The sequence below is a fragment of the Phaseolus vulgaris genome, chromosome 3 (genome assembly GCF_000499845.2).
Source record: "Phaseolus vulgaris cultivar G19833 chromosome 3, P. vulgaris v2.0, whole genome shotgun sequence".
NCBI classification, from domain to species: Eukaryota; Viridiplantae; Streptophyta; class Magnoliopsida; order Fabales; family Fabaceae; genus Phaseolus; species Phaseolus vulgaris.
In genome coordinates this window covers 46,613,489-46,685,577 of record NC_023757.2, presented here as the reverse complement: position 1 = coordinate 46,685,577, position 72,089 = coordinate 46,613,489, and the positions used below count along the sequence as shown (strand labels likewise).

General features: G+C 30.0%; 5 protein-coding genes and 1 pseudogene across 7 annotated transcripts; 5 read left to right on the top strand and 1 right to left on the bottom strand.

Annotated features, from left to right (window-relative positions):
- The first annotated feature begins 14,762 nt into the window (after window positions 1-14,762).
- On the top strand, window positions 14,763-15,858 carry LOC137808204 (basic leucine zipper 4-like). The gene has a single exon (XM_068609191.1). It carries the CDS (start codon window positions 15,109-15,111, stop codon window positions 15,622-15,624), a length of 516 nt encoding a protein of 171 aa, XP_068465292.1. The 5' UTR covers window positions 14,763-15,108; the 3' UTR covers window positions 15,625-15,858.
- Window positions 15,859-21,835: 5,977 nt separating this feature from the next.
- Window positions 21,836-24,998, bottom strand: LOC137805957 (putative pentatricopeptide repeat-containing protein At1g68930; annotated as a pseudogene).
- Window positions 24,999-30,971: 5,973 nt separating this feature from the next.
- Window positions 30,972-33,642, top strand: LOC137808202 (thioredoxin-like protein AAED1, chloroplastic). Its single transcript, XM_068609188.1, has 7 exons — window positions 30,972-31,365; window positions 31,629-31,675; window positions 31,758-31,872; window positions 32,868-32,912; window positions 32,997-33,056; window positions 33,171-33,266; window positions 33,357-33,642. Exons 1-7 carry the CDS (start codon window positions 31,096-31,098, stop codon window positions 33,474-33,476), a joined length of 753 nt encoding a protein of 250 aa, XP_068465289.1. The 5' UTR covers window positions 30,972-31,095; the 3' UTR covers window positions 33,477-33,642.
- Window positions 33,643-35,539: 1,897 nt separating this feature from the next.
- LOC137808203 (thioredoxin-like protein AAED1, chloroplastic) lies at window positions 35,540-39,502 on the top strand. 2 transcript variants are annotated; one of them, XM_068609189.1, is made up of 7 exons: window positions 35,540-35,969; window positions 36,432-36,478; window positions 36,566-36,680; window positions 38,700-38,744; window positions 38,827-38,886; window positions 39,003-39,098; window positions 39,184-39,502. In XM_068609189.1, exons 1-7 carry the CDS (start codon window positions 35,703-35,705, stop codon window positions 39,301-39,303), a joined length of 750 nt encoding a protein of 249 aa, XP_068465290.1. In that variant the 5' UTR covers window positions 35,540-35,702; the 3' UTR covers window positions 39,304-39,502. The 2 variants fall into 2 exon arrangements, with proteins under 2 accessions (XP_068465290.1, XP_068465291.1); XM_068609190.1 differs by lacking the exon at window positions 38,827-38,886 and having other exon boundaries at window positions 35,578-35,969.
- Window positions 39,503-50,425: 10,923 nt separating this feature from the next.
- LOC137805956 (short-chain dehydrogenase virD-like) lies at window positions 50,426-51,265 on the top strand. The gene has a single exon (XM_068605833.1). It carries the CDS (start codon window positions 50,426-50,428, stop codon window positions 51,263-51,265), a length of 840 nt encoding a protein of 279 aa, XP_068461934.1.
- Window positions 51,266-59,270: 8,005 nt separating this feature from the next.
- Window positions 59,271-63,277, top strand: LOC137808201 (AP2-like ethylene-responsive transcription factor ANT). Of its 2 annotated transcripts, none has more exons than XM_068609187.1 (9): window positions 59,271-59,883; window positions 59,998-60,670; window positions 60,879-60,961; window positions 61,161-61,169; window positions 61,332-61,420; window positions 61,550-61,623; window positions 61,714-61,764; window positions 61,876-61,952; window positions 62,444-63,277. In XM_068609187.1, the coding sequence occupies exons 1-9, from the start codon at window positions 59,592-59,594 to the stop codon at window positions 63,073-63,075; spliced, it is 1,980 nt and encodes a 659-aa protein (XP_068465288.1). In that variant the 5' UTR covers window positions 59,271-59,591; the 3' UTR covers window positions 63,076-63,277. The 2 variants fall into 2 exon arrangements, with proteins under 2 accessions (XP_068465288.1, XP_068465287.1); XM_068609186.1 differs by having other exon boundaries at window positions 61,873-61,952.
- Window positions 63,278-72,089: the final 8,812 nt, after the last annotated feature.

Genomic DNA, 72,089 nt, shown 5'->3' with positions numbered 1-72,089 from the left:
TTGATGTATTTTAATTATTTAACACCTAATCAAGCATGTTAAGTTCTTTAAATAAATTTCAGTACTCAAAAAAAATAATCGTTTTTGGAAATGAGATATTTGGGATAAAAAATTACTCACATGTATTATATGAAGTCATTCAAATCAAAGTACTTTCATTTAAAAAATAATAATAATAAAATAAATATTTTTTTTTTGTCTAACCGATACTAATATTTTAAATTATTTATTAGAGAGATATCATATTCTATCCTTATAGGGTGAGATTGAGTGTTATCCTCACAGAGTCAGAGAAACAAATATTGTAATCTTACTTTCATAGTAGAGCATTTTCACCCTAATGATAAGATTAGAAATAGTGAGATGCTAGAAAGACGTTGTATTCAATCCTTGTTGGATGAGATTAAGTCTTATCTTTAGGGAGTGAGAAAAAACAAATATTGTAATCCTACTTTCATAGTGGATCCATTTTTGCTCTGTTTGTGATTATATTTTTGCTCTATTTTCTATTATTTGTTCATTACTTTCGTAAGTGTCAATTTTGTATCTATAGCAAAGAAAAGAATTAATTCTGAATTTTCTCAAAGAATTTTGTACTCTTATGTCAGGACTATCAGAACATTTCTTAAATACTTTTTTATTTATTAAAAAAAATTAATCAATTAATGAGATATAGCGATAGTATTTTATAATGTAATTTTTAAAAGAGAACATTGGAATAAAGCAATTAATTAGTATTTTTTCAATTGGATAGAAACTTTTTAATACTACTGTAAACTGAAGTCTTTATAAGGAAAATAATCATTCCAAATTAAGGAGGTAGACACGTACCAAACAAGAGAGAAATAAGACTATGAGATATGTGAGATGTCTTTCGGTTTTAGTAAAAGAGTGTTTTGACATTTCTTGAGAGATAGAGTAGATTCGTTAGATAATATATAATTTTCTTTCAAATAACCAATATATTTATTGAGATATTTTGGTAAATATAGAAAAGATTGAAGTTTTAACCTTAAATTCACGTTTCTATCTTTTTTCAATATAAATAAATCATAAAATATTTAATGTTCCGATCTTAATTCTCTTCTTAATTTTAATAAATCAAAATGTTGAATATTTTGGTATTATTTAAGTATGATGGTATTGTTAAGGTTAATTATTCATTTGAGATATTTACATTATTTTAACTCAAAGTCCTATCACGATTTTGTTCATAAAAACGTATAAATAATCTTAAGAATGTGAATATATTGTTAGAGGTGAAGTGTAACTTGAGATAGAAACATTTAACATGTTAAAATTTCTTAATGTTGAAAATTCAAATTTGAAACTTAACATAAAAATCAACTTTCTTACCACTCAAAAACATATTCTTTCAAAAAAAAAAATTATCAGCATATTCTTTCAAAAATGATGTTATTCAACGTAGTATCAATAACTAAAATTTGGCATCTCTTCAGAATTCATAATGGTGTGAGATATTAATATTCTCTTTCACCGACTCAAATAGTCACATGAATGTTCAATAAAATAGATAAATAAAAATTAAATTAAGATAAATTTCTGGGTATATTTTATTCATATGGAATCTTATAAATTTTTATTTAATAGGTTATTATGAAAAAAATATGTTATAGCAATTTTATAACGTGTTTTAATAATCTCTGGTGGCTATACAGTGCAGTCAAAAGAGAGAAAAACACATATTCCAAGTAGGACCACATGTCGAGTGCATTCACCTAAGAAACTGTAAAGATATTACGAAGAAAGAAAGAATATATGAGACGATGGTTAGTTGATTGTTCAAGTAATCCAAATGTGTTTGTGATTTGTAAGAATAAAGACCAAGAAAATTCAAAGTAGGCTTAATGGCGGACACCACTTTGGGAGGGCATCGTTAACTTCCTTCCTTCATTTGAATAAGAATATGTTTCCTTTTTTGTGTACCTGGTGCCTCGTTACTTCCTGCTAATATGAAACTAGCGGCAACAAGATGAACTTGGAATACCTGACTATAAGTGGTTGAAGAGACAATATATATCCAGGGGAGACAAACTTTCAAGCCACGAATTTAACTGAATCTTCAAACAAGCATAGATTCTTCACACAAAGTCCAATCAAGATTTTTCTTAAGAAAAAAAAAAGCAAGAAAGAGAGATAGCAGGAAAGCCAAATCACTGGCATGTGATATAAAGAGAGATCTAGAGAGATCCCAGCGAGAGATTTCCTTTCTCAATGATTGGTGCCACTGAAACTAGCTTTCAATCTCTTAAAATAATGTTTTAATTTCAAATGTTGTGAATGAAAATTGAATTAGGTTAGTAAAAGTTAATTGCGAGATTAAATTGATGAATACTCGGTACCTAAACCTGATTATAAAAAAGGATTGAAAAGAAGAAGACAGATAAGGTGGACATGTGATAAAATATAGCCAAATGTGAAAAAGGAGTTCCTGTCCCCAGCAATAGTGCATTCCATTTTATCTGTTTCACCAACGTAGACACTTCAGTACTCTCCTAACATGAAAATGCAATGCTTTTTAGCTGCGTTGTCAGTTTTTTTTTTTTCTTTTGCGTATGATATTGTGAATGTGATATCTTTGCATGGTGTGGAGAACTTGAAGATTCTAATTCCCTGGCACCCCCAATGTCTTTGGTCCAACGCATTAGGAGGGTTGTACCCACCCAAAACAATAAAGTTAACTAAAGCCACAACTTACCTATCTCATTTTTATCTTCCTTCTCTTTTTTCTTTTTTGCAGACACCACATATATCGTGTTCCTCCTTTACTTTCTTTTATTTTTTTCAACAATATTTCTTATCTGTCATAAGTGGCACACATGTCAGAACATTAAACGAGGGTTCATATTGTATAATCTTAATTAAGTGATTGAGAAACTATTGTGGATAACCAAGTGTTATATATTTTTTTTATTTTTCTTTGGTGATGTATTTATATATATATATATATAAACATAAATAATGATATATATAATAGTCTTGAGGGTTATAGATGATGACAAATTGTTAGGATTAAAGAAGAAAAATGATCCTAATTGCTTTTATATGATTGCATTTTGTGTACCAGCGAATTTTGTTGTTCTTTTTAGCTTCTTTGCTTTATATCCCTCTTCCCCTTCACGTGGTTTGCTGTTGGTCTGACTTTTTATCATAGTTTGAGGCAATCAATTATTGTACCCGGACCGCCAAAATAAAGCTACCCATATACTGTCATCCTGAGGCCAAGTCTCGTGAAACTTGGTGCTAATATACTGGTTTAATTGTCATATTTTTACTGTTCATAGATAAATCAACAATTATATATATATATATATATATATATATATATATGTTATAGGGTCATTGAAATATTGCCACATTTGAAGCTATAATTTGTAGACTCCCTCATTCAGCAAATAACTAAACATGGAGAACCCACATAGCTTTAGGCCATGGACCCATGCCCATTCTTGGACCATGTTGTTTGATAGCCATATATCTTTTATCACAATAATGTACAAACATGCTTTGCTAGAGAATATTCTTTAAATTTCTTATGAAAAGAAAATATAAAAAAATTATTAAATAAAAATTAATTTTAAAGATTAAATAATTAGTTATTAATTAAATTAAATACTATTTTAGATATTAAAAATTTATTATATTTAAATAATTTTTATTAATAAATAGTTTCTAATAAATAATCAACAAAGTTTTAACTACTAGTTTTCTATTCAAAATTTAATAGCTAATTGAATATAAATTTAAAAATTATTTATTAATAATAATATTTTAAATATTAATAATATTATAGTGTAAAAAATAATATCTCATTTAATTAATATAATAATTAATTATTTTTTATTTTTAAAATTATGTTTTATTTAATATATATTTTTAGCGAGAGAGAATAAATTTAGATAATTATTAAATTGAAACTTCCAACTCCATCAAATCAAACATTTTGCAAGAGAATAGGTTCTTTTAATTTCTTGTTGCATTTATAAAGCAGTAGTTCTATTCCATGTTTGTAATGTGAAACTTTGTCGGCAAAGTACTTGATAGCACAATTTAAATTACATAAATGTGAAGCAAAATCCATAACTTGGTTAGGGTTTTTATTCATACTGTTAGCTTGCAGTTATAGTTAATTGCTGTGAATCCCAAAGATTTAGGACGTGATAAGTAGTAATCTTCCCTGATCAAGATTCTTGTCGATGGCTGCATAATTTGATGGAATTATGTCATATGTGTAGGCCACAAAGGAATTGCTGGACTTGTCTAATTGTAAAGCTCACTTTCTTTACTTCCCTATATTTGTTGATCAGTCTAGAACAAACATACCAAATTTCTGACAAATCTTATATTATTTAAACTTTATTTCGTCTAGGTCTAGCAATTTAATGTTCTTTTTTTAATACTAAGATACTGTAATATGTGTGTAATTAGTTATTTTTGTGTTGATGTTGAATTGATTTAAATCATGTTTGCCATGTTGTTGTACTTATAATTATGTTTGGGAATATTTTTGTATATTTTTTTATGGAATATGACGTATTTAGATAAGTTAATTTTATATTTAATATTATAGTATTTATATTATATCTTTATTTTGTTATAGTTTATAAAAAGGAATGTTGTTTTCAAGGAAAACATATTTCATTAAGTGTTTTTTTTTTTTTATCAGCAAATATTTCATTAAGTGTAAGCAAAGCAATAGATCTAGCTAGATATGCATATGGATGTAGATACATACTTAAGGAGATTGTCAAGGGAGAGTAACTAAAGTTAATATCAGTGAGATAAATATGAGTCTAAAGGAAAAATATATATAATGCATTATTTAATAATTAAAATCCTATCTACTCTCGTACGTCAATATGTTAATTCATACCTTCAGTAATTGTAGTTAATCAATCATGCCATCATCTTCACCATTTATTTGTGAATTTACAAAATAGGAAAGCTTAGTTTGTGTCCCATCAATTGGTGGTTTGAATATTGAAGTTCAGAGTGTTAGAAGTTCAATATTTTATTGTTAATTGAAATTACATACCTTCATGGGGAAGTAGAGTAAAAGTGAGAGGAATGGTAGTATGGTAATACGAAAAGGAAGATGCTTGAATTCAAAAATGTTTTGTTTGTGTTGTGTGTGTGTGATAGATAGAAAGTAACCATTTGAAAGCATCAACCGTGAATAATAATGATAATAAGAGATGCTATTAACTTTTGTAATTTTGTTGTTTGGTTGGGTTTTATTATATGGAATCTTTCTTGCCCGACTCCTAGGACTATTTTAGTAACCTAGAGATTCCCTAGGTCACAACTATGGGAGGCTTTATTTTCACGATGTTTACCTGCCCAAATGCGCACCTGTGTAAATTCCATTTGAGCACCCATTTATACATCTGTCTATATATGTTTTTAAAGTTATAATTTCTAAAACAAACTTCATCTATATTTTTTAGCAAAATATTTCCATCTTCTAACTTCTCTCCCTAAATATTATATACCAAAATGTTACTCTTACACTTTTAAGTTTCTATTTCTCATTTACGGGTTATGGCCAATTCTATGCTGAACTATACGTACCATCATATACGTACCATCAGCGATTCAATTACTACTTACTATAGTCCCTCAAACAATAGGCAATATCAACAGTGAATTATCAGTTATTCATGCTAGAAAAAAAGCCTGAACCTCTTATACCCCTCGTAATTTTCCACACAAAATAACAATTTTTCCACACAATGAACATTCACATTTCATTAAAGAACCAACATCGTGAAGAACCAGTCTTGGGAGTTCTTCCCCGAAGGCCTAAAATAAAAAATTTATGCACAAAGACTACATTTGATAGAATACAATAGAAAGAAAACTTTAATTCTAATTTAATTTTATAAAATTATTTTTTAACACTTCTCTTTCAAGTCGAAATTGTCAACTAAATATTTATGAATAGTTTAAAAATATCTGATAAGTTAAACGAACTATTTTATGATAATGGTTATAATATTACCATTACGATTGTTATTGGACTGTCTTCTTGAATAGATTCTTGAATAGATAGGCTGGACTGGAGATGTTTTCCTATCTTAACTTTAACATGTGTTCCTCTTCCTAGTATCTTTTCATCCAATCTTCAATCATTTTCAATCATTTCTTCATGTACAAGTAAATTTTCATGCAACTCATCAATACTTAGGGCATTTAGCTCATTGGATTTCTCTATAGTATTAACAACCATAATTAAATTGGGTTGTTAATGATCACAGTAGCTTAATAACCAATGTACTTTCCTCTATTGTTTCACCGTCATCTTACTAACCACTATCATGGTGCGTCCAAACAAGTTGTGTACTTTTTTTCACCTTCTTTCATATTTGGAACTCCTTTGTAATGCTTGAAGTTGTGTCTTTTTACTTTCATGAATTATTAATACCTTTGTTTAATTGAATTTCATGTAGCCTTTGACGTCCCTTGTCAAGTAGGATTTCTCTAGAAACACATTGAACAAGGAGGGAGAGTAATATTTCAAAATTACAACTAAATTATTTTATTATATATGTTTAGACCTTAAGTCCATTAAGATAATATTATTATAAAGTCGTCACAATTTTGTCTTTAAAATATATTTTGGTGAGTTAAAGAAGGAAGATGTATATAAATTATCATTGATCTCGAATCATGAGCATTGTGAGATTATATTGGACGTATCGGAACAAGTTCCTAATCGAGATCTAAGGGAACGAGTTATCGATCTTCACATACGACTCCAATGCTCTAATCTCAAAGTGGATAACATTATTAAGGTCAGTCACTTTATTCGAGATATTTTCCATTTTAAAATTTGAAGCTCCAACACAATTTTATTCTTAAAATTAAAGAAAGAAATATATATATTAAGTAATATTAATATATTGTCTTAATCTTAATCTTAATCTTAATCAAAATATTAAAGAAAGCATAAATTGTCTTGATCTTAATTTCTAAATTTGAAACATACTAAACATACTGAAACAATATATTATCATATATATTAAGTAATATTAATATAACATTTATATACCCGTTCCTAGTAGAATTTATTTTTATTTACGTCTTTCTTTCATATAAAACAGAAACTCATCTTTCCTTTTTCGTTTTAGTTTTTCTCCGTAGACTGTTGTTTAACAGACTACAACAAGAAAAAAATTATTTACAAGGAAATTGTTAAAACATCAATAAAACTTCAGTTGTCTTTTCTATGGGAAGGTTCTTGAAACTATTGTATGTATATTTTTCTCTTGAAAAATATGTACGATGTGTAGAAAAATGTCATGGTTGGGTTAATCTCACTATGGGGTATGGTGCTATTGATCTATCGTATAAAAGTATTTATTGCAGCATTAAAATGATGAAAAAGTGTTCAATATAAAACAAAATTGGAAAATTTAATGAAATGCGATTAAATGGTGTATACAAATGGAATTTTATTTTTTTAGAAAAAACAAATTTAAATAGAGAAAAAAAAGTAATTAAAATTGTAAAGCTACAGTTCAGGAAGTTTATGATGATTATCTAATATTTATTAATATGACATATATATTCCATGTTGTAAAAAAGTACTTTAACATCGAAAAATATATAATCATGTTGAGGATGGCGAATATTTGTTGTCAACGCCACTTCGTTGTTTTATAAAATATTTCAGATATTGGTGTTAGCAATACTGATTTGTTTAACCTAGTGGCAGGAAGTGGATAAAGAAGAAGCATTTAAAAAGAGGGGCGAAAAAGTAATTGTGTGCGTGCGATGTTGGAAATTCTTTCAAATATCACAGTTATACTTTTTATCCCCATAGTAAATATTTACATGGATAAAATGTTTACCCATAGTAGTTCAGAAATTCTGAATGTTATGTTGTTTTTACCAGCCAGAATTGTTTTTGAAGAGCTGAATTTTTAGCTGATATCTTTTTGTTTTTATTAAAAAATAGAAGGGATTAAATTTATAAATTTTGAAAAAATAATTTGTAGAAAAAATATTTTTTAAGGAATATTTATTTTGAAAAATAATAATGTAGAAAATTAATTATTTTAAAAATAATTATATTTTTAAAAATAACAATTTAGAAAGTTGATTATTTTGAGAAATAATTATTTAGAAAAATAAATATTTAAAAAAGTGATTTAGAAAAAATAAATATTTTAAGAAATAATTTTAGAGAAATATACATTTTTTAATTTCAAAATAATTTTTTTCTAGGTGTTTTTTCAAAAGTAATTGTTTTTATCTTTTATTTCTAATTTTTTTTCCTTATTTAAAAAAAATAATTCAGAATTCGAATTTGTCAAATTTGTAAAAATGACATTAAAAAATTCTCTTTCTACACTAAATTCTGAATTGTTAAAATAAATAGTATCATTTGTATATTTTTTTTAACATAGTATGTTGAAAATAAAAATTGTGTGATGTTGTGTGACACAATTTATAAGCTATGCAATGCAGTGTAGAGTTGATGGCAGGGAGGTGTAGGGATGAACAAGCACAACCTACTTTGCTAGTCTAGCTTCGTCCAAATTGATTTAGACAATTTCAAATTTAGAAAATATAAAAAATAACTATTTTAAACAAAAAAATTTGAGATTAAAAAAATCAGATTTAAGGTTACTCATATTTTTTCATGAAAGAAATGCATGTGCTAATAAATTGATTAATTTAGGATTTATTTATAAAAAATCTTTTCATTGGTATAAAAAACTACCATCTAGTCTTAGAATTCTTTATGAATATGTATAATCTACTATGGGTTTTAGTCTAATCTCCTATATTTTTTTAATAATAATTTTTTCATACAACTGAGATGTCAAGTTGCTTAAAAAATTTTATTTAAAAAAAATCTTCACAATTGAAATTAGTGTTTATTAATTTTTTTTACTAACGTTAATACAAAAATAATCTCAATTTATGTTCACCAATAATTCTTATTTATAATAATAATAATTGAAAATTGAGATTATGTGTAACAAAAAACTTATTATTTAAGAGATTAGTTTGTGATGATAAAAGTATAAAGTACTAGGTTGCTTTTTTTATTAAATAAAATACTAAATTAAATAAATTTGTTAAAATAAAGGAGTAAATTATAATGATAGGTAGTTGTTTAATATAAGTTGAAGCTAATACTAACTTAAAGCTATATCAAAATGATTTAACACGTTTTTATATACTATTTAAGTAAAATTTGATATAACGTAATTGTGAGTACGATTTCGGTAAGAAAGACTTGTCAAGATTCAAAATAATTTTTATTTATTTAAAAAAATATCAAATCTGGAAAAAAAACCTCCTTCTATTCCCGAACCTACGAACCGAAGTGCCACCATCATAGGCTGCCATCCCCTATCATGTCTATGCAGCTTCCCCTTCATGCCGCACTTTATTCTCTGTCATCCCACCATCATGCCCATTTTCTTCATTGCTTTCTTTTATCTCTTCTTTTCTACGGGGCTTAAAAAATTAATCTTTTGCTTGTCACAATTTTCAGCTATCATTTCTAAATAATACACATTAAAACTAATTAAAAAAATACAAATATTTAAAAATTAAATTCAGTTTAAATTTGAAATACTCTCTTTTGTGAAGTATGAGTTAACATAATTAGCTAGGTTTTTTCTTATCCAAATTTAAGAGGTTTTTAATTAAACAAGATATCATATTGAAATACCATCTCACGGGAAACCTTATTAAAGTTTCTTTTGCTCTGAATTTAAATTTAATTTTTGTTCAATATCGCATTCAACAACTTGTTACTTAAGTTTAAGTTGTTTCACTGACTTTTTCTTTATCAACAATAATTAAGGATATCAAACTCAAATACCAGTAATACTAGAAAACAATGTCAAAATAAAATACAAAATGGTTATAGAATATTTTAATAACTAATGTATATAAATAGAACTTGTATCAACACGCAACACGTAAATATAAGCACAAAGGATTATTCCACATCCCTTGTTATAAACCTTCCACAACGACTACTTTCAATATAAACAATTATTAATGAACTAGTAATATTATAACATTCTTCTTAGTCAAATTTCAATAGAACTAGAAGAGATTGATATAAACTAGTTAAGTTCATTTAATAGATGATACTAGTGTAAAAAAATATTATTTTTTTTTTTATGTTTTTTAACTGTTCAATATAGATGTAGATGACGTAAATTTTCATCTGACCAAAATTTTTAACATAGAAACTTCTATTTTATGTCAGGTCAATACACTTTGATTCAAAGTTGTACTAAAAAAATAAGTTTAAAAAATCAATAAAATTATGTTCGACCATGCAATGTTGGACGCAAAATTACACTTGGTACAGTTTGATGATGAAATTTTATATCGGACAGAGGATGGTTAATGTAAATTTTGATTTTTTTTAAATAATATTAGTTTTGAAAATCTATAGAAACATGAAATATAGAAAATTCTTAATAATAATAATTAAACATTTTAACTAAAAAAATCTATACAAAATCATATTTTTCAACTTAATTAAGATTTTATCAACAATAAAATTAAACTAAAATATTTATATTAAAGAAGGAAAGTAATCTATTGTGTTATCGTCCATTGGAAAGTAGTTTTTCATATAAATATTTGAAGATTATGATATTGTGTTATCGTCCATTGGAAAGTAGCTTTTCGTATAAATATTTGAAGATTATGATGAAATCATAGTAAAAATATTTGAAGATTATAATAAAACTCGTCATATAAAAATTATTATGAAAGTTCAACATATAAATATTTAAAGAATATGATAAAAATTTGTCACAAAATATTTTAAAAAAATATTAAAATTTGTCATACACTTTAAATCCATAAATAAAGATTATGATGAAAGCTCATCATTTATTCACATATTATATAAATAGATTACGATAAAGTATGTCACATAGATGAAAATTTTGAAATTTTTGAGTAGTAATGAAGAAAAATAAATTGTCATATGTGACAATAAGAATTAAAACAACATTTTGTGAGAGTTGAAAGAAATCATAGTCTTTTTTTAGCTTCATGGCTTAAAAAACCAAAGACCATGGGGCTATATAATGTCATGGTTTATTGATATAATTAAAGTAGTAGGTTGTTAGCCAAAATATTTGAGATTGATATGAGAACAATTAAGTTAATTTAATAGGCAAATTTCGATAATGTTGTTGATTCAATGAAACCATCTTAATTAGATAAATATAAAAATCAAAATATATCAAATAGGAATGTTTGCTAATAAATTTAATGAATAGAGGTTGAAAAAAATATCATTTAAATTATTATGAAGAGAGAGAAATGGGTAAACATTAGATATAAAAAAAATTGGTAATAAACATAATAGTCTTAAAACACTTCTTGATTAGAATAGAAATATACACTTACAAGAAATCTATCTCCATTGTACAACAACATTTATCCATTGGGACACTCAAATAGACAAAAATGAGCATCTCGTCCCATTTGTTACATTGTTGGACAAGACTTGCATATCCAACAACATGCAACAATATGTTTTAAATTACTTCTCTAATTTTCTTCACTATAGTGTTGTACTATACATATGGTTGACACCATCTTGAAATTGGTGATTGAGATTTACCCAGAAGTAAGAACTGAACACATCTTGGAATTCCAACTTAAGAAATTGATTCAGGAACCAAATTAACATAATCAAGACGTACATAATGTTTAGCTAATTCAAGGACTAAATTGGTTATTCATGCTAATTTAGGTTCACCAACATGAAAGCCTGTATAACCTTACAAATACATGAATCAAGATAGACTGTACACGTTTAATAACATTTATCATTCAAATTGCTAAATATTGAATACTAACTTGTCTTTTGCATCCCTTTATATAATTCAACTGAGATCCAAAATTCAAGAACCGAAGATCCTATTGTAACCAAGAACTCGAGACATTGAAGAGTATGATCTACCTATATAATTAATAACAATTGCTTTTATATATTTTTTCCCTCCATTTTTATTACTTTCTATTGTTCCTTTCCATTATGAAACATAGACATTTCTCGTGATTCATCATGTTGTTATATCACTTAACAATCTGCATTTCTCTTTCACTATCAAAGATTTTATTTTGCACAATTTGATTCCTGTCTTTTAATAGACTCATATAATTGCAAACCATAAAATTTTCCATTCAATATATTTGAGCTTACCCAAAATAGATCTATGCTGACACAATTGTGCAATGTGTTCTTGGTTGCATGGATAATTGTGATCAAGTTGACCCATTTGTAACATAATGTCCACACAAAATAGAATTTTGTTCATAAAAACATAACATAATATGAAGATTCTCCAGCCTCTTAGCAGAAGAGATATAACAAATTAGAATGAATGAACAATCATCCCTCCGTTGGGAATTTATCCATAAGCAAGCTCCACACAAAATATTTAACTGGGAGGATAAAACACTTCAGCAATGATTTAGAGACAGGTTACGGCTGTGGCACACGAGTTTTCATTTTATAAATATGATGCTATGCTAAAATAGGAGGTATGTGCTATAAGGTTTACATTGTCATTCATAGAATAATTACTCTCAAACATTTCTCATATTTTGTAAACAAAGTTAATGAACACTTCTATTTTTTTAAGGTAATCACTACCAATAAAGTTAAAATTATTTTGAAAAAAAATCTTAAATGTTTCTGAAAAAATATTAAATTGATTTTTATTTTTTTATTACAAATAAAATTATTAAATTAGTTTAATGGTTTTATTTTAACCCATATAATTAAATATTTAAAATAAAAATTTAACTCCCATATGCAATTTCATGATTTTTTGTATATTACTATTAAGTTTTTTTAATAATTTGATAAAAAATTATATTAAATTTATCTTTTAAATACACTATTGATGGGAAATATTTATTATTAAAAAATTACTAATTATCTTTAGTTAATCTCTTCTCTTTAATTAAGTTTTTATAACGTTTATAATTTCAACCCAATATTTTATGTAAGATGTTTGAGTGTTGTTTATTTATATCCATATGTTAAACGTTAAATTAAACATAAAAACCTAATTGGAGGTATCACTCGACTCTGAAAATGGGTCGACATGATAAGAGGAGACTATACCTTTTGGTGTTTGTGATATATACATGGAAGTATAAAAATATTTGGTGTAATTTTTACTAAATGTTAATATTGTTAATAATTTTATATAAAAAATTGTTTTATTAATCTAATTGATAAATTATAATTTTATATTATTGTGATTATTATGTAAAATTTTGTTAATTGAACAATAACAATAAAGTGGTGAAATTATTTATGTTTTAGTATATTTGAAAAAATACACATTACATAAATTTTGGTTTATATAAATGTAATACTAAATAACTTCAAAGTAATAAATTGTTTTATATATATAATATGTGAATAAAAAATTTAATATAATTTTTTTGGGAAAAACTATTTAATTAGAATATATTAAATGATGTAATATTTGATAAAAATTATATTAGTATAGTTTTATTAATATTATATTTATTGATATATTGAAATGAATTTTCATTTAATATATTAAAATATATAAAAGTAGTTAAAACAAATGCATTAATGTGTAGTTTGTAATTAATTATTAAAATAATTTATTTTTCAAAAAGAATTATTGTTTGTCTTCAAGTTAAGTGGTTAGTGTATTTAAACTTACATACGCCATAGCAATATTGATATCCTTGAATAATATATTCACTTATTTTTTTATTCTCGAAAACACCTCTTTCTTACTTCATTCTTATCTCTATTTTATTTTCCTTGTTAAATTATATAATGTATTATTTTTCCTTTTTTTTATTGGTATCTTTCTTTTTTACATCTTTTTTCCCTTTACTTATGCTACGACAGTAGCAAAAGTTGGCTCATGTCAACAACCTTCCTAATCATTGGACACATATGGCCACTCATACCTAATTACACCTTCGCACGTGTCTAATGTGATTCCTACTACTACTTTATTATTAGACAGATCTTTCAATACAAACTACACTCTTCAACTGTCTTTGTTAACAACTCATACTATTTATTTCTTCTATCACATTTCATAAATAACACCTAAACTAAAAGTTACTATAAAATCTAAATGAAATTACCAAAATCATAAGCTATGGACATACGATAATTTTATCAAAAAAATAAAAAAAAAGGGATTAAGAGGATAAAAAAGAATTTAAAACACCGCAAGAGTTTAAAGTGGTATATTCATGGTATGTATCTTACAATTTAACATGTATCTTACAAATATACATGTACTTTATCCATAATACATGTGTTCTCCAAATTATTGAAAGAATTATTTTATTTGAAAGTGATGAAATACGATTTTAAAATTTGGTTGAGAGAGAGGTTCAAATTTAAATATCTAACAATGTGTTCAACAAGATTACGACCCATACAAACATATAATTCTGTTTCGCCATCTGTTCGGTAAAGAAAAGAAAATGGAGGAAGGGGGAGCGAAAGTGCGGAAAATAAAGAAATAAAAAAAAGTCTAAATTCTTTTTTTTTTTCAAAAATATTATGAGAATTATGGGATTCAGGACTTTCTTCTGTGTACTATGTGTTCAAAATTATCAATAACAATTAAAATATTTGAAATTTTCTTACACCTAATCTCACCCACTATGTTTTTCACACTTAAGTCATGTGTTCTCATTTTTTTATATACAAAATATCACTTGGAGTTTTCCAAATATATATTTCTTTCGTTGGTGCTAAGCACAGCATTAAAATTTTTACCTTCAGGACCAAGTTGAAAATCCAAAGTTTAAAGGTAAGCATGGATACCCTACCCTAACCTAAAGTGGCCCCACAGCCATAGTGGCAAATGACTCAAAAGCCATGCCATGTACAAAACACAGAGTTTCGGACCAAACATAACACCCTCGAAAATCCACCAAAATTACAGCGTTTGCCCCCATTAGGTGGTCCATAAATTACGTAGCCCTGCAACGCTTTCCCTCCCTTTCTCCCTCCTCTCCTCCTCCGCCTCTAGTTTCACAAAACCCCGTCACTCTGCCGCCGTAACCATGCTCACCACCCACCCTCCCTCTGACCCTCTTCTCGGTAACCTATTCTCCGCCTTCCCTGACGACTTCACCCCCTGGGACGACGACTCCCACCACCTCCTTTCCCCCAAACCCGTCACTTCCAGCTCCTGCTCCGACAAACCGGAGCCGGAGCCAGCTGAACCGGACCAACCCGTGGTCTCGGTGGTGGACGACCGGAAACTTCGGCGCATGATATCGAATCGCGAATCTGCCCGCAGGTCTCGCATGAGAAAACAGAGACACCTGGAGAACCTTCGGAACCAGTTGAGCAAGTGCAGGGTCGAAAACCGGGAACTGAATAACCGGTTGCAGTTCGTACTGCACCACCGTAACCGCCTCCGAACCGAAAACGAATGGCTCCGGTCCCAGCGAACCTTCCTCCTCCAAAAAGTGGCCAACTTAACCCAAACTTTGATTTTCCAACAATTCCAACAAGCCATCTCCCCTGCATGGACATGTAACACTTCGCTCATCCCAATTAATCAAGTTAATTAAATCATATATAATAAGCTCTATGTAATTATTAAAAGTTAGATCAAGATAAGAAGATGTTAAAGGGTGGGATTTTTGGGATTGGGATAACATATTTAGACTCGGTTTTTGAAAATATTTCTTTATTATTTTCAAAACCGTATGCCTTATATATATATTTATATATATTACCCATCATAATTATTATATTTGTGTAAAGTATTAGCCTTTTTTATTCTACTTCTACAATAAGTTTTATTTTGTGTGTGTGGTTTTTCGCTCCTATTATATATAATCATGATGCCCGACTTATACTGCAGAGAGTCCAAACTAAAAAGTCAAAACTAATGTCACGTATGCATATGAATCAAACTGCCAAACAATTTAATCTCGTATTTATACAACTTCGAGTTAATGAGGACTTGCCCTGGGAAGAAGGGACGAGAGAGGAATATAACATAATTCCGATGAATGCGTCTGATCATAACAACGTTAAAAGTATGCATAAATAATATAGGTACTTATGTTGTTAAAGAAAATTACACATTATTTTGTCATAATTTATAATCCTACGAGCGATCATTGTATTAGAAAGTTATATAAAAATTATTTCTTACTAATTAACTTGGTAAAAAGCTTTTACACTCAGTGCGAAACCCTGTTACACTCAAAAAGTGGTTTCGTGCTCTCCAGCTTATAATTGACTGGGCAATGAGATCCTTTTTCTTTCATTTTTGGACTAATGATATAACAATAATACATTTTTTTATACATTAAGATACAATAAAACAAAATCATTGCCCATGCGTGATTCAAATGACGAGTAACGATAGAAGCGAAAATATTTGATCAAACCGTGAATTCCAAATTATCTCTACTTGTAGGGTTTCGAAAAAGAAATTAAAAAAATGAGTTTTCATGTTATTTATTAGATAAATTTTGCAATAATTGATTAATGATTCTTTTCACTGACAAGTCTTCTTAAATTGAACTATTTTCTGGATAGTGGGTCTTTTAACACCGGAATTCAAACGAAGATCAACATTGTCTTCCAAGAAAGTATATTATGAAAATGTGTCTATAGCGACGATTACGTTACTTTCTTTAATCAAAGTACAAACTTAATCCCTCTTTTTCTTTTTAAGAGAATCAAGTTGATTGGGTTTGGATTAAGTGCAATTAAGAGGAGAACTTTAGCCTATATAGTAATATAAAGTTATTTATAACTTTGTGCACAAGATTTTGCTGAAGAGAGGGTCCACAGGTTATTACCAGTTACAAACAAAGTGCATTCGTCACTCTCAATTTGTTTATCTTTCGGTGTTCATAATTATTGACCTCCATAATTTTGTAAAAACAGACTCATCTCATCCTCAACTTTGTATTTTTTAATCCTTATGTGTATTCCAGTAACAGATATTCAGTGTTATGAATGAGTTAGTCTTTATAATACATCAACAATCCTTTATATTTTACGATAATCATGAAGGTTTCTTCGACTGATAGACCTCCCCCTCTCAATTCATATAATCATGGCGTCACCCAATAAAAAATTGCACATATACAAACTTTTACCTCCTCATATTCATTCATTTTACAATCACTGTAACTGATGTTATATATGATTCTTTATATACTGATGTTATGCACCAAATAAAAAAATATGTAGTCCAATACTTGTACCTTTCACAGTCACTGTAACTGATGTCAGGTATGAATCTTAATACTTTAATTTCTTTTGGTTTGATCCATAAGTTTATTGATTTGAATAAAAAAACTACTTTATTCATCATTACTATTTACAACATCACTATTTTAAAGAACACAGGAGTTAAATTTATAAAATTTTAGAACATTTTATTGTAATCTTTTTGTGTTATCTACTTTTTTAGTGAATTTTTGCCAAAAAAATAGAATTTCATAAACATGTTAGAGAAATATATATATATATATATATACATTTACTTTTTTAGAGATCTTTACTCTTTCATGATAAATTCTTCGTTTGAGCTATTTTTTTTATAAATTAATTGTTTATAAATAATTTTAAAAATAAAATATTTCTTGAAACAAATTTTATTCAATATTTGCAATAAAATAGTAAATAAAGTAGATAAAATATTTAAATTAATTAATAAAATAAAATAAACATAACATAACATGTATAAAGTAAATTATTCAAACAAATAAATTATATAAAAGTATAAGAAAGAAAAAAAAATATAAAAAATTTCAATGAAATGATCGAGAGTATTGTAGTGATTCATTTCTCTGTGAAAATTTTGAGTTGTCTACAAGTTCTAAATACAAAATATATGTATAATATTTATAGAGTATAAATCCTAATTATACGTGTTTTGACGATCATACTTCTAAAAATTTGATATTTAAGGGTATCGACTTTTAGGGACATCATTTCCATAATCGGAGATAATGTCAAACGTGGAATTTGATTGTAATGAACATGATTTTCATCATATTACTTTAAATAGATTTTTATTCAAAATTTGAAAAAATAAATAAAAAATAGAATGAGTGTGTAAATTAAATGATATAGAAAAGTGAAAGATAGTAAATGGTTGAAACAAATAAATTGTAAGAGAAAATAGAAGGAGATAAAATATCTAGAGAGAAAAAAACTTATAGTGACCCACTCATCTATCCATCAACATCTCTATAACTTAAAATTGTATATAAATGTTTAGATATTCTAATTACTCTTATTATAAAATATAAGTATACTATTTATAAACTACGAATTCTAATTACTCATAATTTTTTAAATTTTTTTTATTGCTAATAGTCTTGATATTTGATTCCAATGTAATTTAATCTTCATATTTTTAAAATACGAGATTTAATTTTTCAAATATGTTAAGAATTGATATAATGCCAATGACTATTTTATCTTCTAAATATATTTCTCTATTAATTTTAGAAAAATAACAAAAAAGTGTCTCAGAAATAAATTAATAAATATATTTGAAGATATTTCAATCAGTAAGTAAAGAATTAAATTTCCAATCACTTTCTTAATCCTTCTAACTTTTACTGTTGACGTATCAATATTTTGTCACGTGTCACCATTTAAATGATCGAGGGTACTGCACTATTCTTTTCTGAATTTGTCTATACTTAATAATGGTAAACCATTTTATTGAAACTTCGTAATTTATTCAAGTTTCTAGATGTTTATTCATACGACATAATTTAAAACCATATCTTTTTTTTATCAGCAATAAAAAATCAATAAATGAGAACCACTTAGGGGTGGTCCAACCCTTTTACAAACACACATACAATTTAACTCTTAACTCGACACCCAAAACCGCCGGTCAAAAGACCAACCAAACCAAACGCTAACTAGCTTTACCGAATCAACCGTATACAGGTCAAAGGATCCAGAACCCAACAGGGATAGGAAAAATAAACTTCGTGGGACTTTGCAGCAATCCAAGACCACACCTTTACTTGTGCTGAGGCAAAAACTTCTAACGCATCTGCCACTCCTCCATTAAAGACGACCGAGTTCCTATGCTTCCAAATTTCACTCACAATTCCAACCCAAATTGCCCCCCAAACATCATTAACCGAAACAGATGCCTGACTCAACCTGAATTGAATAAAATTTTGCATTGGATCCGAATGGATTACGAACGACACTCCAAGCCACTCAAAGCAAATGCACCATACCCTCCTAGCAAAGTCACAAACGGCGAACAAGTGACTCGACGACTCATCGACCTTCCCACACAAGCAACATACAGGATTTTCAACCACCATCCCGCGCCTTACGAAATTAACCCTAGTTGCAATCCTATTTTCCAAAACTTTCCAGGCCAAAAATACAACAGAAGGCAAGGCTTTACACCTCCACAACCTACAGTAGGTCGGAGAGGACTCCCCATCACTAACCCTCCTTACCTTGCTATAAGCTGAGTTAACAGTAAAACTTTGAGACCCCTCAGCCTTCCAGATCCAGCTATCTACCCCTCCCACATCCATCTTCACCCCTTGCAGCAACTGACTCAACTGCTCCTCCAACAACTTCTCTCAGTCAAAGAGGGATCTACGCCAGCACAAATGCCAAATCCAAACACCATTAAACCAGTTCCCGAACTCGGCCACCTTAGCAGCTTTAGCCGTGCTAAGCGAATATAATCTCGGAAACATTCTCTTCAGAGCACCACAATTCAACCAGCTGTCCTCCTAGAATGAAATATTTCCTCCATCACCAACTTTCCACTCAACCCCATCTTCAAAACTTCTGCCCCAGCCCACCGAGGCCCAAACCTCCTTCAAGTCTCTCCACCAAAGAGAACCCCTGTAGGGTTTACCTTCCGCTCTCAAATTCCTCCATCCACCATATTTAGAGTCAAGAATCTCTTTCCACAAACCTCCCTTGGCCGACCCCCACCTCCAAATCCACTTGCCTAGCAGGGCCAGGTTAAAAGTCTTTAAGTCAATGATTCCAAGACCCCCGTAGTCCCGAGGCTCGCAAACCTTATTCCAAGAGGCCCAAGTAATCTTCCTTCTGTCAGAACCCCACCCCCAAAGGAAATTTCTTTGGATCCGAACTAACTTGTCAGCCACCCCAGATAACAGTTTGAATAGGAACATAAAGAATAACGGAACTGAGGAGAGGACTGACTTAATCAAACAGATCCTCCCATGCACCTAACAAATGTGTATAGTTCTTATTTAATTAAAAAGATAAACCAAAAGATTTTTCCCATAAAACTCGAAGCCAAAAACATATACTGATTCATTCAATTAGAAATAAGAATTGAGTCAGAGTCACGATACGATGGCTTGGGTTAGGTGCAAGTTACACCCATATTTTAAACCATAAAATATATATAAAATTAGGGTTTGGTAATTATATTGGAATTGATAAAGGTTATTATTTTTATAAATAGTAATCACAACAAAACTCCACATCAGTTTCTTTTTTAAAGAGATCATATGAATTATGTATGTTGTTTCGAGTGAGAACGTAATAAATCATATTTGAGAAGGTAATATGAATAGTTACATTATAGCTATTGATTCTCTATGTTGTACATGCTAAACAAATTTGTCATAGAAATGAGTTTAATTAAAGATGGTGAACCAGTGTAAAATATTTGATAACATACATTTAAAATACTAAATATTAGCTTCTTTTGGTAAGAAAAAAAGGAAATAAATAATGCATAAAAATATTTGTAAATAAACAGAATGGGCCATACCTATAAGGCACTACATCACGTGTTGGAGGCTACCTTTGAAGCCCAATACTAGCCAAGTCCCTTTCTGCCAATCAAGTGGGTTTTGAATGGCTCACTATGGATTTTTTTTTAAATAATCCCAAAGTTGGTACTTCATTTTGTTATTATAGGATTACTTCAATCACAGTGTTGATTAATAAACACAAAAACATCGTTTTCTACACTGATTGAGGCATGGAGAGTGGTTTATTAGGGCATGAATTAGTTCGAATGAAATAAAATAATATCACACCAAATGAGCTTAAAGTAGCACGGTATAAACATGAAATCACGTGATTGCAACCCAAAGGGTAAGAACAGGGAGAAGTGGACAGATATTGTCGACGTATGCCCAAGGAAAATAGATTAATTCAGTAATTTATCAGAATTATTTTTCATGTAAATAAAAAATTAAAATAGTAAATTTATTTGTATGACAAAAAGTATAAAAAGTTAACATTAAATTATATGAATGAATGAAGCACGCACCCTAGTTAATTAAGAGCGTCTTAGTCATTACATCTTACCTCATAATTTTGAGCTCCTCTCCCTAATTTGACGTAGGTACTTGTTTCAGTGATTCTCAGATATTTTCGTGAAACAGAGTATATTCTACGAGAAAGACACAATCAACTACATAAAATTAATTGAATTTATCTAAAGCTCTTTCATATTTTCTTTGCATGATTGATGATTTATGTTATCACTGGAGTTTTATCATAAGAATAAATACAATTATACTAAGTACTCTCAATAAAATTTTCAATTTGCACTAATTTATTAATTTAATACTAAAATTCATAAATATTGTTAAAAACTCAAAAAGCTGCAAGTAATATAGTTTCTGGTATGTATTTACATCACTTCATGTATAGGAAGTATACAAGTGTAAGATTCCACTAATCATTGGATTCTATCATTATTAAATTTAATTACATAATATCTTACAATAACGTACAACACGTAATATAGTTTTAAGTACCCTTTCAATACCTTTCATTATACAAAACAATTTACACACCATCTAATATTAATGTAAGAATGGAATTCTATGATAAAACTCTGGCATGATTATTACTTATCTTAACAAGGTAGACCATGCTGATAATTTGATCACCTTTGATAGTATTTGTTTCTGTATGCAGGATTTGACAATTACGCAGAAGGCTATAAATTTCATTGTTACCTTACTTGCGGTTCTTCTTTTTCTAGAGTTGCTTGAAGTGCACTTATTTTCTCTCTTTATCTGAGTGGGCTTAAGGGCACCTAGTTTGATTCATTGAATCTATCACCAAAAGTCTCCACTTGAATACATTCCATCCTTAAACAAACGGAATGGGCAGTATCTGATGGAAGATGGTCAATCTCAAGTCCAAGCTCAGGCCCAACAACTAGGTTTATGGTAAAGAGGATTCAAGAAGAGTGAGACTCTGCTACTAATGGCATAGAAACTTTCCTTTATATGTTCAAAGATTCCTCAGAGGACCATAAGAGTAGAGCCCAAGCCATGGGAGCTGAGCATCAACTAATTTCAGTTTATTTGTAATTTCAATAGAGTAGGGTACATTTAGCATAATAGGGGAGGTGTGCTTATCATTGTAGCTTGAGTAGAGCTTTTTATGGTAAGAAGTTGACCTAACTTCTAGAACTTTGCTCCTAGGGTGTGACATTGACTTTAGTCAATACCCTAACCACACCTCTTTTGTGTATTCTCCATCATACCTTTGCTCCTTGCTCTGTAAGGCACCATCTCTATAAATAGGGTGTTTTGGCTCATGTTTTTTTAAGATCAATTTATATGAGTAAATGCTGTCAAAATTATGCTAGCTTCTACTTTCTTGTCTAGACTCTCTATGTTAGACATTTTGATCATTACCTTCACCTTCTTTAAGGATATGGCCCAACCAATCACCCTCCATACTTATCATGCACCTCCAAGAAATCTATAGCTCTATATGAGCCTTCCTTGTTCCATCACTTGCTGCTGCCATTTTCACCTCATTCTCCAAGAAAAACCATTGGTCATGAATAACATTCCATCAGTATCTCCTACATGAATCTCCCTCTGGCTGCTCTTAGACATATACTTAGTTGCATTGTGGCAATCTCCACAAACCCTTAAATTTTTAACTACTCGCATGGGCAAACGACGAGGAATAAATATTAACCCAAAATTAATTGCAAGCTTTTCGCCATGGTGATTAAGCATCTTTATTTTCTCTGAATCCTCAACACCATGCAAAACAGAATTCATATCAGGCACATATCTCTGTTGTGCCATTTTATAAATCAGTTTTCAAGCTCAGAATGTATCTGATCTGAAAATGGGTTTCACAGATCATCAGTAGAAAAAAAAGTGTTCTTGGTTTTTATATTTGATCCAGCTACATCCTGACTCTTTTCTCAGACCCTTGTCTCTCATCCCTTTTCTCAATATGGCAACTTCTTCCCAATTTCCTTTATAGCACCATAGATGTTCAAAAGTAAGATGTAACTAGCGGTGTTATTGGTTCTAATTGTACAAGAGAGTCACCTGCCCACTTTGCCATTTCCATGTTTCTATAGAATCTACATGTACTTGATAAGGATGTCCAACCAATGGCATCAGGTCTGAAAGGTATCATCTTTATAAAAATTCCTTTCCTCCTCTAACCTCCCAGCTCCACTGAAGTGGTCAATCATGCACGTGTAATGTTCATTGACTCAAGTATCTGATTTCCTTCCTCTACTAGTCCTGCTCTACTGCAAGCTGAAAGAATCCCAATAAAAGTAACCTTGTCGGGTTTGAAACCATGGTCAACACGCTTTCAAACAACCTTATTGTTTCATTTCATTGCTTTACCAAACTTTGCATATTCAGAAACAAGTGCAGTTCATGAGACTTCATCCACAAATATAATTTCACTAAAAAGTCTATGAGAGTGTTCAATGTTTCCACATTTACCATATGTAACCAGAGCATTGGAAACAGTAATAAAAGAAATTAAGCCAGAAATCAAAGCTCTGCATGAAACTAAGCACCCTCTTCTTGGGTAGTAAGTTTTGCACATGAGCTTATTACACCCCTGAGGATGAAATCATCTGGCTCCATCCCAAATCTTTGCATATCTCAAAATATTTTAACAAGCTTCTTCACGATAACCATTCTGACCATAGTCCGCCAACATCGCAGTCCAAGATACATCATTCTTGCAAGTCATTGTCCAAGAAACTGATTCCGCTGATTTTATATTCTTACACTTACAATACATGTAAACAAGAGCGCTCCCAACAAATATATTATTCTGATTAATCCGTCCTAATTATATAAGCATGAACTTGCTTGCCTTCTTGAAAATCCGTAACACCACCACAAGCTGTTAACACGCCTCCAAAAGTGTTCTGATTCATCTCAAAATTTTGTAATCTCATCTTTGAATAAATCAATAGCTTTTATGTCAAAGCCATTCTGAGTAAATCCCGCAATCATTGCTGTCAAGGAAATATAATCCTTTCCCCGCATTTCATAAAACAAACTGCCTCCAATCCTCAATTCTACCGCATCGCATAAGCCCTGCACTGAGTGTATTAAACAACCATATTCTTCTCGGACATTTCATCAAAACCCTGTCTTGCACAAAATATTGCCCCGTTTTGGAGTACATATGCACCAAAGAACTCCCAACAAAAACATGAGACTGAAACCACATTTCACCACATGCCCATGAATCTGCGGACCCAAAAGAACATAATCCTCATTAGATGCAAGTATAAGCATAGTGGATAATCCAACCCAACCAAATTAAATGACCCATCATTCAAAATCATATTATAAGACTTCACCGATTGAATAAGGAAACCACGACCAGCGTAGCCGGAAATAAGGCAATTCCATGAGACCCTGTCTGGGGCTGGCATTGCATCAAACACGCGTTTCATCTCAGGAAGACGACCCAGTTTTGAATACGAGGAGAGAGAAGTGTGTTCCAAGACTAGAGATTCCGTTGAGGCATTTGATCACCGCGCGCATAAATGGCGCTTCCAAGTTTTGCAGAGGCAATTACTAAGTTGTTTAGCATAAAGGTTTATGCCTTTGATTATGTTGCAACCGATCTTCTTTGTGTGGCGGCAATGTTTGAGAACCTCGCAGTATTGGTTAGACAAAGACATGGAATTGAATTGTTTTAAGATACTCAAATACATTGAGTTAGCCTTGCTTTCTCTCAGTTCCGTTCGACATTAATTATAAAAGAAAAAGTATTTTATCCTTGAGAATAACATAATTATCAAAAAGTTTCAAAAAAGAAATTACTCCATCATGTTGCTCAGAGAGATTGATCAAAACTAAGACCATGTTTTAATTCATTTAAAAATATTTTTATTTGTGAAAAGATCTTATTTTTTTTAGAAAAATGAATTATTGATTATTTTATTTATAATTATGTATAATTAAAGAATGTTACTAATTTATGAAATAATATAGACAACTATAATTATAATATTTTAAATATTTTTATAAATTTTATTATTTAAATTTAGGTTTAGGTTTAGATTTAAGATTTTCTAAAACTTTAATATTTTTATATTTTAAATTTTAAATGGGTTTAGTATAATATTTTTTATTTTTAACGTATATTTCCTGCGAGACCGTTAATTTTGAAAAATCAAGTGAAAAAAATTAAAGTTTTTATAATATATTTTTAAATTAAAATGAGATTAGAAATAAAAGATTGAAATTAATACATTTTTTTTATCTTTCAATTATTTTAAACTTTAAATTAACTTTAGATAAATAAAGCCTAGGCTATATGCAATATAATTCTTCAAAATAACCCATTGTCTAATTTGACTAAATGACCCATTGTCTAATTTGACTAAATGAAAAAAGTTAGAATCCAATTAATAAAAGGATAAAAAAAATTAATTAACAACCAATGATTTTGAAGCTACACTCTAATTATCAAAATGCCATCTTTAGTTTGTAAACACGTCACGTATAAAAAAGTAAAATATTTCTTTGAATTTAGTATTTCAGGATATATTTATGAATTTAAATTTCTTAAACACTTTTTTGGATTGAGCTTTAAGAAATCCTTTTTTCAAAGTATTATTACAAGTTTTTTTAGAAATGAGATTTTGGTTTTTCAATTCTATTTTAAAATTTTATTTTTAGAATCCGAAAAATTTATTACATATATATTTTCCAAAAGAATTTCCAATTTTGGAATAAATGACAATTATAAAATTTTAAAAATTCACTATATGCAGGTTCAAAATGATTATGATTATATGTGCATGTTCAAAATGATTATGATTATATGCATGTTCAAAATGATTATATGCAGGAAGGAATTGACAACATCTTTAGTTTGCGAACTCCAACTCACCCATAAAAAAAACGCACTAAAATAATTCATTATATCCATACTTTAACACATATTTTCCATAATCTTGAGTTTATATTTTTCAGTGTCACTTCTTTAAATATATGTCTATCTAATATTTTGGAAAATAATATACCACAACTTAACTCTTTATTATTATTATTATTATTGGTTACATTTCAGGTTAACATTATACTGTTTAAATGGTGAAAAAAATATCAACAAATTATTTGGTGCTGGTGCGAATAATATAAAATTTGATTTATCGTGTTTGAGTCACACAGATGAAAAATAAAATAATTTTTTTTCACACAGCTAAATAAATTATTATTCGTCCAGGCGCTTAACAAAAAAACTCTTCACTACCTCTAATATTCTGTGCAATGATCTTGAAGAAATAAAATAATTCATTCCTAACTTTTTTATGGTTTTTGTTTGGATTAATTTAGATTACAAACTCTTTTTTCTCCTCTTTTCAGATATGAAGCACTATTTTAAAATAAAAAAAAGAAGAAGATGAAGACACCCTTAAGATTAAAGGAGTGGAAAAATATTCTCTTCAGGGAAACATATTGTGGATCAAATCAGACATCTTTCGTACTTGGTAAAAACTGATAACTATACAATCAAGTGTGAGTTACAACTATTTGGGAAGCAGAAAAGAGAAATTTTGAGATAAGAAGAGAGTATATATTATAGCCATGTTTCATAGTTGAAGCCTCGTTTGTGTTGATCTTCTAATGTTAAGGAACGATCTCTACCAGCAGGAAGAGAAGGGAACGGAGCCAGCTTCACATAAATATCATCCTTTACATCATTGGCACCTCTACATGAGAAAATAGATTTGCTTAACCTAAAGTTAGATCCAACACCCTTTTTGTTCTTCCTTGGCACCTTGCAATTCTTCTCACTTTTGGTACACTCCTTGTACGCTACAAGAAAAGGGTCTTCCTGCCATCTAAACCCCTTCTCCTTCTCAGAAGTGCTTCTGCGAGGAGGTTGTAGTTGGCAAGGAGGAAGAGGAATCTTCTTGTCCTGAATTTCCAGCATTCTCCTTGAGTTGCTCCTCAAATGGTTAGAAGCTAATGGTGGTAAGGGGGAAGCTAGTGTTTGATTCATCCCTATATCTAGAGGGAAATCACTGTTGGGGGTCTTACAAACACCAGGTTTGTCTTCCCACGAAAAGGGTATGCTTCCATGTGAATGAGACTTCCTATGGCTCATATTACCATCACCAATATGAAAAATGGTTCAAATGATGGAGAAGGTGTTAGAGAATGGGGCTTTAAAGCTTTAACTTGTGTGGTTTCTATTCTATATAACGGTTAATGATATCTAAAGGGCAAGTAGATAGAGCGTGAAGAGAAAGCGAATTATTGCTTTTAAAATAATTAAAGGAAGCAGATCATGGAGGCCAAGAAAAAAAAATTGCGTCAAATTAATTTTGGTCTTAGGGTTTTAATTTTCCATAATGGTGACAAATCAGGAGTTAAAGAGATATGTTTATGTCAAATTTTGTTTGTTACCACTTGCAAGTTGCAACGACAATTCAATTGTTGATTTATTATGGGTAGGTGGAATGTGATGGATTCAATGACTGGTATTTGAAGTGTATGCATCTTGTTGTCCTTAGGTGTCGTTTGAAAGGTCAAAGGTATCATCCTATTCATTTTGAAGATAAAGGAAACGTTATCAATCTCTTCCTCTCTTAGATCATTTTCTTTGAATTTAGCTGTCTTCAGCAATAATATTATACATATATAATACATTGTGTTTGTGCAGCTTTTTCCTCCATTTGAAAAACGAAGTAGTACGTAATACTAACTCATGCAAGGATTAACAATAAACAATTACATGCTAGAGGTAAGTTGGATTTATGTTAGTTTCAGTTTTAGCCATGCAATTACTGATATTCAAGTTAGAAGTTCATTAACATTGCATTATGAGTACAAAAAGTACTATATTATATTAGCTATTAACAATTTATCATTAGCAGAAATTTTAAAGGGACTATTATAAAATTGGTCTCTCTCTCTCTCTCTCTCTCTCTCTCTCTCTATATATATATATATATATATATATATATATATTGTAAACTGTATTTTCTAAGCATGGTCCAAATTAAAAGTAGGAGTTAGGAATCTTTATTGGTGGGGGGATGAAAATAACCTGCTACCTAATGAAAGTGATAAATGATTGAATGACAGACAATATTTTAGAGTCAAGTGTAAGAAAGGAAGTTCATAGAAAAGATGAAAAGATGGATAAGGTGGTCAAAGAACCTGCTATACTCTTTTTATGGTATTGTTGGGAAGTTTTGCTGTTAAATTTGGAAACATTAAAAGAAAAAACTGGGTCATCTGTTTTTATTGGATGATGAAGTTGGGACACTACACTAAACGTGTGAAATATAAAAGCAAAGCTTAAAAAAAGGGGGAAATTTAACTTACTATACTAAAACCTTTAATTATGCTAGTCCTTCGGATGAAGACTAAAAACTCTACAATGAATGATTGCTTAAATGAATGCTTTAACTAAATTTTACTACACTTGCAATGCCAAATAATTTTAACTCTTTACACAAATTTTATCAAATGCTATTATTTATAATATGAGTATTTAATTTGTGGAATGAGAGTGTTTAATTTATGGAATGTTAGTGTTTAATTTCTGATCAAAAAATAATATGAGTGACTGATTTAATTTATGGAATATACCATTAAGTTATGCATTATAATGATTTAATTATTTTCTCAGTTAATATAACTTCTTCCCAACATAAATTTTTTTAGTTAACAGTTACTTTACAACATAAAGATTTTAATTTTGATTTTTGCAAACTTTTTAAGAAGTTTTAATCAATAATAAAAAGGTATTTGAAAGAATTAATATGTTGGCGACATTTTTCATTTACATTCAGCGTTAGTTTTATAATAAACTACGAAAACACACGTGCTCTCTTAATGTTGTTTGCATTCTAATATTTTATTATTTTTATGAATAATTAATTAAAAATAATATAATTTAAAATTATATATAATTTCATATAATATAAAAATTATATAGACGTTATTTTTTTAAAAATATTTAGTTATTTTAAAATATAAATATAAAAGATTTAATTTTTTATTTTATTAAGTAAATAAATAAATAATGAAAAAAATATAAATTAAAATAAATATGAATAATAAAAAAATTTAAATATTTTTTTATTAATTTTTTATATAAATAATTATTTTAATTTAAAAAAATACTATTTAAAGGATAAAACAATAAGAATTTATGTACACCAACATCATTCTCTTTTATTAATGTTATAGAGTTATAGATAACCCTTTCTAGTGCTATTATCAAAGATTGTACTCATAATATCATTGGGACAGGATATTATGAGTAAATAAAGAGGAAGAAATAAAGAAGAAAAAGATAAATAGTAGAGAAATATAATAGAATCGATATATTGCTAGAGTGAATAAAAAAGAATTTAACTTTTTCTTATCTGAATGGTAGAAAAGACAATGAAAACAATAAATAATATTATAAAAGTATTTTTATATTAATCATAAAATGGATACAAATATAATTTTGATTTTTCTCAATATAAATATATTTTTAAATCTTAAAGACATTTTCTTTTTTTTAATATTCAAATCTAAAATGTTAAACACCACTTTCCTTCCCTTTTCATGCATAGAGAGGAGAATAATTCTTTACGGGATTTGTTCAAAGTTTATCGTCATCTTTCTTAATTTTCACTCATCAAATAAAAAAAATATATAATTTTCTCTTATATTTCAATTTTTCCTAAATATACCCATTCAAAAAGTTTCTTTACAGCCTAACTGATGTGATTATGACAATACGATGCTTGCAAAAGTTTTTTTTTTTGGGGAGGATTAGACAATAAGATGTTTTGAGTGTGAAATGTTGTTGCTATGAAAATAATTTGGTATCACCATAAGCTTTCTGAATTTTTTGTGTTAGGTGATGCCCAAGCCTTTGTTCATTATTATAAGGTGTTAGAACTTACATTCTCACTTTTTTTATTTCTTTGTATAAAAATTTCAAACAAATTTTTTCAAATAATTATTTTTATGAAATAGTTATATCTAAATCCAAAGTTAATAATAATAATAATAATAATATAATTAACTTAATTATTTTATCAAAATCTCTTACATTGCTAATTATACAATTAGCTTACTGGTTTCATAATTTTATTTTCAATTAATTGAATATAATTTAATTTATTCTAAAAAATTTAATTACTAGTAAAAAAGAGTGTATACTTTAAATAAAAAATATATCAATAAGACTAATTACATAAAAAGTAATAAATAATTACACTACAATTACTTTTAGTACTTTGAATAACTTTTATTTATTCTATATTTTATAATATAATTAAGAATAAAAAATAAAAATTAATTTTATATTTCTTTATACATTCATATATTGTTATATTTTTTAATTTTGAAATATAATTGTTCATAAAACAGAAGCATAAAATATATAAAAAATCCTCTTCACATATAATGTCACTTAAAATATTGTTTACTGTGTTTTTTTTTCTGTAATGGAGCTTAAATTAACGAAATTAATTACGTTAATAAAATGAATAATATTTTATTTAAAAAATAGAAAAATCTATAATTCTTTATAATTTGATAATTTTAAATTAATATTAGTTTAGAATTATTAAACTAGTTTACATTAAATTTCAATCCTAAAACATAATTAATCTTAACAAAAATGATGTTAGGTTATAAGCCACGGAAATTTCTGTGGCTCTGGGGCGTTGACATCATCCATCTTCATCCACGGTTTGCACCACCGTGGGAATTAGAGTTCCTATTGAATTCCACAACTTGGCCAACCAAACGATGACAACTATGCAAACTCTGCCACCTGCTTTCCGTCCATCAATTCCACCCCCAAATTCTCACGCTTTTCCGGCAGCCACTCCCTTTAATAATTCTCCCAAATTCATTGGCTCAAAGGGTCTCAGAGTTACCCTCAGACACTCTATCATTTCTCCAAGGGTTTCCAATTCCCAGTATAGTCCCCAAATCGCGGAAACTCTCAGTGACGTTAGCATTTTTACAGCCTCCGGCGAGCCAGTAATGTTCAGTGATCTCTGGGACCAGAACCAGGTCAGTATACCTTCTATTTATATGTAAAAGCTTTCATCTGGTTTTGGTTGCTTTTTTATAATTTTCTTACTTTGATTTCATTAAAAAAATTATACTAATGTCAATGAGAATATTGTGAGAATTAGATATCTTTTACAATTTATCATGTCTATAATGCTTTGTTCTCCATTTTAAAATATGAATTCTCTTCTGTGATATAAACTTTTTTATGCTACTTTTAGATTGATTTGTATGTTGTATTAGATCAGCCTTAATTCTTGCAGGGAGTAGCTGTTGTGGCACTGTTGAGGCACTTTGGATGCCCATGCTGGTAATCTCACGTTTAGTCATCAATCAAGGCATGTTTAAGTGATAATTCTTCTAATTTATGCCTTGTGGAATCTTGTCATAAGCTGGGAATTGGCTTCAGCCTTGAAAGAGTCCAAAGCAAGGTTTGATTCAGCTGGTGTCAAGCTAATTGCAGTGGGTATTGGTACTCCTACTAAAGCCCGCATGCTTGCTAATAGAGTAATTTCTGTGTCCTCCTTTGTCATTTTAGTGTTTTTCCTAGCAAGGTGCATGCTTTCAGAAAGTAACATAAAAATAAGTCATTATTTTAGGGTCTTATTTGTTGGAGTTATTTTTTGACTATCATTATTGGTTATATTAGCTGTTGTAAAGAATGTCCCTTGTTATTTTAGGTGTGACATTAGATCTGGAAAGGTTTATTCTGGTAAACTTTGGAGTCAACGAATGCTAATTTTTAGTGAAGGTTTTGTTTAGGGACGACAACCCAACCTAAACCCAATTGATACTTATAAAATTTACTTCCAATGAATGAGGTTTTGTCTATCAAACGACCCTGGCTTAGGTCTAGTTAAACATTTTGAAGGTCTGGGTTTGGACATTATAGTAGGCAACCTCCCATTTTACCTACACTCTCATAAATTTATATTTGTTATATTTTATAATTAAAATTTGAAAGATCTTTCAATATTTCATAGTTGAGTTGGAAGTTGAACTTTTGAGTTAATGTTTTTTCGGTTTATTGGTTTTTCATGGTTAATTTAAACTAATATTGTTGTTTCACCATTTTGTAGAAAAGGGTACATTTAAAAGAAAGTAAAATGGAGATAATGAACTTATATGCCTGTGATTGTATTACTTATCAACTATGGACACGATAGTAGTTACCCTATCTAAAACCCCTGTATCTATAGTCGTCCTTTCACGTATATAATATCATTCTAATAAGATTTTTTTTAGTTAATAGTCTCAAAACTCAAGTATATTTTAGTTGAGTGGCCGGTGATTCAAGTCTAAATCCATTTAATTGAAGATTTAGCATTTGTGCTGCTAATGGACTCGAGTATAGCAGTGGAATGGTCATTTTTATCTTAACCAGGCATAGAGTTTCGATCTCAGTTTGAATTTTGAAGACTTCATGTAAATGAACTATTTGTATGATATTGATATGAATGACATCAGAACTGATATTTTTGTCTTGATGTTTTTATCTTCAGTTACCATTTCCAATGGATTGTCTTTATGCTGATCCTGATCGCAAGGTAATATGCTGGGATAGCTAGTTGAACATTCACCCACATAACTTATCTTTTAGTTGAATATTAACCAGTTTGACATTCTTTCAGGCATATAATGTTTTGAACCTTTACTATGGTTTTGGCCGAACTTTCTTCAATCCGGCCAGTGTAAGCTTAGCCTCTAACATCTTTGAAGTATATATTTTTTTTTGGAAGAAGCATTTGTAATTATGCATGCAGAACTGCTGATTATACTTTTTAACCATAAATTTGATATCACAGACAAAGGTGTTTTCGAGATTTGATGCTCTGCAGAAAGCTGTCAAGAACTATACAATCGAAGCCACTCCAGATGATAGAAGTGGTGTTTTGCAACAGGTTGATTCATTAATCTGATAGTAAAAAGGATGAAAGCAATATTATGCATTTTGTATCCCCTAAAATTTTGATCCTTTTTATTTTCTTCAGGGAGGGATGCTTGTGTTCAGAGGAAAGGAGCTACTGTATGCGAGGAAAGACGAAGGGACAGGTGACCATGCCCCATTAGATGATGTTTTCTATGTCTGCTGCGAAGCTCCTGTTGCCTAAAGATATAAAAGTTTGCATAGTTTAGGAAATATTTGTTTTAGTAGATGAGATTTTTCTGAATCTTATCGGTGACAACATATTGTATGTTAAGGGCATGATTAAAAACCATATACACATATTATAAAGTAAAATATATAAATATTACATAGTTCCACTGTTAACTTAATTTTAGTATCAAAACTTGATATAATTCGTGATTGTGATATATGTAGCTTCTTCATGTTTTAGCAATTATAAATGATTATAATGAATAGCAAATCGGTATATGCCTAGACATATTTCGAAAGGTATATATAACACATAATTATTTTTTCCTTACATTTAACTCCTTTTTTTTATCAGCAATAAAAAATAAATAAATGGGAACCACTTCAAGGGTGGTCTAACCCTTATACATAAAAAGCTAGCGCCTTACTAACCTCCAACCAAGGAACACCTTCCATCTTAAATAAGGAACAACCAAACCAACTCAATAAATCATTAAAAAACCAGTCTCATAGAATCCACCCCAGTTGGGTACGTAAAGGAATTACAATAGGACTTTGCAAAAATCCAAGACCAAACATTTACCTGAACCAGTGCAAATACCTCGAGTGCATCTACCATGTCCCTGTCGAAGGTCACCGAGTTCCTATGTCTCCAAATTCCACTCACAACACCAACCCAAATCGCCCCCCAAATGTCATTAACCACATCAGAAGCTGAACACAACCTAAATTGTTGGAAGTTTATCAAAGGGTCCTTGTGGATAAGAACGACACTCCAAGCCACTCAAAACAAAGACACCACACCCGCCAGGTAAACTCGCAGACGGAAGACAAATGATTTGACGACTTTTCCACCTTCCCACACAAACCACACACCAGATTCTCTACCACCACCCATCGCCTTTCCAAATTTACCCTAGTAGCAATCTTATTCTCCATCACCCTCCAAGCAGTGAACAAAGCGGAAGACATACATTTAACTCTACTTGACATTATAGACAAGAACATAATAAAAACAATTCAAAAATTAAAACTAGTCAAAATTTTGATTACGAAGTATTAATAATATTTCAAAAAAATTTAGGGGCCTAAAAATAATAAATTCAAATATTAATAAAAGGTTTACTTGCTATTTGTACCATTCTTATAGTTTGATATAAACATTTCATGACTCTTAGAATCTATTCTCATAAATATAATAAATTCATAATTAATTCTTTTGGACTGTTTTCTTTTAATAACATTTTATTAATTTTAGAATAAGTATTCTTTTCTGTCAGAAATTTATATTTATGAATCAAATCAGATATATTATATTTTCTTCACACATATTAGATTTTTCTAAATACATTAAATTTTCTTTTCCGATACAGTTCTTTCAAATATAAGTGAAATAATAAATAAATTAATAATGTTTAAATAATTGGTTTTAATTCACTTAGATTGTTAAATGATGTTAAACTACAAATACAAAACCAGCTTCCGGAAGAAAAAAAATCTATTAGATTGTGAAGACTTACTAATCTTATTTAAATAATAATAATAATAATAATAATGTTTTGTTTGGATTTAAAGATAGATTTGAGTGAGTGAATTTGAGAAGATGAGTGAAAATGAGTCAAAAGTAAGGTTATTTGAATTAAGGAAAAATAAAAAAAATAAAAATTTAAAAAAATTAATAAATAATGTGACAAGTATGATTAATAAAATATTTTTTTTAGATAAATAAAATTGTAAGATTACAAATATATCTTTATAATTAAAATTAAATTAAAATAAAATATGATTAAATTATTTTTATGTATAAACAAAATAAAATTTATATACAGACAATACATATTTTGTACAAATAAAACTCTTAAATAATATTTTATTATTCACAACTATTATTCATTAACTTTCATAAACTTTATTTTTATTTCTTATCATCTTTTTCTTAATCCAAACAATATTCCTCACAAATCTTCTCAAATCCACCTCTTCAAATTTACAAATCCAAACAAATCATAAAAAAAATTTTAAAAAAAAACTACATTGGACAAATCAAGAATTTACAGCGTCAAAAACTTATTGAAAGAAACAAAGAAAATGTCTCCCGCCACGGAAATTCTGTGGCTCTGTCCTTTAAGATTGAATCTCATTCACAGTGTACCATCTTCTTCCATACTTTCCATCATTATATCTTAGTTAGGCTTCATCTTCATTTCAAATTGAAGAAGAAGAAGAATTCAACAACGCCATGGCAACCTTTCAATTTCTTCGACCTTCTCTCCCTTCATCACTCTCACACCCAATTTTTCACACTTTCCCGTCCACCCCCTGTAACTATTTCCCCAAATTCATAGCCTCAAAGGGTATCAGTGTCACTCCCAGACATTGTACCATTTCTCCCAGGGCTTTTAATTCCCAGTATAGTCCCCAAATCGCCGACAGTCTAAATGATGTCAGCATTTTCACCGCAGCGGGCGAGCCAGTAAGGTTCAATGATCTCTGGGATCAGAACCAGGTCAGTATACCTTATAATTTTTTTCTTTTTCTAGATGTATATAAGATGTTAATCAGTATTTTGAATGTCCATTACTCATTTTTTATTCCAATTTTTGGAATTAAGAATCTATGAGATGATCCTACAAAATATCGTAATATCTTGCCCTAAATTACTTTTGAAATCAACACATAATACTGATATAGCGTCCATTGTTCAATCTTCTATTAGATTGTCGCACTAAACCGTTCCTCTACAGCAACTACGACAGGGATTGTTTTGTACCGTTATACCGGTGTTATAACCTTGGTTGTGCCTTCAAGTTTTTATAAGAATAAAGATTGAAATACCGCAATAGTTGGGTACAATTTGTAGTTATTATGTCTAAAATGATTTGTATAGAGACTTTTAAAATATGACTTTTATCGTATGCATCCCGTTTTGTATCAGTGCTTCGTGTGTGATTGGTCTTAATTCTTGTAGGGAGTAGCTGTAGTGGCACTATTGAGGCACTTTGGATGCATTTGCTGGTAAATGATCTTCAGCTTTGCTCAGCAATCAAGATTTGTTTGAGTGATAATTCTTCTAATTTATGCCTTGTCTGTTCTTGTTATAAGTTGGGAATTGGCTTTGGCCTTGAAGGAATCCAAAGCAAGATTTGATTCAGCTGGCGTGAAGCTAATTGCCGTGGGTGTTGGTACTCCCGATAAAGCCCGCGTTCTTGCTGAAAGAGTAATTTCTCTATCCACCTCTTTTCATTTCGGTGTTTTCATGTGTCTTACGGATTTAAGAACGAACGAGGGAAAAGTTTCACGTGGAACAGAAATGAAAAATTGAATCAGATATAAGAAAAAATATCCATAGGCACTAAAGTTCTAAGTTAAAAACGATGTCATACTTCCTTATGAGTTCATTTTTACTTCATTCAGGGTAAATGTAGTATAAAAATTTCAACAATATGCTCTAATAGATAATATAAAAATAAAGTCTATCTATCTCTCTGGAAATTTTTCAACATATACTCTAGAAGATAATATAAAAAATAAAATAAGAAACAGGGCATAAATAATCTGAGGTTCTTATTAGTTTAGGCGAGACATTAGATATGGAGAGATATACTCATGAAAATTACTTACAGTGAAGGGTTTACCTATGCTTGCTATAAAATTATACATCTGTTATATTTTGTACTTAGAATATACAAGATCTTTCACTATTTTGTAAACTGTAAGCATTTTAAATTAATTCCTTTTGTAGGTTATTTTTGGGGAAATTATATTCATAAATATTAAATGACGCTCCTAACTCTTTATTAAAATTTGAATCTAGGAATACCTTAAAAACATGAGAGCAATTTTCCTTTAATTAAATCATTCATTTTTTATAAAATATTCTTTAATTTTAATATTTTAATATTTTAAAACTTTAATATTTAATATTTATTTAATTTGTAGTGAGTACACACTTTTAAATAAGAGAAGTGATTGTTCCTTCATTAAAAACATAACAAATGTAAATGTCATTTTTTAAAAATACAATGAGTTAGATGTTTATTCAAAAACTAGAGAGATGGTGAAAGGGAGTGTGTGCCTCATTTTATTAAAAATATAAAGGATTTGTATATATTTTAAAATGAAAGATGTTACTGTCATTTAGCATTACCTCAAATATGTTAGTGCAATTAATTTTAATATTAAAAAATATTATTCTTTTATCACTTTGTGTAAAACAAAAAAAGTACGTTAAAAACAGAGTATGTTGCATTACAATCAAATGGAGAGAATGGGTTTAATATATGTTGTATATCTATGAAGGGAGTCTAGCAACACATTTTCAATATACTCTCTTGATTACAATTTATTAAAAACTAGAGGTTTATTAAATAAGACGAGACCCACAAAACATTGTAATTTTTAATAAATTTCTTTTAAGTGTTGAGTTCAAAGAATGTATTTCTAAAAAGAATGTATTTCTAAAATACCTATTATTAAGTAGTGTGAACACTAAAAGCGTCTTTGATAATTCAGAGACATTGTGGAAACAGGATGGTGAGAGTAGAAATAGGATGGTGAGAGAAGAAATGGATGGGAAAAAAGATAAATTGTGTTACAAGAAAAATGATGGAGGAGAAAAGTGTGAATCCCATAATTTTTTATTTCTCTATAAAATAATAAAGAAATAACTTATAAATGCAAAAGAAATAATCAATTACGAAGAAAATATAATCGATTGTCTATAATTTATTATGCAACATATATGGTACGAGAAAATCATAATCAACTGAGAGATATATGTAATCAATTAGGTACGAACACAACTGATTGTTCACAAGTATTCCTGTAATGATTTTACATTTTTCTATTTTCTTAAAATCAAGCATATATATAATCTATTCCTACTTTATTTCTCACATTTATTTTCTTGCATGAATTTGATTACTGGTTATGTTTTTAAATGCAAATATGCACACCCCACTTTACTAATCTACCTAAAATCTATCCTTTGGGTATATTTTGGCTGAGTGGTTTGTCATTCAGGTTTAAATCCATTTCATGAAGGTTCATCATTTGTGTCCTAAATTAACGCGAGGATAGCAGTATAATGGTCATTTTTATCTTGATAAGCATACTGTATATATGAAATTCGAAGACTTTTAATGTAAAAATTACCTGTTTGTATTAATAGTGGTATGAATATGTTCTTCATATCAGAACTGATATTTTCTCTCTATCTTGATATTTGCACTGACAGTTACCATTTCCAATGGATTGCCTTTATGCAGATCCTGACCGCAAGGTAAGATGTGGTTAGCTACTTCAACATGCACCTACTTGACTTATCTTTTAGTTCAATATTGTCCATTTTCACCTTCTTTCAGGCATATAATGTTTTGAAACTATACTATGGTTTGGGCCGAACTTTCTTCAACCCTGCCAGTGTAAGCTTAGGCCTCTAACTTCTCTATAACTAAAAAACACACACACTATATATGTGTGTGACATTAGCAATTATGCATCCTGATTTACTTTTTTAACCTAAAAATTGATTCCTCAGGCAAAGGTGTTTTCAAGATATGATTCTCTGCAGAAAGCTGCCGAGAACTATACAATTGGAGCCACTCCAAATGATATAAGTGGTGTATTGCAGCAGGTTGATACATTAATCTGGTAGAAAAAGTGATAAAAACAGTTCTACCAGCATTCCCTTTAGTATTGATCCATTTTATTTTTGTCAGGGAGGAATGTTTGTGTTCAGAGGAAAGGAGCTATTATATGCAAGGAAAGACGAAGGGACAGGTGATCATGCCCCGTTAGATGATGTTTTAGAGGTCTGCTGCAAAGCTCCTATTGCCTAATGCTGTATTTTATAAAATTCTAAATTCTCATAACACTAAGAATGTTCAATTTAAGAATATTTGTGTTAGTATATTAGATTTCCTTAAATCATATCGGCAACAACATATTGGAAGATGTGGATTTGATTAAAATATCATATACAAATTGTAAAGTCTAATTTAAGTTTAATTGAAATTTTCTTCTTATTATCTATGCAAATCTTTGTAGCTTCTATTTGTGTCAAATCAAGTTCTTTCAATAATCTCCTTAGTGCATGACAAGTGTATGGAGTTGTTGCAAGGTATACTTACTTACATGTTGAAAGTGTGACAATGGGTTGTTTCTTTGAATTCCATGAAAAAACACATACCTCCAAGATGAAGTTTGAAATCATTAGAAAAATAATAAAATAACCCATAATTAAGAGTACGTTTTAGATAATGAAGTATCCTCTTACCAACTTTCATATGAGTAGAAGTGAGAGTCTCCATGAATCGACTCACTACTCTAACTATATATAAAAACATTGGACCTTGTAGGTGTTAAGTATCAAACTCCCATGATGCTTTTGAATAAAGTAGGATTCTCCTTTTCACCCTCTTCAAACTTTGATAAATGTATCCCATTATCTATAGGTGTGTTCATTGGATTACAATCAAACATTTTAAATTTCTTTGAAACCTCTTTTGCATAGCTTCCTTTAGAAATGAAGATACCTTCATCCAATTGCTTAACCTTTAACCCCAAATAATATGACACGAGTCTTGTGTTTGTCATATGACATTGTCTTCTTGAATTCTTCAAACAAGCTTGGATTACTACTAGTGAATATAAGATCATTCATGTTGAGACAAACAATCAAAATATCTCCATTATCATGAGTTTTGGCATAAATAACATATTCATTAAGACCTCAAAACCATTATCTTGGAGGTACTTGTCAATGTAGTTGTTTCATACTCTTGGTGCTTGCTTTAATCCATATAAAACTCTCTTCAATTTTAGAACCTTATCTTCATGTCCTTCAATTGCAAAGCCCAAAGGTGGCTTAATATAGACTTCTTCTTTTAGATAGTCATTTAAGAATGCAAACTTCACATCAAGTTGATAAATCTTCCACTTCATTTGAGCTGCCAAAGAAATTAACAAATATGGATTGTATCCATGCGGGCGACAGTTGCATAAACTTCATCACAATCTACTCCACGCTTTTGCTTGTAGCCTTTTATACAACAAGTTCTGTTTTGTACTTTCCACCTTTCACTAGCATTTTTCTTAGCCCTGTACACAATTTTACTGCAATTGCTTCATGAATTTTGCGAAGATTTGTTAGTTCCCTAATATATTATTCTTGATTGACTTGATCTCCTCTTTGCCACATTCTTTTCCAATTAGAGCCTTGAAATTCTTGAAAGTAACAAAAACTTCTGATTTTTGTTTGAAAAAGTATACCCATGTTTTTATATTAAAATCATCAATGAAGAGTAAGAAATATTATTCTTGCTGAATGAAGGAGGATTGATTTGATCACACATCCATATGTATGAGTTGAAGTGACTTGGTTGCTCTTAATGCTAGTTTCACAAAACTTCTTCTCACAAGACATAGTTCACACAATTGATTAGGATTGTCAATTAATTGTAGGCATCCCTTTCACCATCCTTTCACCATATCTTTTTCTCCTAAACTTTTAAGGGCTCCAAAGTTTAAGAGTCCAAAATTCATGTGCCAACACTATGCTTTATCTTGCATACTCACTTTCAAACACTTTGCTTCAATAGTTTTTAGATTCAAGATAAACATTCTATTTCTTGACATAAGCACCTTAGAAATCAAATTTTCATTTTGATCTTTAAGCCACAAATATTTGTCTTTCATGAGAATATCATATCCTTTTTCAAGAAGTTGGCCTACACTCAAAATATTTCTTTTTAATTTAGACACATAATAAACATCCTTGATCAACTTATGATTTCCATCTTTGGAAGATATTAGAATTGTACCTTTTTCTTCAATTAAAACTTTCAACGAGTCTTCAAATAACACATTTCCATTCATATTCTCATTAAGCTCCACAAATTTCTCCTTGTATCCACATGTGACTGCTAGCATTATTGTCTAAGTACCATGAGCAATTAGCATCTTATCTTCATGTTTTACTGTTAGTAGCAAAGTTAACTCTTCTTCTTCATTAACAAGATTAACTTTTTCTCCATTTTATTGGGACGACACTTCCAAGAGAAATGACCAAGCTTTTGACAATTATGCCATTTCACTTTCGATTTCTCGTACCTTCTTTTATTTTGAAAATAACCACAATGTCTTCCTCTTGCTCTTCCACGGGCTATCGATGATAAATAATTTCTTTCTTTATTGTTTGAATCATTGTTACCATTTACTTTTCCTTATTGTACATGATCATGTCCTCTTCCTCCTTGCCCATAATCATGTCTTCTTCCTCGTCCACATCCTCGTTGACTCCTAAGTCCTCCATTATTTTTCAAAGAAACTTGAGCTTTGAGGGCTTGCTCTAATGACTCTTCTTCTTTCCTCTTGATTCTTTATACATAAGCTTATAGAGAACCTTCCAATTTTTTAATGATCATAGAGTTAAGATCTTTTGACTCTTCAATCACACACATCACATAATCGAACTTTGCAGTTATGCTACGAAGGATCTTCTCTACCACACGAATATCTTCTATTTTATCTCTATATTTCTTCAATTGATTAACAATTACTTTTACACTTAAGCAAAAATCCAAAATTGATTCAAATTCTTTCAGCTTCAAAGTCACTTAGTGATTGAAGCCTTATCTTCTTCACTTTATCAATGCCTTGGAGTGATTTTTCCAAAATCTCCCAAGCTTCCTTCGACGTAGTAATGCAACCTTCTCCAACATAAGGTCATCCAATCATTAAGGGATAAGAGTAAGAGCTTATTGATTCTTTTTCCTTGTTTTTAATAAAGTCTCCATCTCATCTTGAGATAATCTTTCTTCATTTTTTGGTTTGTAATAACAAACAGACTCTACTACCACTTTATTAGAGGAAGAGGTGAGAAGAAAAGAAAGAACTCAAATTTGCTTACCTTGAAAATGCCAAATACAATGAGATATTTAATGGAGAAATCTAGACTTTTTTTTAAAGAGTTTTTCTAATTAAAACTCCATTATAGAATTTTCTACATAATTTTCTAATTAAAAACTTTATAGATTTTGCTCAAGAAACTCAAAATCTATTCTAAATATTTCTTTATTTTAAATTATAATAAAATATTCTACAAATGTTCTGTTATATATAGTTAGTTCACTATGAATTCAGTTTTAAGTACAAACTTGATTTAGAAATGGTGATTGTAATTTATGTATGCTGTTCATGTTTTAATCATTATGAATGGTTATAATGATGTTGCTAATTGGTATATAGCTAAAGATACACAGGGAAAGGTATGTACCGAGTGTTATCCAGGGAGAGATTAAAAATAACAGTAAGAATAATATGATTGTAACATGTTTTCTCTCTCAATTGTCATTTAGTATTTTTGGTGTCTGTATTATTTTTTTTCCTTTTCTCTGGCTGCAACCTTTCGTTGAATCTGGGAAAGTTCAAACTCTCCTTTCTTGAGGAATGTGTGGGGCTTTTGTCGTGGTGATTCTGGGCCCTACATGATGTACATTTCCTCAAGATGGGCTCATTATTTTTGGGCCAAGTTGTGTTTGTGCGTCCTAGTAATTTCTTGTGGTTGTAAAATCTATTTAAGGAGCAGACATGATCGATGATCGAGTTCCTGTATTTTCACTTTTAGTTGGTGTTAATTGAGAGAACAGTGAGGAAACGTACGTTTGATTTGACTCTTATCAATTATTTTCGTACAAGCCGGTTGAAGATAGCTGCAATGGTTGGTGTAACAAAGAATGGGGTAGTTTCCTTTGTATATTATGTAAGTGATATAGTTTGGAGGAGAATCCTAATCTGTAGACAGTGCATCTGAGGATAAAAGGAGGGCAGAGGATGCACTAACGCGGTCTAACCTGATTGGGTTGGGATGGCCATTCTTTTCGAGACATTTTACATTGTTTAGGTCCAATCTACTGATAAGCCAGAAATGAGTACATGTATTGTGGGGTTCTGAGTACAAAGTAAAAGTACATAAGAAATAAAAGAATGTATCCACTAAACAGTGCCTTCCTGTTGCAGCTCATATATGATAGGCACCTGTGAGTGAGCCCCATCTTGGGCGAAGGCTTTGGCTTTTTCTCTTTTTATACAACCACACAATACAACCATACATTACAACTTACTTTCCCATCACATCATCACAAAAAAAATAAAACATATTCTTCCAACACTGTTTATCTATGTATAGTTATATAACCTCAATGATATTTGTATGACAAGGATTAAGTTCCCCTAAAAGCAATTCAAAAAAAAAAACCTTCCATTTTTAATTTAATAATTTTACAAAAATAATTCATGTTTGATTGTGAAATTAAAAGAACGAAAGATTGAGAATTATACCTTCTAGTAGTGAAAAAGCTACAACACTCAATATTTGTGTCTTGTTCTCCTCTTACCTTGAAGGTACTATTTATTATAGATTATTCTCCTTTGACTTATAATTATACTCTCTCAACCATGACTCAGTTTGCGTAATCTCCATATTTGCTCCTGAATTAATATATAAATGTATTTATTCTTGTTTGATTAGTCGAAGATTTTGATGGGTTTGCGGAGGGATATTACGGCAAGTTTGGATCTAATTCAGTCCTAGGATTATATATTTCCTTAATGATCATGGGAAGAATCTAATTTTCTGAATTAGTCCTACCTCCACCTTCTAGATCGGCTCCACTCCGATGATTCTTTAGTTCACCCAATATTGCTGTTGGTATAGGTCAGATCCTAATTACCTATCAGTATAATATATATATAGGGTTTTTATTCTTGGTGTGAAAAAATGTTGTAGGTGTGTGCAGGCTAGAAGTAATGTAGAGTAGGTAGTGGTGTTGGGTGTGTGAAAACTAGGATAAAAGGGTGGTGGATCCGTGGATGGGTTTATACCGTAAGTTATAGATGATGGAAGGTACAAATTCTTTGGATATTTGAAGTATAACGAGGGTAAAAGGGAAAAGGAAATGTTGAATGTTGCGGTCAGCAAAGTAGTCCTAAAAGAGATTCTCATCAAGAGTACGACATGCAACATTAATGCCGAGAGAAGAAAGAGAAGAAAGAGAGAGGAAATGGACTGGGCGTAGGGTAAAGTTAACTAAGGAGGAGAAATGCACAGAAAAATGGTATTGGGTTCAATGAAAGGGTTACATAAATACATGCCCTCAGAAAGAGAAAGTGCACAAGGACCTTTTCTTCTCATGCATATACTATAGCATCCACAGGGTTCTGTGATGCCAATCAGATTAGTTGCTATCCAATTGCACTTTTTTCTGTTCACCTCTTATGCTCGTTTAGGCAATCTTATTTACTTCCATTTCATTAGATTCCTTCTTCACACGGATCTCCTATTCAAATCAACACAACCCAATTGCTTTCCTTTATCTACAAACCTCAAAAGCCTGTGTTCACATTATTACTCACCACCATTTTACACTTCTAAACCAATACTAGATTCAGGTGTGGTCTTATATTTTGACAAAATTATAATGACACATACTTTTTTTTACCATTTACTATGGGATTGCATGTACTCTATAAGAAAATATTGTGGTTTATGTTTTCTCCCTTCCGGTGATGTTTTTTTTTGGGTGTGTGGTTATATTTTTTGAGTAGTATATATTATCCATGTCTACATTCTAATTGAAATCTAATTTCTCTTTCATATTCGAGTAACAGTTCCAGACATATTGTGTGTTGTGCAAATGTAAAATTGGTGTTGATTAATTCTTTTCTCAAAGAGAGACTACTCATCACTAGTTTAGAGGTGTAAGGTACTATTTTAAGTTCGTCAGTTATCTTATATCCTGTCAGCTTTATTTTTTATAATTTAAGAAAAATTAAAAAAAAATTATATTATATTATTTAGAAGATACTTATATATAATAGTATTTTAATTTAAATTATAAATACTTACAAATTAAGTTTTAATATTAATTTTAATTGAGTAATTTATCTTATATAAAGTAACAGTTCTTTTAATTTATCCAATTAGAAATATTACTTAATCAGTTAAAAAATTTAAAAATATTTACCAAATGAAATATTTTTAATATATATATATATATGAATATTTAAAATCCAAAAATCAAAAGTAAAACAAAATTATATAAAAATAAACTAGGTTAACCTACTTGCCAACTCGCCTTTATCATGCCAGCTTCTGTTTCTCCCCATTTTTAGCCGATCAACAGTGAGATGGACAAGTATGTTTGTTACTCTTACTCTCTTTTTTTCTTTCCTTTCAAAATCCCAGTGTCTGTAAGTAAAACTTTAAGTTGTGTACAGTACAACATTAGTATTTGTTTCTGATTTTACTTGTATTAATTCTCAAACTTGCTTATAACTATAAACTCAGGATTTTGTAGCTGATCTTAGTCCTTGACAATCAAATTTTTCCAAGCATTTTCTGCTACGTACACAAAACTTTGAATATTCTTTATTTGGCTTTTTCTCCATACAAAATTTCACCCTATCGATTTTTTGAATAAAATATCAAGTCGTTACTCAACATTTGCCTGATGAAGATGGTAATTAGCATATATGGAATGAAGAAATGCTTATTTCTATATACTTCTACATACTAGATAATTGATTTCATCAGAAAGTTAGTTATTGGAACTTGACTAAAGAATTTTTATTAAGAATGTAACCATAAGGAAGTTACGGATGGAGTATATGTCGGTAGAGTTGATCATAGATAAAAGTTTATTAGTAACTTTCTATAAAAAGAAACTTACTTATAAGGGATAGGGTTGTGAAAAGGAACACTTCAACCCAGTGTGGTCTGATCCAGTAATCAAGTTAAAAATATTTAATAGTTATATTTTAAATTGGAGCATAATTTGTAGTATAATTTTGTCTTATGATAGATCCACATGTCAATTAACATCATAAGAATAAGCATATTTTATGGAAGGAGCGATAAATGATTCTGAAATTTTTTTTTTTTTTTTATTGGTGTCATAAGAATAAGTTATTACTGGTTGGTTAGGTTGGTATTCCTTATGTAGTTTGTGAGGGGTTGTTTTTGTGTTTTGAATTGTTGTGAACTTCTCTCCAAGATGTATAAGAGTTTGACCATCTCTAAAATGGTTCATATTTATTTATTTTTTTTTTTTATAAAAAAAATATTATTTTTTTCTTAATTAAAAAATAAAAAAGATTATTATTTGTTTATGAGAAAAAAATGATGAGGAAATGTTGGAGTGGCTGTTGGTACAAAGAAGAGATGAGAGACATTAAAATATCTTTATTTATTCTACGAAGCTTTTCATAGTTATGTATGGTGGATCAAGTAAAGAACCAAGATAAGATAAGGCAAGTAAAACAAAAGTAATTTTAAGTACCAAACATTACATGCACGTATACTTCTTATAAAACAACAATATATTAGATAAGATTATGTATAAATATATCTATAAAAGTACAAGTTCAAACCTGTACTCGGAACATAATCGGGCTTTATCCAACAGCTCAAGAAACTCCCCCATCATCTTCATCATTGCCAAAACTGTCAACTTGCAGTTTAAAAGTATGGAGAAAAAGCTTATCATTCCTCATCATATCCAAAACTACATCCTCCCAACTTAGACAAATAAAAAAAAATTACAATTTTTTTTAAAGAAAAGATTGGTTCAGTGGCGGAACTTTTCAATAATTTTGAGGTCAAAATAATATACTTTTAATATGTTTAATACTTGAGTTTATTTTCTACGGATTGCAAGTTAGCGTGGATGAGTTTTTTTTCTCCTACACTTACACTACATCACCTTTGCTTTATTCTACGGATTGCAAGTTACCTTTGCTTTTATATATGAACAAATAATATGAAATAAATTGCATCATTCTTAATTATCAATAACATGAATTTCTGACTTTGTTCTCAAGATTTTTTTTTTGAAAGCAGTGGATTTGATGACGGAGTTAAAGGGTCGAGATAACCTCCACCCCTTATAAATTCTATCAGTGTTTGAAGTGACATATATTTTCGCACAATATCCAACATCCAAACCATCCCTTGAAGAACAAGTTGATCATATCATTTTTCTATTTTTTTTTTGAATGATTGTAAAAAATTATTGGGTTTTAGAAGTTTTTCCACACTACTTTTAAGATCTGGATGCCATCATGATGAGGGTACTTTGGATGTGGCAGATAAGGAGAGAGGAACCTCCTGCTGGCTGAATAAAAAAAAAATTATTTAAATAAAAAAATATTGAAACAAGACGACAAAGTTCTTTGTAATATTTTTTTTAAAAAATCGACTATATCTAATTCTTAAAGTCAAATTATATATTACAGTTTAAAAAAAAAATAGAGAAATGTCCGCTTTATTTAATGAAGTTAACTTTTTACTATGATCGAACTAATATTTAAATTAATATGACAAACTGAGTGAGTATTTTTAGTGAAAGTATAAAAATATAATTTATTTGAATGAAATATTTTCAATACACCTAGAAACGTGTTTTTATATAAGTAAGGAGAAAAAGATTACACTTAATTTGTGGATGAATATTTTTGGTAGAGATTTGTGTTCAAACATTAGTAAATATTTATAATTTTAATTATATATTTTTTTAAATAGTGTATATAAGAACTGTTTATGAAAATTTTGAAAATTAGCTATAAAAATTATTTTAAATACAATACAAATATAATATTTATGATATTTGTTAATAATTATTAAAATTAGTTTTTAATTATATAGGTTAACTGGTTTAAAAAAAACACCAAAAATATCACCATATCTTGTAAGAATTTAAAAATTCAGAATGGTAATTATTTTACTTATTAATAATAAACTAACTAAATTTATAATTTATCTTTACATATTTTGTGATGAATAGATGAAAATAATTTTATTCTCATGCATTATTTACTTGTTGAATACTATATTAGATACAAATATTTATTAAATTCTTACGTTTTATCATTTTTTTTATGATATGAATTTTTATTAATCATTAACAAATATTTTTTTTATCATAATACCGTAATGATACTAGTTATGGGTTTTGCTCTAAAACTAATCTCTAAGGAGCAAGTAATGGCATGAAATCAACTTTATGGGTAGTTCAACCCTTATACATAACCATAACACAACAAGTCATTAGAACTCCTTCTAACCTACCCAATCCTTATAAACTTAAAACAACAAATGTCTCAGTCAAATTAATAAACCTTGCAAAAGCTCACTTAATTGAAAACATACAAGCCACATGATCAATGCAGCGAACAAGTAGAATTAGATTTATATGTTACCTAAGACCAAACCTCTAATTAAATCAAGATAAACATTTCTGAATGGTCGATCACTCCACCTTGAAAAATATGTTTATTTATGTGCTCCCAGATTTCATTTACTATTGCAATCCAAATGCTACTCCAAAACAACTTTAACCAGGACAGAAACATTTAACAAACTAAACTGCAAGAAGTAAGAAACTAGATCAACATGATCAACTGACGTAATCTCCAACTATGTAAAACACTGTTTATAGACAAGCCAAACAATCATGCATAAAAAAACAAATGATTTGTATACTGAAAAAAAAAAAACTACAGAAGTTGCTATCATGGTATAGAACCACATGCTCACAGCAATGCCTTATTTCGATATAAGAGAAAAATATTGCAGAAATAAGGAACGGAAACTAGTGAGAATAAGATATAATCCAAAACATCAAACCTGTACACATGAAATGTCTGCAAACTTCGATTCTAGGTCATGCATCTTTGCCGTCGCAGATGAGAAAACACAACACCCTCATTGTATACCAACCATTTTAAGAACTGGATTAATATTAATTCAAATTTACAGACTGGGCTTCTTCCAATCATGAACTTTTTAATCGATTTTTGAAATACAAACATATAGCCATTGCCCCAATCAAATAATAATCAAGATTTCTAATAAACTTGTGGTTAGAAGGAGTGTAGCAATTTGTAACTGGTGCCTTGTACTCTTTTCTGTTTTCAAGAGAAAAAAACATGCCAGTGGAGAATAAAAATATTATATTTACAATAGAGTATGAATATTGTAACCTCATTTGGTCTAATTTGAATAAACTGTGCTCATTTGGAAGGGCGTAGGAAATTTGCGAGCAAAACTATCTAGAAGAAGCTGGTCTGAGATTTATAGTGAATTATTTGAGTGGTTAAACTAAATTAGAAGTTTTTCAGATCTTGATGTAATTTGATCGTGACCCTCTTATTATTTAGTGAGGCATACTGAATGGGTATAGCAGAAATTCAATTATTATTATTATTGAAAATCTCACATCCATTAAATTAGATTAAGTTTAAATTCATATATCAGTTGAATTATTTTAAATCTATTTTAATGAAAATTTGTTATACGTATTAGATAATTAATATTACAATTTTCTGTTACGAATTTAACTTAATAATTCGTATATAAATTTTTATAAATTTTTCTGAATACAACCTCCAAGCCTTTTTAAACACAGTTGGAATGGAATATAAATCATAGAAGAGGGCAAAGAAATAAAATGTTAAAATGTGTTTATTTATGATCCGAGGAGAACCAAATTTGTACTACTAGAGCGTCTTGGATTGTTTAATTCATCACAGTGGCTCATTAAAAGCTGAAAAAGTCTTGCGCATATGGAACCATGTTTGTGGCGAAATGTGTGCATCAGAAAGTGACAGGATGCATACCCATCACTGCAGCCATAAAGAAAACAACTACAAATCTCCATCATACTGCAGACATAAAGAAAACAAGTCCAACGTACGTAGCCGGCAGACGGATAATCCAAGAAGATACAAGAAGCATAACAGCATATGTTGCAAAGAATATTCTTTATCCTAATGATGTGACGAAAAAATGAGCTAACAACATAGGATAATTTATAATAAATTAGTTTTCTTATTATTGTTACATCTGATTTCATCTATATAAGAGGATGAGAACCCAAATATTGAACCAGAAGTACAACCAAAATGAGTGAACGCAAAATAGTTCTAGTGACTGGCTGTGCCAAAGGTGGCATCGGCTACGAGTACTGTATGGCATTTGCTGAGAAAAAATGCCACGTTTTGGCCTCTGACATCTCAGCACGGATGCAAGACATGTCAGATTTGCAGTCAGATAACATAGAGACATTTGAGCTTGATGTGTCTTGTGATGAAAGTGTGTCTTCAGCTGTGGCCAATGTTATATCAAAACATGGTCGGATAGATATATTGATTAATAATGCTGGAATAGGTAGCACTGGGCCATTGGCTGAGTTGCCACTTGATACAATTAGAAAGACTTGGGAAATTAACACACTGGGGCAACTAAGAATGGTGCAGCATGTGGTGCCTCACATGGCTATGAGAAGAAGTGGGAGTATAGTAAATGTTGGCAGTGTGGTAGGCCAAGTTTCAACCCCTTGGGCAGGGTCTTATTGTGCTAGCAAGGCTGCAGTGCATGCCATGACAAACAGTTTGCGCCTAGAACTTAGGCCTTTTGGGATCAACGTAGTTCTAGTTTTGCCAGGCTCTGTGAGATCAAACTTTGGGAGGGCCAATACGGAGAGATTGGGTAATTATGAGTGGAAGCTTTATAAGGACTTTAAAGAGGTCATTGAGGAGCGAGCTAGAGCTTCTCAGGGTGACAAAGCAACGGATGGTAGAGTTTTTGCTACACATGTGGCTAAAAAGGTTTTAAGCCCTAAACCACCAAAGCAAATTGTTTTTGGTCACTTGACTCCTTTGTTTGCCTTTCTCTCTTGGTCTCCCCTCTGGGTCAGAGATCTGTTTTTCTCAACCCGTTTTGGCCTAAGGAAAAAAGTTTAAGGTTTCGGTTCAAGTAATAGTGATGATGTATAAACATCTTTAAATACTATACACTTCATCAACATATCTATTGTCTTTTACTATTTTTTTTTTCAATCATACCTATTTATCTCCTCTACCTGTGTGTTAATAAGTTTGGTGTGCATTTAACTTTTCTCATCTGTATCACTTCTTTGTGATCAAACTATTCCTCTATTTAGTGATAATTAAATGTTGTAAGATCTTACATTTTATTTTTCAATTCAAATATTATTCATTATAAGAAAATGTAGTATTACCAACGAACAAATTTAGTAGATAAGATGAAAACTTAGTCAAAGTGAAGGTAAAAACTTTATCGGTATAACGTTTGTTGGTAAATATTACTAACGAATTTTGTCAAGAAGTTGTTGATATATCTCACCAATATCAACTTATCGACAGAAAATTTTTTCGGTAGTTACCAATGCATGCCCGTTTGTAAGTTGATGCAGTAGATGCAGTAAAATTCGCAACTCAATCATGTATGATGGAATTATCAAAGATTTTATCTTTTCGAACTTTGTCCGTAACTCATTATAAACTCGAAAAACAAAGAAAAGATGTGTACGAACGAATTGATATATCTAAATTTAATTATCCATGAATGCATTCATTAATAATTATCGAAAGATAAATCTTAGTAAGTTAATGTGACTAACATTTATGAATACAATTATTGACTCTCTTTTTCGATAGTATAATAATTTTTAAAACCTAGACTTGTAAAAGTGAATTAAAACTACAATTAAAATTTTAAAACAACACCTAAAATACAGATGAATTCATGAATAAAAAAACTAACTACAACCATTTGACCGTCTACAGGACAAGGTCGTCTAACAGTAATAGTGCAAAACTAAACATCTAATGAAAATATAAGAGGTAAGAATGTAAAAGTGCATAAATGTAAATTAAATAAACTATAAACAATAGAAATTAAAAAGAGAAAGAAAAAAAATTCTTAAACCACGAAACAATAGAACTTAACAGAGACCATCTAATAAACTACAAATTTTAAAAATGAAAATAGAACATGCTTGAAATCGAAATTGCAATTGAAATGTAAACGCAAAATTGTAAATGTAGAAATTTAAAGGAATTATAATAAAGAGAAGAAAACTTCACTCAAAAAACGCAAAATAGTAAACAAAGTCATTATCAAGTCATCTTCAACCTTGAATGCAAGAAACTCAAATATGGGGATTACTTGTTTAATGAAGAAAACATTGAACCAATCAATTTGTATATTTAAAGAAAAAAGTTTTCATTCGAGAATAGAATTCTAAAATGATTTCCAAGAAGAAAACAATTTGAATAGAACATCGTCTACCACGGTTTCATATTCGCTATTACCCATTTCAAGAATTCAATTATCTTCCAAATGTAAAGTTGTGGAAACAAAAATGGTGAAGAAAAGTAAAAGATGATAAAGTAGAAGTACTTGAATAGGCAAAAATTGAATTGCATAAAGATATATTACAAAGATATCATACACTAGATTGTCTTTTAGCTCCTAAAACGTCTAACGCAAAAATACTTATAAAATGAAATAAACCTATAACAATAAGAACAAATCAAATGTTATAATCCACTCGAAGATTTTTATTATATTTATTATTAATATTATTAATATCATTTATATTATTAATATTATTAATATCATTAATATTATTAAAATTATTAATATTATTAAAATATTAAAATTATTAATATTATTAAAATTATTATTATTATTATTACAATTATTAATATTATTAAAATTATTATTATTCTTACAATTATTAAAAATATTTTGTATGTAATACTTTAGATACGAATACAATCCGTATGTAATTTTTTTAAAAAAATTTAATATTATAATTTTTTGTTTAATTAAATTAAAAGAAATAATTAAACTCAAATTACTTTTTTAATTTAATTATAACAACGTAATAAATCTTAAAATTATTTCAATTCTCTATATCCGTATGAAAAAATTTGTATGTAATGTTCACTTTTGTATGTAATGTTCACTTTACAAATAGATTTGGATTCGAATGTAAAAACTCATATGTAACGCTCACTTTACATACAAATCCAAATCCGTATGTAATGTTTACTTTATATACGGATCTGGATCCATATGTAAAAATCCGTATGTAACACTTATTTTACATACAGATCGAGATCCGTCCGTATGTAACAATCTGTATATAATGCTCACTTTACATATGGATCCAGATCCGTATGTAACGTCACTTTACATACGGATTCAAATCCGTATGTAATGCATTACATACGGATTTGAATCTGTATGTAATAATCGGTATGTAAATAACAAATTTCTTGTAGTGTAAGTTTTGTACTTTTGAACCTTAATTTTTGTAATACCCAAGTGTATTTTATTCTCTTCTTCTTTGAACACTGTATTTTTGTATTTGTGTGTAAAGCAGTTTCAGAAAGGTGTTTTTGGAAACTGTGGTGTTTGCCGAAGAATAGTTTGTGTTCTTGAAGGGTTCAAGATCATTCATCTTGGTGTGTGGTTTGTAATCTAGGTTTGATTACATAATAAATTCGCAGTGGTTAGCTGAGGACCGGATGTAACTCTTGGTTAAGAGTGAATCAGTATAAACATCTTGTGTGATTCTCTCTATCCCTACACTCATAAACTGTTTTAACACTATTTTAAATTTTGCTGGTATAAACAACTGATTGTTTCGTGAAAACAACTGGTTGATTTTCTGAAATTAAACTTAAAACTAAAATTTTATTGAGTTGAAAAGAAAATCAATTGGTTGATTTTCAAAGTTTTTCACTGTACCTTCAGTCTTTTTGTAAAAATCTTTCAAAAACAATTCACTCATCCTCTTGTCTAGGGCACTAATGGTTATAGATTTTATGTTTAATGAGTTTGATTTCCTATAATAAATATTAACAAATGTAAATAATAAAAACATTAATAATAATAAAATTAATTATTATAACGAATCTAATTTTTAGGTAAATCCTATTTTTGAAGTAGTGATTTTGAAATAATATTTAAAATAATTCAAACATTACAATTTAGGACTAAATTTATTTAGTTGTAATGGTATTATTAATAAAATTTGTTGAATCCATATTTTATATATTTTTTTTAATTTTGATTATCTAACAAAAATTAAATAAATAATTAAGCTCTATGGTAGATTTTATTAGTGATTTATTTAAACTAAGTGAAAAATATATAAAAATATTCACTTAAGAAAAGTGAATTGCTTGCTCAAGGTAGAGTGTAAAGAGTTAAATTTTGAAAAAATAAAGTTTGCTTAAATAGACCGCTTAAGTAAAAATAGATAAATAATTGTATCATTGAATGATTTGAGTCTTGCTTAAACAAACAACTATGACTTGATAAAATGACACAAAATATCTTGGAGAAGTGATACTTTTCATGTAAACTATAGACCGACTTGAAAATATAATTATTTATTTTAATGAATTTGAGAGTTAGAGTACTTGTAGACTTTCTAAGCTTATAATCTTAACTTGAAAATATAATCCGTCATTAAAATATAGAAAGTAAATTTATGATTAGGTTTTTTTCTAGTTTTATTTATCAAAAAAACTAATTAAATGCGGATAATTAAACATTAAAAACATGATAAACAAGATGCAATGCTAAAACTGTGTGTGGGGTCCTCCTTAAACTTGAAAGGATCTATCAACTTGGTGAAAATTTTGAAGTAAAAAACTCATCCATGAAGACGCTTGAAAACAATGGAAAATATATTTAGTACTAATCCAAAAATGTAAAATAACTAGTATGTTGACCCGTGTTTTAAATATTTAATATTTAAATGATAATATTATAATAATAAATCTATATAGAGTTAATTACAATTATAAATCAAAATTATATGAATTATTAGTAAACAATTTAAGAATAAATAGTATACTACATCATTTATTACGAAAATGTTATAATAAGTAGTATCATTACAAAAAAAAATTATAATTTACCAATTAATTATTACATACATATACAAATTTGTAAATAAATTCAACTATAATCACGGATATATATTTATGGATAAAATATGATTACTGACGAAATTTTGTCAATAAATAGTACAAGTGATATATATTTATCGATAAAATATAATTACTGACGAAATTTTATCAATAAATAGTACAAGTGATAAGTTTTATAATTATCTGTTAGTAAAATTTATCGGTAATTTTTACAAGTGTTTATCCATCAATAAAATTCTTTAAAATATTATTATTAATAATAATTAATAATAATAATTATATTATTATTATTAATAATATTAGTAATGTTATTAAAAATAATAATATTGATAATATCAATATTAATAATTAAATAATTATTATATGATCCTAAGGTTTTCCTATAGCAGCTGTTATATAGATTCTATCTTTATTCATAAATCTGGTTTCGATTCCGTATAGCTGTATGTTAATAATTTCTATTTCTATTTCTGTTATGTAGATAAATCAAAATTGAATTAATTGAAGTTGCAGGGTGGGAAGTATAAGAATATGTTAAAAAGTTAGAAAAATTTTATTTGCCAGTAATTTGTTCACTCTAATAATGAAATTTTGAAATAAAAAATAATTTTAAAAATAAAATAATAATATTGTTAATTATGAAGTTAATGTGGGTTACATCTAAGAATGGAAACTTATGATAAGTGGAAACAGAAATGAGAAGGATGGTGAAATGGAAAGAATGCATTATTTGTGGTTGAGTGTGTTGAGATGTGAACAGAGAGTGATGATTAGCACAATCAAAAAGAGGGCCTCTTTCTATTTCTCAACATTCCTCCTGGTCTGCTGCTACGTCTTTCTTTCACTGCCTAACTCCATTTCACATCTCTTTTCTCTCTCAACACCATCATACGCTCTAGAATTCCTGTCTCCATGAATTTGGTCACGCAAATTTGCATGCAAACTAATCATTATACTCATCCATCAAACGGAATCTCTATCTAAACCTACCTTTTTAACAGGCCCCCCTCCTCTCTCTCTATACATATTATATAAAAAATGACACACATACACCTCATTTCTTGGGTGCAGCACCAAAAGAACAAAAACAGATAATATAAAAAATGCCACAAAATAATTACTGAAACAAAACAAATAGTTAACTAGGACCAGTAACTGAGATGAAAAGGAAAGTAAGTATATACACATCGCACCAGTAAAGAAACGTGATTGTGGTTTACGTGAAAAAACGATTGGGAAAGGGCTTTAATTTTCTTCAAACTTCATACCTTTCTCATTGTTTTGGATCTTGGAATATTAGACAAGAAGTAGACTCTTCTTGTTTTATTCTGCTACAGATCGTAAGTGTGAATCACTTTACTGTCTACCTATAAAATCTTCATTTTAAGATCGTAAGTTATTCCACTTCTTCTTTTTTATTTTACTTTTTATTGCTCTACATAAAAATGTTGAAGTAAGGTTTTCAAAAATCAATGACTAGTACACAGATGTCATAAAGTCAACTAAAGTAACTTACGCTTTTGACTTTAAAAATTAAAGTGAAATTTTTTTCTTTCTCAAGTGTGTACATATTCTTTTATTTAACGAATATATTTATTTGGTTTCAGTCTCAGATATAGTTGATGATAAATGTATTTTTAATTAGCAAGGCACAATGATATTTACTTTTAATTATTTAAAAAAATGTTATTAGCGGTTATCTTAAGTGGGTGTTGTGATTCATGTGAAAATAGTCTAGTTTGGCAAAACCAGAAACCAGACTTTATTAGTGGGATTAACCAATTGGCTAAATGTCTGGCAAGAATTGTACAAAAAATGTCTTGTAGGACTTTAATCAATGTATGCATCACATGAAAGTAAGTTTAGTGATGGTGAAGTTGATTGTCCCACACTTCCACTACATAGAATAAATTTAAATCCGCTTATCTTTATTAAGGGCCATATCACTCCATCATATCAGGAATATATGTATACTTCGAGAATGCATGCTTTATCACAAGTTACTCTACTCCTATGGTGAGTTGCTATTTATTTGCCTCACCAAAACGCACACTTTTCACGTTAATGGTTCCAATTTTCAATTGGATTTGCTCCACAAAAAATGGCACATTCTCCCTCAGCTGCTCTTGGATAAAATTCACCCTCTCTATATTTCAATGGGAAACCAACAAAAGATCCATGGAGGAATGTGCAAAATATATAAGGCAGGGTGTATACCGAGTTGGAGAAAATAACAATAAAAGGTCATGAAATGGAAGTTTTTGTGGTTGCCATAACTAATGTGGTGATATAGAGAGAATACGATTATCCACTCGCTAGTTTCCCTGTTGAAGAATGTTAGTGACTTCAGCTCTCTCACTTTTTGTCTTCATGCATCTATTGATTGACTACAATCCCGGTTACCCATTAAAAATTAGAAACTTGCACCTCAATAATTTAATATTACTATTCTATTTATTTATACCAAAAGTACTCCTATTCTAGATGCTTGATGAGTGGCGTAGCCAATCATGGTAACCCAATTAGCATTGGGCCAAATTAGATCACATCGTCTATATATCATAATTTTCCTTTCTAGTCTTTTCTTCCGTATTCCTCTCCATGCTTTGACTTTATAAAGCACCCTTCGCCCTAATTACTCGTGTTAACATTCCTGAAACTTACTCTACCATCATCATACTGCACCTTTTCTTTTCTTCATTGCCAACAATTTTTAGGTGGCCTACAACTTCTAAGACCAAGTATCATCAATAACCCTGTATTAATTACTGCCACTTTTTTTCCCATAATCGCTGTTTATAGAACTACAACGATTAATAACTAATAAAGTAAGATTTTAATTGCGGTGACATCACGGTTCAGGTTTCATTACGATTTCTATAACAGTTGCGTTATTCCGGTTTCAGTGTTAGCTTCAATTAAACGTGGATACACTTGAACTGAACGCGTAAACATGCTGTAAATTTTTGTGCTGTAGCTTTCGGGTCCTTTAGTTGTTTGATGTAATTTGATGCACAAGAAACATATCTTCAAAGTCAGAAAGTGTTATGAAACAATTGTAGATAAATGTAATTGAAGAAGTAACAGTTAATTACAATTTTAACGAGGTAAGAAACTTAAAAACTCTTGATATTAGAAAGTAATTGAGAAAGAGGTGAATGGGCAAAAGAAAATGAGTGGCAGTGGTTGAAATTTGAAATATAAGTGTAATTGGCTGCATTGGAGGAAGGGGAAGTGGTAAATGTGCGTTTGAAAAACATGGGCAAAAAGGGGAGAGTCGGTAGCCCACAGCAGAGCAGAGGTTATTTGCAGTGGAGGACAAGAAAATTGGAGTTTAAAGAAACGACGTCAAGAGCCAACCCCTATAACTCTTGGGTGGCAGATACCTGTCCTGTAGTTGCAAAGTTGTTGTAGGGGTCCATAGCAGAGCAGGATCTGCAAACTGTTTTGAAGTGACTGGAAGGAGGGACACGTTGTCGAAGGCCCGTGAAACCCAATTCAAGCTTCTCAGCAACTCACACCAAAAGCAACCAACCAAGCCAAATAGCAACCCCCATCACATTAAATGAACCTTTATTTATATATATGTATCCAACATAACAAAATATATATTAGTAATGTGTGTGTGACTGTGTGAGCGTGACCAATAAATTTGAGATGGACTTGGTTTGAGTTTTGAAGTTGCATTTGCATCCATTGTGCAAAAATGAGGCCTCTGTATTTGCTGTTGTTGGATGCAGCACAAGGGTCTTTTTTAGATAACAATAACTAATTGGTATTATTACTTTAATATGAGAGTGACTATGGTCTATGGACTAAGGAGTGTTACATAAAAGAGAAAAGGAAAGGAGGGAGCGTAGAATAAAGCAAAAGCGAAGGTCTTTCTCATACACGGATCCCCATGGAATGCGGGAAGGATGCCTAGCATTGCTTGCTGGAACACATTCTTTTTGTTTAGTTTAAAGGAACTTGCTTTGTTCCCTTTAGAAATGTGTCCACCGAGACACCCTTATATACATACATGCCAAGACACTCACATAGAAAGAAAGAGAGAGAGAGAAAGAGCTTATAGATGATGCAGTTGCCTGCAGGATCTGCATAGATTTGCTTACATTGTTTGTTAGATTTAGCCCACTCAGTTTTGCAACCGAGACAAAATTATTTATTTACAAAAAACTGAAGGAAAAGAAATTGGTCTAAGTGGTGGGGTGGGGAGGCTAGATAGTGGATATGGTTTCCCATTGAATATTTAGATAGATATATATATTTCTCTTGTTTGGTGAAGGAGCAAGGGAGTGTTTGTCGAGAGAAAATGAAGAGCATGGAAAATGATGACTCTGTTGACCTTAATAATCAAAATAACTGGTTGGGTTTCTCACTCTCTCCTCAAATCAACGTAGGTGTTCCTTCACACCCCCAACCTTCCTCTGCTGCTGAAGTGGTTCCCACAAGCTTTTACCACACTGCACCACTTAATAACTACGGCTTCTACTATGGACTTGAAGCTGAAAATGTTGGATATTATTCAGCTTTGCCTATCATGCCCCTCAAATCTGATGGTTCTCTCTATGGTATGGAAGCTTTGAGCAGGTCACAAACACAAGGTTAGTCCAAAACTTTTTCTATATTCTCTTGTTTTTGGGAGACTTGTTTTTTAGTGTGCATTATACTAATTGTTGCCTCTCTTGACCACTGTGTTTTTATCTATTTTTGTGAAGCAATGGCTACCACATCAACTCCAAAACTGGAGAATTTCTTAGGTGGGGAAGCGATGGGGACCCCTCACTATGAATGTAGTGTCACAGAAACAATGCCTCTGAGCTTAGACAGTGTGTTTTACAACCAATCCTCACGCCGTGACCCAAGTAACCAAACTTTCCAAAACCATCTCCAGCACATTAGCACTCAACATCAACATCAGCAAGAGCTTCAAGCCCAACACTTATCATATTACTCTACCTTGAGAAACCATGATATGATGTTAGAAGGGTCGAAGCAAAGTCAAACTTCAGACAGCAATCTTCAGATTCCAAACATGGGTGATGATGGAGTTCCTGCTCCTGGTCTTAAGAGTTGGGGAGTAAGGAACTTCCAAAGTAGCCATGCACAGGAGTCAAAGTTGATTGTTCCTGTGGAGGAAAATGGAGGTGAGTCAGGGTCTATCGGGTCAATGGCATATGGGGATTTGCAGTCTTTAAGCTTGTCCATGAGTCCTAGCTCACAATCCAGTTGTGTGACTAGTTCGCACCGCGCATCACCTGCTGTCATTGATTCTGTTGCCATGGATACAAAGAAAAGGGGACCTGAAAAGGTTGACCAGAAGCAAATAATTCATAGGAAGTCCATTGACACCTTTGGACAAAGAACCTCCCAATATAGAGGCGTGACAAGGTTTGTTCTCTTCTACCAACATCGCACTAATATGTTTATGCATTTGAATGAATAAAGCTATAGGTCAGTTGTTTGTTCACTTGATTTGCATAATATTATGTGTAATGGTTCATGCGTGAACATCCTCAACACATTTAACACTTCATCCCTTTTTGTGTTTTTTTGTTTTATTGTTTCTCTTTATTTCTAAAGTGTGTATGTGTATCAGGCATAGGTGGACTGGTAGGTATGAAGCTCATCTATGGGACAACAGCTGCAAGAAAGAGGGCCAAAGCAGGAAAGGAAGACAAGGTAAGAGAGTGGCTATATTCCCCATCACTTTTTCTTTTGTTTTTTTCTTGTGCATTTTTTAGGTCGAACATATCTATCTATTGTGTTCCACTGTTCTTTGAAGCAAAGATCTTCAAATTTTTAGACACCACTAACTATTACTTTTGGTTTGTATCTTTTCTTCCCGGGGAATGCATCTCAAAAATACGATGAATGTCAGTTTATCTAGGTAAGGTTTCTTAAGAACTTAAAATTTCTTTTAATTTTGAAATTCACAGAGCTTAGATTCACGAGACAGTTAAAGATAGATATCATTTAATATTTTGCTTATGACCTTAACAAAAGAGGAAAATTTATGTTTATTCAAGTCATTCCAAACTTTTGATTTTAGGGGGTTATGATATGGAAGAAAAAGCTGCGAGAGCATATGATCTGGCCGCACTCAAGTATTGGGGACCCTCCACTCACATAAACTTCCCTGTAATAAAAGATAATTTATTTCTCCTTTCTCTTTCATGTTTCCACTCAAGTTGTGTGGTCTAGTTCATAACAGAGAATAAAACAATAATCTTACGACATCTTTTTTTCTTTTACATTCTCTTCTAACAGTTGGAAAATTATCAAAATGAACTTGAGGAAATGAAGAACATGACGAGACAGGAGTATGTTGCTCATTTAAGAAGGTAAAATCTTGTTGCTATTTATCATCTGTAAAGCAAATAGTCAACAACTATTTTACTTATTCATGACATCTATCAACTCTGTCAATTCAGAAAAAGCAGCGGATTCTCTAGAGGGGCTTCCATGTACAGAGGAGTAACAAGGTCTTCTAGCTAACAATCATTCACAGTACATATAATTACAATTTAATTAGTAACATAAATATTTTTATATCTTCAATTAAAATGTCTGAAGTTTTTCAAACTTGGTAGCAGACACCACCAACATGGAAGGTGGCAAGCACGAATTGGTAGAGTGGCTGGAAACAAAGATCTATATCTTGGAACTTTCAGTAAGTTCTTTCATACTCTCTGGATAACTCTTTTCTTCCTCTGAATTAATGTACCTTTTTTTCTCTCAACGTGTTCACGTACCAATTACCATGTTTCCCATGGTAGGATACGACATAGAGGGCGCTTTATGACTTTGAAAACCTATTCTTTCATGTTCTCTAAGGATGCCCATCTTTTCAGCCACGATAAAGCTGATCATGACTCACTTTAATAAATATTGTAGAGGACTGTTAGTCCCGAAGAGACAGCTTTTATTAATGCTGTTATTCAGACTCATACACAATAATATCTTTAAATCTTAATTGTTCACTTAAATAAAATCTTATCCAATGTCACTGAACTCAAGTTTTTTACCAAATACTACTTTCCAAAGTGTCTGCCCCCCCAAAAAAAAGATCCATTGTATTAGGCCGAAGAGGAAAAAAACATTATATATATCCAATGTTGGCACAAAAAGCTAATCATTAGTCTTATTGAAATCAAACTCTAGGTACACAAGAGGAAGCAGCTGAAGCCTATGACATTGCTGCTATAAAATTCCGAGGAGTGAATGCTGTAACAAACTTTGACATAACAAGATATGATGTGGAGAAAATTATGGCGAGCAGCAACCTTCTTAGCAGTGAGCTAGCTAGGCGCAACCGAGAGACAGACAGTGGAACTCAGTATATTGATCAGAATCGTAAGTCTTCTGCTTATGATGACACTCAAGAAGCTATCCTAATGCAGAAGAGCTGTGAAAGTCAAAATGATCAGTGGAAGATGGCTCTCTATCAATCCTCTCAACAACTTGATCAGAATCCACCTAGAATTGAGAGTGACAGAACTAACCAATCCTTCTCAGTGGCTTTGGACAGCATGTTTCATCAAGAAGTAGAGGAATCAAGTAAGGTGAGAACGCATGTGTCAAATCCTTCTTCATTGGCCACGAGTTTGAATAGCTCAAGAGAAGGTAGCCCTGATAGGACAAGCTTGCCAATGCTCTCTGGAATGCCTTCAACTGCGTCAAAATTATTGTCTACCAATCCAAATAACGTGAATTCTTGGGATCCTTCACCCCATTTGAGGCCTGCCCTTTCTTTGCCTCAGATGCCAGTTTTTGCTGCTTGGACAGATGCATAGTTCATAGTTTCATAGTCCTTTTATTTTTGTTCTCTCAAGTAAAAATTCAATCCTTTTTATTGTCATTTTGCATGCATGGACAATACAATAGAAGGGTTGTAGCAAGTAAAATTGAGGGTTTAAATATTATTCGCAAGTTTAAACTTTAATTAGTTTCATGTTAACATTGTCCTAGTAAAGAACTCCTGAATTTTCATTTTGATATCCTTGTGGCCAGATTATGTGGACTCATCAATAGAAATGGACGAGAAGGCTATAAAAAGGTTATGATTGAGAAGGTGAAATTATTAAGGCAATATGGGGTGAAACACAATACATCATTTGTTTCAAAATTGCTGGTCCTCCTAAGTACATAACCCAGCTCAATATGTGTCCCAATTAAGCATAACTGGACCTGAGATATATATTTATTTTAATCCATCCCTTTGACCGTAATGATCCTCTTGATCACGTCATTGCTACTGATTCTCCACGTCCAGGGTCATCATTACTCTCACCTTTTCTTGCTTAACTTTGTCTAAAGGCAGCAGATATTCCCTTACCTAATTCAAACAAAAGGCAATTATATTCCCTCTGAATGACTTTATGTTATCTGATTCATCACTTAATGCCATCTCTCGTATTACAATTTGTCTGCTGCCTTAAGGAAAGCCACATAGTTGGAAAACTTTTCACATCTTTCTTTCATTATTTTATAAGCACTCTAATAATTATACTGGCCCTTAACACCCATCGTGGTCTATGAACAGCGCGTCTTTATATTAAAGTTTTAGTGGAACAAATATGAGATAAAAATGGAGGAGAAATGTTTCTTATATTATCATAACATAATGCTTTATAATTATACTAGTTTTAACTATTTCAAATCAATGTGAAGAATTGATTTTGTAGGTCCACGTAGTTATGCTGGCTATTGAGTGAAAATTAATCATTATAAGAAAAAAATTACATATTGATAAAAGAAAAATCAAAATATAAAGAAAAATTATATGTACTTTCATAAGTTGTCACAAGAAATATTCTCAAACTTCATCATTTTTCTTAAGATGTTTGTTGGAGATCCTACACCGATTAGAGATGAGGATACTCTCCTCACGTGCGTGTGATAACATATTATAGGTGGTCCGATAATGATCCGATAGTGGGTGGCCTGATAAGCCCAACAATTGCTAGAATATGCTCAACTTGGCTTTGATGCCATATTACAAAGTGAACTTTAAACCTAACTCAATCCCATAAAACCGGCTTATGGGATGAGGTTTGAACTCACTTATATACAATGAAATGTCCTAATCTCATGTGGGATTTCCAACATTTTTCTCAATCATTTGTATTTCCTCATACATAACAATCTTCCATCTTTCATCTTCATCAACTTCAGCATTTTCATCAAATTCTTGCTCCATATTATTTTCATTTTCCTCATACATATTACCCAAAACTGTTTTTCTATGTTTGATAAAATGTTGGTAAAAAAATTCAGAAAAGAAGCAACCTATTTTTATTAATTGAAGAAACATATTCCTAATCTGAAGAATAAAATTCCATCTAACAATAAACTCGACATTCTAAAGTTTTAACACTTTACTTATCTTAAACAATCAACCTCACTCGGCATGGGTATATTCACACTTCAGATATGCTCTCTTTTTTTCATTTCCATGCTCTTTTATGCTCATGATCTACGTTTAAATATGACACGAGGGTATAAAATAATATGTAATTGTCCCCAGGACCTTTGCTTGCTTATATTCTAGTTTGAGATTCTAACGCCAAAATTGCAAAATTTTTAATACATTGTTAATTAAAATTTACTTAACTATATTGTTTCTACTTCTTATTTAGTAACTCCTCTTATGATTTAATAGTCTTTTTTAAAATTTAACTAATAAAAAATGTTGATGCAGGAGACAAATATTAAGAAATTGAAGTGCATATATATTTATTCACACTCAATGTTTTAAATCATAGATTATTGGATTATAATAATAGATAAATTCATTATTTTAATTAATATTCTTCTAATTGAATTTATTTTGGCCTTTATTGTTATTAATTTTTTATTTTTAACCTAAGTTGTTTCTTTTGAATCAAAACAGAAAACAAGATCTGAAATAAATAATTAGATCTGCAAATATCCCAGAAAAGGAGTTGAATGCAAATTTCTGCAATATCTCTCACAACAGTATGAGAATCAATTACAATCAATGCCCAAATATGAAGAAAAATATTTGGAAGAGAAGAAGAATAAAATACGAAACTATTTGGGAATGAAGATATATGTTTAATAATTTGAAACAAGAAAGGAAACATCTGATAATTGTAAAACAATATCATAAGGCAATCTGATTTTGTGCAAGGAAAATAATATTATAAAAGAGGCTTCAGAAAGAGGAAGAAACAGCTTTTGGGGATCTCGTTTTAGATGAGCAAACACATTTTAGACCTAGTTTTTCTTTTCTTTGTAATTCTTTTATTTTGCTTCCAAGTGAAAAGTTAAACATTTTTAGTTGATTCCTTTGTAATTTCCCATTGAGTTATGAGGTTTTGGTTAATAAAAGTTTCATTTTTTAATTCTCTATAGCAGTTGTTTTAATATTTTAATCGATTTTTGTGAGAGGTTGTACTTAAACGCGGGATTGAGAGTCTTCCATATCTTAAACTTTGGCTTCTTAGTTAGTTTGCATTGTTCTAATTAATTTCTTGAGCGCATAATTTAAGAGATATGAGATAAGCATTTTGATGGAGTATATGCAAGGAACAAAGTGGGCACTGGTTGTAGATGCATCTTTTATTATTATTGTTAATCCTCATTACTTGCATATAAGTTTTGAATTTTGTTGGGAGATGACTTGGGGTCATTTGGCCACTTATATATTATCATCTATTTAGTGTTAGACAGATCTATACTGTAATCATTTTAATTTGACAGTAATGACAGTTATCAAAAGTCTAGAGTCGTCACATTTTTTACTCATCTTTACATAACAAGTAATTGAGTTAATTATATTAATCATGCTCATAAATTAAAAAAATTGAGTAGTATAAATATTGATTGAGATTACCTATACATGCTAATCTTAAACTATCGAGTAATATTTCTTCTTTAGTGACATAGAATATGAAACTAATTAATCAATACTTTATTTTAAATTAATTTTTGTTTAAAGGAATGTATAAAGAAATTATTAATAACACCAAATCCTGTTGTAAAACAATCCTCTTTAACTAGATTGATGTCATTAAGAGAGTTAAAGTGTGGTCATGATGATTTTTTGAAGTGACAAAAACTGAAGTAAAGGTGACTGATAATTTGAAATGGTGGGAAAAATGCAACATGAACTTGCATAGATCTCTAACATGATTAGTATTTCGTCATCCCCTCGTGGGAAATAATCACCCTAAGCTATCATGCCAGTGATTGTGAGCCCAAAAGCCTTGGTCAAGACAATTATGCACAACAGTTATTGTCTATTCTCATCTCAGCACTATATTCTGCATACGTATCCACGCCTTCAATATACCATAACACAACGTTTATTCTGAAAAGCTTGTATAATGTGTATAGTTACTGAAAAATTACTAATGGTGCGACAAGGAAATAGAAAGTATCCAATTGTTCACGCGTATTAATATACTGTGTGAATATTTAATGTGAAGACTACACCACCACCACCAACTTCTTGGTGAAAAAATAGTATATCCACTGTTATTGAAGGACCCTTTTGTTTTTTCCTTTTGCCTTTAATTAAGTGGGCGTGGCCTCCCAAATTTGAAAAGATAAAGTTAGCATATGGTATCCCAATTCCCTTACTAGGAAAAAAGCAGAGGAAACAAACATGTAAAAGAGAAGCATGCCGACGGCAAAATCAACGTGGACAGAATCAAGAGAGTGACCATTATGAAGTCAATAAAGATGAACCATGCAGAAGAATATGGAGGCATTACCAAAGTGTACGGCTTCGTGGTGAAGACAGAGTTTGGAAAAGTTCAATATGTCATGTCCAAGATAATCAATTCCAGTAGTTTAATTCAACTTTCACCTCTACCGTGCTTCATGGATCCTGCATTTTAGTGCTGATAATTAAATCACCAGATTTGATATCATTGGAAATTAAAGAGACTTTTAACTTTTATGCTTGTTGTGGATAGCTGTAATGTCAGCAATTTTAATTAGTCATCGATTTGTTTGTTCCCTTTGCCTTAAGCCTGGCATTATAGGGAAAAGGTTAACATTATAGTCAACACACGTCCTAAGCAATAATAATATCAGCAAGTCAAAATTAAGAGATATGGAAATATACAAGTTTGTGGTTATTTCAAGCCAAAATATTATCATGAATAAATGCAATGAAGCAGATCTTATCAGGACGTTTAAATTGCAACACATAATTTCTGGCATAAAGAAGCGACAAAAGGAGTACCTACAAATGCATATATTGCTCTTATCATTTCAAAATTTTGTCCATACATCACTTCAGTTCATGTAAATGGATTGAAATTTCCTGTCTATTTTCTTGATCCTCCAACAAAAGATAAAGTATCAAAAATCTAAAAATGTAGAAAGCTCAGCTAAAACAATGACTTGTTTCCTCTTCGTTGTTGTTGGTATGCATATGTCCTCATTTATCAGTAGATGCATGGTAGTTGCTTCAAATTGCAGATCTGAAGTGAAAATCATGACTGAATCGGGAATAACGGTGGAAATTAATTAACATTTACAATAAAAATATAGGGTCTTGTTGAAAAGAGAGTTTTTTTATTGAAAACTATGTAAGAGTACATTAAAAAATTATAAATTAATTATCCGCCAAAGGGCACTAATCAGTATTTTTCTAAAACTATATACTTTTTGACTTTCATGACAAGTGTCATTTTAAGTTTTTTATGCGTACCAAAGAAGTAATGATGAATATAGAACAAAGTAACAATTATACAAAACTAGGCTTAGAGTTAATATTACATAGAAAGCTAAAATTAATACTTCTTATATTCTTTTTTTAAAAATATTTTTATATAGAAATAAAAAATGCAATAAATATTGTTGAACCTAATAAACCAGTTATGACATTTCTATGTTATTTTTTTCCTGACAAATTAACTAAAAACTAAATTAAGAAAAAGGAAAGAATATCAAACTTGACTCTCTCATGACCTTAAGTTAAATAACACTAACATATCTATAGTTTTAAAATAGACATAACATATATTATGTTTTCAACAAAATAACATTCTCTAGTTCTGAAATAAGCATTCTCTTATGTTTTTTTAACTAAATGATAGTCATTTTCTTTATATTTTAAATGCGAAGTTATTCATCTATTTTATTTTAGTAAGAAGAACATATTCACTAAAAATTAAATTAAATCATTATTAAAATTAATTTTTTTAAAATATACAATTTAAATATTGTCTCTCACTTCATGAAAGCTTATCAAAACCCTCACCACTAGACACATGGTGAGAAATCTCTTGGTTGTGAATGGGCTGCCTCTTCCCCATACATTTATTTTTTGCCACCTCTTAAGCTTTTTATTCCAAAATACCCTTTTATAAAAAAAATTAAAGTGTAATTTATATTTTGGATTACATAATTAATTTAATTTTTTTTTAAATTTGAGATTAGATTCTGAATTACATAATCTGAAAATCTTTTCTGGATATGAAATTAGCTTCCAGATTATGTAATAAAAAATATATTCATATTACATAATCTATAAGCTACTCCCAAATACACCCAAATACAGAAAAAACTTGCAAATTATCTAATTCATAATACCATCATTTTAAAAATATATTTTGGATTACATAATTCAAAAGCTATTTCCAAATTTAATATTAACTTTTAAATTATGTAATTCAAAATATATATTTTTTAAAATTGTTCATAGATTCTATAAATCTGGAGAACACTTTTCGATTCAAAAATATCTTATAGATTATGTAATTTGAAATGTTTTTATAAAAAAAATAAAAATGAAAGACACTCAAATCAACCACAAACCAATGCAAGAAAAAGAGCGCGAGGTCCTTGGGTTATCAGGGTGAGATAAAATGGGAGAAGAAATAATGTGAGAAAGGTGTGTGGAATTTTAAAGGTTAATTTAATTTTTTACTGAAGGACAAAAAGATCTTTTTACATTTAGTATGATGCCGCAAGAATATATGGAGGTGCGAGAATATATGAAGGTGCAGGATGAAGTAGCCTTACGAATGATAGTTGATTGGGCCTACTCTGCGTAAATGCTTACTAATAGTTTTTAGGCTTCTTCTTCTTGCACCCCTACGTTTTTCTTTCTGCACTCCCACAATTTTGTAAATCCCAAAATTGACTTTCACATTTTATTTGAAAAAACTAGAGTTTTTTAGGTTATCGGATATTGGGATATGGGAGTGTGCTAAGGATTTATCAATCTGGAAGTGATTCGTGTTCTTTTTCAAATAAAGGGGTATTTTGAAAACAACTTATTGATCTCCGGATTGCTGAATCTGAAAGTCTAATTTTTGTTACGGATTGATGGATCCGAAAGATTACCGGATTCACCAATCCAGAATATTTATGGATTTTCCAATCCAAAATGCAAAAAAATAAATGTTGATTTCCCATTCTGTAAAATTACCGAATTGCATTGTCCGGAAGAAGAAAGAGTAGTATGGATCTTATGTGTATTTCGAGTTTTTTAAAAGTAGTAGGGATATTTTTGTCTTTGCATTACATTATGGGGGTGCAGGAAGAAAAATGTAGGGGTGCAGGAAGAAACTGCCTAATTTTTATTTTTAGTTTAGCCCAATATTGCTAGGCTGGACTTAGGCGAAATCCCAGTATACTAACCTGGGCCATTGTTATTAGCACCCCATTTTTTATTATGGCATGACAGTACTCTTCACATAAATGCTTTTCCATTTATCATTGTACAAAATGGAAACGAGTTTCCATTTTATATTGGGAGGTGCGCACTCTAAATATACCGAAATGTGTTTAAAATTTCCAACATTGTAACATACTCAATAGTTGAATAGCTTTAATTACAGTATATTTAATATTGCGTGTTCTTCTTGTACTATTTATTTGGCATTTTTTTAGGGAATGACTTTTATCGTTTTTGGATGCTAAACAATGTTGATTGTTTTCATATGCTTGGTTCATTGTTGAAATGTAAAGTAGTGTTAAAGAAAAAAAAAAGGTATTTTTAGAGAAAAAAAAAATCAAATGTCATCTTTAGTCTATCATTTAGACATTGTTAAATGTTACATAAAAACGCTCACTTCTTTTTAGCATACTAAATGTGCTCTTTAATGAGAGTAAATAATCTTTTATGTTTTGTAACATTAATCTTTATAAGGAAAATACAGTTTAGTATATTAAAGAAAAATGTTAGAAAAGTTAATTTAATAATATAATTATAATATGTTTCTGGGTTTTTAGTTTTTTTTTTTTATAATTTTTCATTTCCGTCTGTCTTCTTTTCTGTTTGTAAGCTTCTTTTTTTAAATTTTCTTTTTCCTTGATTTGTTTTATTATTTTTATTCTTTGTTTTGTTTTTTTATTTCTTGTTTTTCATAACCAATCAGTTATACATAATTATTTTTGGATTTGTATGTATTTGATTTGCACATTATATATAATATGTTATATATTATTTGTGGATTTTCTTTTTCTTTTTTCTCTTAAGAAATGGAAGTAATCTATTACTATAATTTACTAATAGGACTCTATATCTACAAATAAGTTTTGATATAATGTGTGAAATGTGGTTAGAGGTTTGTTCTTATTTTGGACATCTAATCATTTTCTCTATTAACAACTTCACTTAGTTTGACACAAAGAGGATTAGACTAGTTTTTTGACTTTACAGAGTGCATAGAAGTGAAAGATTTTTGTTGTTGGAAATTCTATGTTTCTATATGATAATTAGAGCGTAGAGATGTGTTCAGGTTACTATTGATTTCATCTCGAATTTTATATAGATATTGTAGTTTTTGTTTTTTAAAAGTGTTTTGTAGAAAACCTTTTATACCAATTCGATTACTTTTTTATTTATATACTTTTTTACTGATTAAAAAGTAATATAATTTACTCGCTTTCTATTTTTTGCATTTGTTTTATTTTTCGTCTTTTTGAGTGAGATTGTCATGTATAATGTAGTGGGTTGAAATGAAAGTTAAAGTGCATTTAAGTTTGGTGTGTGAGTTTAGAAACAGATATTAAGTTTAATTGAAAATGAGTCATATATAACACATCAAACAACTAAAACTTATAAATAATGAGGTTATTACAAAAAGTGCAGACTTTTCTGCTCTCTGATACCATATTACAAAATGGACTTTAAGTCTAACTCAACCCCATAAAACCGGCTCATGAGATGAGGTTTGCACCCACTTATATACAATGAAATGTCCTAATCTCTAGTCGATGTGGGATCTCCAACACATCCCCTCACGTCGAGAGTGATAGCTTGTGCGTGGGACAACATATTATGGGTGGTCCGATAACGACCCGATAGCGGGTGGCCTGATAAGTCCAACAAACACTCGCTAGAACAGGCTCGAAATTGCTTTGATACCATATTACAGTCAATGAAGATAAATATTCCTCGTCTGATGTGGTGCATCAAATGGAGCGCACGTAATAGCAATGGAGAAAGGGAGATTCTGATGAACCCTACTTGCAAATGAAAAAGAGACAATGACTTAAGCATAAAAGAGAAAAAAATATAGAAAAGAAAATACAAAAGAAATTCTTATTTATTTATGTATATGAGAATAAAATACATGGTGTATATATAAGAAAAAGACTAAGACCTAGCTGAAATAGAAAAGGAAAGTTAAGTCAACAAACAAAACTCAATAACTTAAAACAGAAAAGCTAAATATGTTAACAAGATATGAAGAAAAAAAAAAATTGTCTCGTACAAAACGTTTAATAAACTATTCCACGTTCAAAATTTAGAATTGTAACTGTTTTTTAAAAAAAAATGATAGAATATTAGTTTGAAAAATAATGAAGAAAAATA

What these genes read in the sequence shown, in the direction of transcription:
- LOC137808204 (XM_068609191.1), top strand. Translation starts at nt 15,109, where the DNA reads ATGCTCACCACCCACCCTCCCTCTGACCCTCTTCTCGGTAACCTATTC.
- LOC137808202 (XM_068609188.1), top strand. Translation starts at nt 31,096, where the DNA reads ATGACAACTATGCAAACTCTGCCACCTGCTTTCCGTCCATCAATTCCA. An exon ending in CCCGCATGCTTGCTAATAGA is followed by an intron (nt 31,873 to 32,867) that starts GTAATTTCTGTG and finishes TTTTATCTTCAG; the next exon opens with TTACCATTTCCAATGGATTG. An exon ending in ATGCTGATCCTGATCGCAAG is followed by an intron (nt 32,913 to 32,996) that starts GTAATATGCTGG and finishes ACATTCTTTCAG; the next exon opens with GCATATAATGTTTTGAACCT.
- LOC137808203 (XM_068609189.1), top strand. Translation starts at nt 35,703, where the DNA reads ATGGCAACCTTTCAATTTCTTCGACCTTCTCTCCCTTCATCACTCTCA. An exon ending in CCCGCGTTCTTGCTGAAAGA is followed by an intron (nt 36,681 to 38,699) that starts GTAATTTCTCTA and finishes TTGCACTGACAG; the next exon opens with TTACCATTTCCAATGGATTG. An exon ending in TAAGTGGTGTATTGCAGCAG is followed by an intron (nt 39,099 to 39,183) that starts GTTGATACATTA and finishes TATTTTTGTCAG; the next exon opens with GGAGGAATGTTTGTGTTCAG.
- LOC137805956 (XM_068605833.1), top strand. Translation starts at nt 50,426, where the DNA reads ATGAGTGAACGCAAAATAGTTCTAGTGACTGGCTGTGCCAAAGGTGGC.
- LOC137808201 (XM_068609186.1), top strand. Translation starts at nt 59,592, where the DNA reads ATGAAGAGCATGGAAAATGATGACTCTGTTGACCTTAATAATCAAAAT. An exon ending in CCACTCACATAAACTTCCCT is followed by an intron (nt 61,421 to 61,549) that starts GTAATAAAAGAT and finishes CTCTTCTAACAG; the next exon opens with TTGGAAAATTATCAAAATGA. An exon ending in TATGTTGCTCATTTAAGAAG is followed by an intron (nt 61,624 to 61,713) that starts GTAAAATCTTGT and finishes CTGTCAATTCAG; the next exon opens with AAAAAGCAGCGGATTCTCTA.